The sequence below is a fragment of the Rhinolophus sinicus genome, chromosome 5, assembly GCF_057876585.1.
Source record: "Rhinolophus sinicus isolate RSI-liver-muscle chromosome 5, RSI-T2T, whole genome shotgun sequence".
Taxonomy (NCBI): domain Eukaryota; kingdom Metazoa; phylum Chordata; class Mammalia; order Chiroptera; family Rhinolophidae; genus Rhinolophus; species Rhinolophus sinicus.
In genome coordinates this window covers 66,841,908-66,912,826 of record NC_142505.1, presented here as the reverse complement: position 1 = coordinate 66,912,826, position 70,919 = coordinate 66,841,908, and the positions used below count along the sequence as shown (strand labels likewise).

Sequence of the window (70,919 nt, the reverse complement as noted above, 5' to 3'; positions counted from 1 at the left end):
ATAGTTAGCGTTAATGTTGGGGTTAGTGTTTGGGTTAGGTTTAGGGTTAGGGTTAGGTTTAGTGTAGCGTTAGGGTTAGGGTTACGGTTAGGGTTAGGTTAGGTTTCGGATTAGGGTTAGGGTTAGGGTTTAGGGTTAGGGTTATCGTTAAGGTTAGGGTTAGTTTGCGTTAGGGTTCGTGTTAGTGTTAGGGTTAATGTTAGTATTAGGGTTAGCGTTAGTGTTAGGGTTTGGTTTAGGGTTAGGGTTAGGGTTAGGATTTAAGGTTAGTGTTACAGTTAAGGTTAGTGTTAGGATTAGTGTTTATGGTTAGGGTTAGTGTTAGCGTTAGAGTAGGGTTAGGCTTAGAGTTAGGTTTAGTGTTGGGGTTAGGGTTTGGGTTAGGGTAAGGGTTAGTGTAGGGTTAGGGTTAGGGTTAGGGATATGGTTAGGTTTAAGGTTAGATTATGGTTCAGATTAGTGTTAGGGTTTGGGTTAGGGTTAGTGTTTAGGGTTAGGGTTAGGGTTAATGTTATAGTCAGTTTAGGGTTAGGGTTAGGGTTTGGGTTAGGGTAAGGTTAGGTTAGGGTTAGGGTTAGGGTTAGGGTTAGTTTCTAGGTTTATGGTTAGGGTTAGGGTAGGGTTAGGGTTAGGTTAGGTTTAGGGTTAGGGTGTGGCTTAGGGTTAGGGTTAGGTTTAAGTTTAGTGTTAGGTTTAGTTTACGATTAGGTTAGTTTTCAGATCAGAGTTATGGTTAGGGTTTAGGGTTGGGGTTAGCGTTAGGATTAGGATTATGTTAGCATTAGGGTTCGGGTTAGTCTTAGGGTTAATGTCTTTGTTAGGGTTAGCGTTAGGATTAGTGTTAGGTTTAGGGTTAGCCTTAGGGTTAGCGTTTAGTGTTAGGGTTAGGTTTAGTGTTTAGGGTTAGGATTATGGTTAGGGTTAGGGTAGGTTTAGGCTTAGATTAGTGTTAGGATAGCATTCGGATTAGGGTTAGGTTTAATGTTAGGGTTAGTGTAGGGTTAGGGTTAGGGTTAGGGTTAGGTTTAGGATTTGGGTTAGGCGTTAGGGTTATGGTTGGGTTACGGTAGGTTTAGGCTTAGATTAGTGTTTGGATAGCGTTCGGATTATGGTTAGGTTTAGGGTTTAGGGTTAGTGTTAGGGTTAGTGTAGGGTTAGGGTTAGGGTTAGGGTTAGGGTTAGCGTTAGTTTTAGGTTTAGGTTTAGGGTTAGGGTAGGGTTTAGAGATAGGGTTAGGGTTAAGGCTAGGGTTAGGGTTGGGGTTAGGTTTTGGGTTAAGTTTAGTGTTAGGGTTAGGATTAGGTTTAGTATTAGGTTAGGGTTCAGATTAGGGTTAGGGTTAGGGTTTAGGTTTAGTGTTAGGGTTAGTGTAGCATTAGGGCTAGGGTTAGTGTCAGGTTTAGGGTTTGGGTTAGGTTTAGGGTTAGGGTTAGGTTTATGGTTAGGGTTAGGGTTAGGTTAGGGTTCAGATTAGGGTTAGGGTTTAGGGTTATTTTTAGGGTTAGGGTTAGGGTTATGTTAGCGTTAGGGTTAGGGTTATGTTTAGGGTTTGGGTTAGGGTTAGGTTAAGGTTTAATGTTCGGTTTATGTTTAGGGTTTTGGGTTAGGGTTATGTAGAGTTACGGTTATGTTAACTTTAGTGTTAAGGTAAACTTTAGGGTTAATGTTAGGGTTATGTTATGGTTAGGGTTAGAGTTAGGGTTAGGGTTAGGGTTAGGATTAGTGTTAGGTGTCGTATCCGATTAGAGTTAGGGTTAGGGTTTAGGGTTAGTGTTAGGTTTAGGGTTAGGGTTATGTTAGCGTTAGGGTTAGGGTTAGGGTTAATGTTAGGGTTAGGGTTAGCGTTAGGTTTAGGGTTAGGATTTAGTTGTGGGTTTATGTTTAGGGTGAGGGATGGGGTTAGGGTTAGTGTTAGTGTTAGGGTTAGGGTTAGTGTTAGTGTTAATGTAGGATTAGGTTTAGTGTTAGGGTTAGGGTTGGGGTTAGCGTTTGGGATAGGGATAGGTTTAAGGTTAGGGTTAGGTTAGGGTTAGGATAAAGGTTAGGGTTAGGTTTAGGGTAAGGGTTACGGTTACGTTTAAGGTTAGGTTTAGGGTTAGGATAGGTTTCTGATTAGGGTTAGGGTTTAAGTTTAGGGTTAGGGTTAAGTTTAGGGTTAGGATTAGTGTTTATGATTAGGGTTAGGGTTAGTTTGCGTTAGGGTTCAGGTTCGTGTTAGGGTTAATGTTAGTATTAGGGTTAGCGTTAGTGGTAGTGTTAGGATAGGGTTAGGGTTAAGGTTTAATTTTAGGGTTAGGGTTAATTTAGTGTTAGGATTAGTGTTTATGGTTAGGGTTAGGGTTAGGGTTAGAGTAGGGTTAGGGTTAGAGTTAGGGTTAGTGTTAGTGTTAGGGTTAGGGTTATGTTAGCGTTAGGGTTAGGGTTAGGGTTAGTGTTTAGGGTTAGGGTTAGGGTAAGGGTTAGGTTTAGTGTTTAGGGTTATGGTTAGGGTTAGGTTAGTGTTAGTGTTAGGGTTAGGGTTAGTGTGTGGCTTAGGTTTAGGGTTAGGGTTAAGTTTAGGGTTAGGTTTGGTTTCGGATTAGGGTTAGGGTTGTGGTTTAGGGTTAGTGTTACCGTTATGGTTAGGGTTATTTTACCATTAGGGTTCGGGTTAGTCTTAGTCTTAATGTTAGGGTTACGGTTAGCGTTAGTGTTAGGGTTAGTTTTAGGGTTAGGTTTAGGGTTTAGGGTTAGGGTTAGTGTTAGTGTTAGGGTTAGTGTTTAGGGTTAGGGTTAGGGTTAGGTTTATTGTTAGCGTTAGGGTTAGGGTTAGGGTTAGGGTTAGTGTTTAGGGTTAGGTTAGGGTTCAGATTATTGTTTGGGTTAGGGTTTAAGGTTAGTGTTAGGGTTACTGTAGGTTTTGTGTTAGGGTTAGGGTTAGTTTTAGGGTTTGCGTTACGGTTAGGATTATCGTTAGTTTTAGGGTTATTTTTATGGTTTGGGTTATGTTAGGGTTCACATTACAGTTATGTTTATGGTTTAGGGCTTGTGTTACGGTTACGATTAGGGTTATGTTACTGTTAGGGTTAGGGTTAGATTTAGGGTTAATGTTAGGTTTAGGGTTAGAGTTAGGGTTAGGGTTAGGTTTAGGTTTAGGACTGGGTTAGGGTTTAGGGTTAGGGTTAGTGTTAGTGTTACGGTTAGGTTTTAGTGTTTAGGGTTAGGGTTAGTGTTAGGTTTAGGGTGTGGCTTAGGGTTAGTGTTAGGGTTAAGGTTAAGATGAGGGATAAATTTAGGGTTTGGGTTAGGGTTAGGTTTTAGGGTTAGTGTTAGTGTTAGGTTTAGCGTTAGGATTGGGGTTAGGGTTTGGATTAGGGTTAGCGTTAGGTTTAGGGTTAGGGTTTAAGGTTAGCGTTAGGGTTAGGATTAGGGTTTAGGGTTAGGGTTAGTGTTAGGGTTTAGGGTTAGGGTTAGAGGTTAGGGTTAATATTAGGGTCAGTATAGGGTTAGGGTTAGGGTTTGGGTTAGGGTAAGTTTAGGGTTAGGGTTTGGGTTAGGTTTAGGTTAGGGTAAGGATTAGGGATAAGGTTAGTTTTGGGTTAGTGTTTGGGTTATTGTAAAGTTAGGGTTAGGGTTAGAGCTGGGTTTAGGTTTAGGGTTTCGGTTAGGGTTAGTGTAGGGTTAGGGTTAGGGTTTGAATAAGGGTTAGGTTTAGGGTGTGGCTTAGGGTTAAGTTTAGGGTTAGGATTAGTGTTAGCGTTATGGTTAGGGTTCGGATTAGGGTTAGGTTTAGGGTTATGTTAGTGTTAGGGTTAGGGTTAGTTTAGGGTTAGGGTTAGGGTTAGGGTTAATGTTAGGGTTAGGGTTAGTTTTGCTTTACGGTTAAGGTTAGGGTTAGGTTTAAGGTTAGGGATAGGGTTAGCATAATGTTTACGGTTAGGTTTAGGATTAATATTAGGGTTAGGGTTAGGGTTAGGTTAAGGGTTTGGTTTAAGGTAAGGTTAGTGTTTTTGTTCTGGTAAAGTTTAGGGTTTAGTGTTAGGGTTAGGGTTAAGGTTATGTTAGAGTTAGGGTTAGGTATAGGGTTAGGGTTAGTGTTAGTGTTTAGTGTTAGGGTTAGGGTTAATTTTAGGATAGGGTTAGGGATAGGGTTAGGGTTAGTGTTTAGGGTTAGAGTTAGGGTTAGTTTAGGTTTAGGTTTAGGTTTAGGTTTAGGGTTAGGGTTGGGGTTATGGTTGGTTTAGGGTTAGGGTTAGTGTTAGAGTTAGTGTTTAGGGTTAGGGTTAGGGTTAGGGTTAGGGTTAGGGTAGGGTTAGGGTTAGGGTGTGGCTTAGGGTTAGGGTTAGGGTTAGGATTGGGGTTAGGGTTCGGTTTAGGCTTTGGGTTACGGTTAGGATTAGGGTTAGGGTTATATTTATTTTTTGGGTTATGTTAGGGTTCACATTGCGGTTAGATTTAGGATTTAGGGCTAGTGTTAAGGTTACGGTTAGGGTTCTGTTAGCGTTAGGGTTAGGGTTAGGGTTTACGGTTAGGGTTAGGGTTAGGGTTAATATTACGGTCAGTTTAGGGTTAGGGTTAGGATTAGGGTTAGGGTTTGGGTTAGGATAAGGTTAGGGTTAGAGTTAGGGTTAGGGTTAGGTTTAGGGTTAGGGTTAGGTTAGGGTTTGGTTTAGGGATGGGTTAGGTTTAGTTTTAGGGTTATATTAGCGTTAGGTTTCGGGTTAGTGTTAGGCTTAATGTTAGGTGTAGGTTTAGCGTTAAGGTTAGGGTTAGGTTTAGGGTTTGGGTTAGAGTTAGGGTTTAGGGTTAGGGTTAGTGTTAAGGTTATGGTTAGGGTTAGTGTTAGTGTAGGGTTACGGTTAGTGTTATGGTTAGTGTTTAGGGTTAGGTTTAAGGTTAGTGTAGGTTTAAGGTTATGGTTATCTTTGGGGTGAGGGTATGGGTTAGGGTTAGGTTTAGGTTTAGGGTTGTGGTTAGAGTCATGTTAGGTTTCGGTTAGGGTTAGTGTTAGGGTTAGTTTAAGGTTCGGATTAAGGTTAGGGTTAGGGTTTACTTTAACGTTACGGTTAGTGTAGGGTCAAGGTTAGGGTCAGGACTAGTTTTAGGGTTTGGGTTAGGGTTATGGTTAGGGATAGGGTTAGTGTTTAGGGTTATTTTTAGGGTTACTGTACGGTTAAGGTAATGCTTCCGGTTGGGTTTAAGGTTTGGGTTAGGGTTAGGGTTAGGGTTAGGGTTAAGGGTTGGGTTTAAAGTTAGGGTTAGGGTTAGGTTTATGGTTAGGTTTAGGGTTAGGTTAGGGTTAGGGTTAGGGTTAGGTTTAGGGTTAGGGTAGGGTTAGATTTAGGGTTAAGGTTAGGGTTAGGGTTAAGTTTAGAATATGTTTAGGGTTAAGTTATGGTTAGGGTTAGAATTAGGGTATGTTAGCGTTATGGTTAATATTAGGGTTTTGTTAGAGTTAGTTTGGGATTACGGTTATGTTAGCATTTGGGTTTGGGTTAGGGTTAGGGTTAATGTTAGGGTTAGGTTTAGTGTTTTAGTGTTAGTGTTAGGTTACTGTAGGGTTATGGTTATGGTTAGGGTTAGGGTTAGGGTAGGGTTAGGTTTAGGGTTAAGGTTAGGGTTAGGTTTAGGTTTAGGATTAGTGTTAGTGTTAGTGTTAGGGTTAGGTTTAGGGTAGGTTTAGGGTAAGGGTTAGGTTAGGGTTCGTGTTAGGGTTAATGTTAGGGTTAGGATTAGTTTAGGGTTAGCGTTGTGTTTAGGGTTTTGGTTATGGTATGGTTCGGATTAGGGTTCGGGTAAGGGTTTAGATTTAGGGTTAGCGTCAGTGTTAGGGTTATGTTATGTTAGGGTTCTGGTTAGTGTTAGTGTTAATGTTAGTATTAGGGTTAGCGTTAGGGTTAGGTTTAGCGTTAAGGTTTAGGGTTAGGATTAGGGTTAGGGTTAGGGTTAGTGTTTAGGGTTAGTTTTAGTGTTAGGTTACGGTTTGGCTTAGGGTTAGTGTTAGGTTTAGGGTTAGGGTTAGGGTCTAGGTTTAGTGTTAGGTTTAGGGTTATGTTAGCGTTAGGGTTAGGTTAGGTTTAGGGTTAGGGTACGGGTTCGTGTTTAGGGTTACGCTTATGGTAAGGGTTAGGGTAGGCTTAGGGTAAAGGTTAAGTTTATATTTAGGGTTAGGGTTAGGTTAGGGTTAGGGTTAAGTTAGGGTTAGGGTTAGGGTTATGTGCGCATTACGGTTAAGGTTACGGTTAGTGTTAATATTAGGGTTAGGGCTAGTTTAGTGTTAGGGTTAGGGTTAAGGTTTCTGTTAGGTTTAGGTTAGGGTTACGGTTATGTCAGCATTAGGGTTACGGTTAGGGTTAGGGTTAATGTTAAGTTTAGGGTTACTTTAGGGTTATGGTTAGGGTTATGGTTTGGGTTAGTGTTTGGTTAAAGTTAGCGTTAAGGTTTATGTTTAGGGTTAGTGTTAGTGTTAATTTAGGGTTAGGGTTAGGGTTTGGGTTAGGGTAATGTTAGGTTTAGGGTTAGGGTTTAGGGTTAGGGTTAGGTTTAGGTTAGGTTTATGGTTAGGATTTGGGTTTAGGGTTAGGTTTAGGGTTAGGGTTAGTGTTAGCGTTATGGTTAGGGTTAGGGTTAAGGTTAATGTTATGGTTAGGGTTAGTTTTTGTTTACGTTTAGGGATAGGGTTAGGATTAGGGTATGGTTAGAATTTGGGTTTAGGTTTAGGGTAATTGTTAGGGTAGGGTAGGGTTAGGGTTAAGGTTAGGGTTAGGGTTAACTTTAGGGTTTAGGGTTCGGGTTAGGGGTAGGGTAGGGTTAGGTTTAGGGTTAAGGTTAGGGTTAGGGTTAAGGTTAGGGTTCGTATAGGGTTACGGTTAGGTTTAGTGTTAGGTTTAGATTTTAGGGTTAGGGTTATGGTTAATGTTAGGGTTAGGGTTAGAATTAGGGTTAACTTTAGGGTTTAGGGTTAGGGTTAGGGTTAGGGTAGGGTTAGGTTTAGGGTTAAGGTTAGGGTTAGGGTTAAGGTTAGGGTTCGGATAGGGTTACGGTTACAGTTAAGTTAGTGTTAGGGTTAGGGTTAGGGTTGTATTAGCCTTATGGTTGAGGTTAGGGTTTGTGTTAATGTTATGGTTTGTGTTAGTTAGGTTTAGGTTTTGGGTTAGGGCTATGGTTAGGTTAGGGTTACGGTTATGTTAGCGTTAGGGTTAGGGTTAGGGTTAATGTTAGATTTAGGGTTAGGTTTAGGGTATGGTTATGGTTATGGTTAGGGTTATGGTTAGGTTATGGTTATGTTAGGGTTCGGATTAGGTTTAGAGTTATTGTTTAGGGTTAGGGTTAGCGTTAGGTTTAGTGTTATTTTAGTGTTAGGGTTAGGGTTAGTGTTAGGTTTAATATTAGGTTTAGAGTTAGCATTAGGTTTAGTGTTAGGTTTAGGGTTAGTTTAGGTTTAGGGTTAGGGTTAAGCTTAGGGTCAGTTTAGGGTTCTGATTAGGGTTAGGGTTAAGGTATAGGGTTATAGTTAGCGTTAGGATTAGGGTTATGTTAGCGTTAGGGTTAGGGTTAGTGTTAGGATTAATGTTAGGTTTAGGGTTAGCGTTATGGTTAGTGTTAGGTTTAGGATTAAGTTTTCGTTTAGGTTTAGGGTTTAGGGTTACGGTTAGGGTTTTGGGTTAGTGTCAGGCTTTGGGTTAAGGTAGGGTTAGGGTTAGTTTTAGGGTTTTGTTAGTGCTATGGTTAAGGTTAAGGTTAGTGTTAATGTTAGGGTTGCTGTTAGTTTAGTATTAGGGTTATGGTTAGGGTTTTTGTTAGGTTTACGGTTATGTTAGCCTTAGGGTTAGGGTTAGGATTAGGGTTAATGTTATGGTTAGGTTTAGGGTTAGGGTTAGGTTTACTGTCAAGGTGAATTTACTGTTAGGGTTAATGTTAGTTTCAGGGTTAGTTAAGGGTTATGGTTAGGGGTTGGGTTTGGTTTAGGATTAGGTTTGTGTTAGGGTTAAGGTTGGGGTTTAGGGCTAGGGTTAGGTTTAAATATGGTTAGGATAGGTTTGGGGTTAGGGTTTGGGTTAGGGTAAGGTTAGTGTAAGGGCTAGGGTTAGGGTTAGGGTTTAGGATTACGTTGTGGGTTACGGTTCGTGTAGTTTTAGTGTTAGAGTTAGGGTAAGGTTTATGTTAGCGTTAGGGTTCAGGTTAGTGTTAGGGTTAATGCTGTTATTAGGGTTAGCGATAGGTTTATGGTTAGGGTTAGAGTTAGGGTTAGGGTCAGAGTTAGGGTTTAGGGTTAGCTTTAGGGTTAGTGTTATGTTATCGTTAGGGTTAGGTTTAGTTTTAGGGTTAATGTTACTTTTAGGGTTAGCGTTAGGTTTAGGGTTTGGTTTATTATTAGGGTTAGGGTTAGGTTTTAGGTTTAGGTTTTGGGTTAGGTTTAAGGTTTAGGTTCACGATTTGGGTTAATGTTAGGGTCAGCTTTCTGTTAGGGTTAGGGTTAGGGTTTGGGTTAGGTTCAGGTTAGATTTAGGTTTAGGGTTAGGGTTAGTGTTTAGGTTTAGGTTTAGGGTGTGGATTAGGGTTATGGTTAGCGTTAGGGATGGGTTAGTGTTTAGGGTTAGTGTTAGGGTTAGGGTCATGTTAGCATTAGGTTAAGGGTTAGGGTTAGGGTTAGATTTAGGGTTAGGCTTAGTGTTAATGTTAAGGTCAGTTTAGTGTTAGGGTTAGGTTTAGGGTTTGGGTTAGGGTAAGGTTAGGGTTAGGTTTAGGGTTACTGTTTAGGGTGAAGATTAGGTTTAGGGTAGTGGTAGGGTTAGGGTTAGTGTTAGGGTTAGGGTTTGGGTGTGGTTTAGGGTTAGGTTTAGGTTTAGGGTTAGGTTTATGGTTAGGTTAGGGATCGGATTAGTGTTAGGGTTAGGGTTTAGGGTTAAGGTTAGCATTAGGGTTAGGGATATGTTAGTGTTAGGGTTCGGGTTAGCGTTGGGGTTAATTTTAGGGTTAGGGTTATCGTTAGGGTTAAGGTTAGGTTTAGGGTGTGGCTTAGGGTTATGGTTAGCGTTACGGTAGGTGTAGGTTTAGGGTTAGGTTAGGGTTCGGATTAGTGTTTTGGTTAGGGATTAGGGTTATGGTAGGGTAGGGTTACGGTTAGTGTTAGGGTTAGGGTGTGGCTTAAGGTTATGGTTAGCGTTAGGGTAGGGATAGGTTTAGGTTTAGGTTATGGTTCGGATTAGTGTTTCGGTTATGGTTTAGCGTTATGGTGAGGGTTAGGTTTAGGGTTAGTTTTTAGGGTTAGTGTTAGGGTTAGGATTAAAATTATGTTAGCGTTAGGGTTAGGGGTAGGGTTAGGGTTTAGGGTTAGTCTTACTGTTAATGTTAGGGTCAGTTTAGGGTTAGGGTTTTGTTTAGGGTTTGGGTTAGGGTAAGTTTAGTGTTAGGGTTAGGGTTAGGGTACTGTTTAGGGTTAGGGTTATGTTTAGGTTAGTGTTATGGGTAGGGTTAGTGTTAGGGTAACGGTTAGGTGTGGCTTATGGTTAGGTTTAGGTTTTGGGTTAGGATTAGGGTTAGGATAGGTTTTGGATTAGGGTTAGGGTTAGGGTTTAGGGTTAGGCTTAGCGTTAGGTCTAGGGTTATGTTAGCGTTAGGGTTCGGGTTAGCGTTAGGGTTAATGTTAGGGTTAGGGTTAGCGTTAGGTTTAGGGTTAGGTTTAGGGTTACGGTTAGGGTTAGGGTTTAGGGTTAGTGTTAGGGTTAGGGTTAGGGTTAGGTATAGGGTTACACTTATGTTTAGGGTTAGGGTTAGCGTTAGGATTAGTGTTAGTGTTTGTGTTAGGCTTAGGGTTAGGGTAGTTTTAGGGTTATGGTTAGGTTAGGTTTAGGGTTAGGGTTTGGGTTATGTTAGCATTAGCTTTAGGATTAGAGTTAGTGTTAGGGTTAATGTTAGGGTTATGGTTAATTTAGGGTTAGGGTTAGGTTTAGGTTTTGGGTTAGGGTAAGGTTAGGGTTAGGGTTTGGGTTTTGAATTAGGGTTAGTGTTAGGGTTAGGATATGGTTAGGGTTAGTGTTAGTGTTAGGGTTAGGGTTAGTGTTTGGTTTAGGTTTAGTTGATGGTTTGGATTAGGGTTAGGGTTAGGGTTTAGGGTTAGTGTTAACGTTAGGTTTAGGGTTATATCAGCCTTAGGGTTCAGGTTAGTCTTAGGGTTAATGTTAGTATTAGGGTTAGGATTAGGTTTAGGGATAGGTTTACGGTTAGGGTTAGGGTTAGGGTTAGGGTTAGGGTTTACGTTTGGGTTTAGTTTTAGTTTTAGTGTTAGTGTTTAGGTTTACAGTTTTTCTAAGAGTTAGGGTAGGTTTAGGATTAGGGTTAGGGTTATGGTTGTGGTTATGGTTTGGGTTAGGATTAGGGTTAGGTTTAGTTTTATGTTAGGGTTCGAATTAGGGTTAGGGTTAGGGTTTAGAATTAATGTTATTGTTAGGGTAGTGTTAGGGTTAGGGTTAGGGTTATGTTTAGGGTTTGGGTTAGGGTTAGGTTATGGTTAGGGTTAGTGTTAGGTTACGGTTCAGATTACGGTTAGGGTTAGGGTTTAGTTTAAGTCTTAGGGTTAGGTTTAGGGTTAGGTTTAGGGTTAGGTTAGGGTTAGGATTAGGGTTAGGGTTAGGATTTAGAGTTAGTGTTAGTGTTAGTGTAGGGTTACGGTTAGGGCTATGGTTAGGTTTAGGGTTTGGGTTCGGGTTCGGGTTAGGGTTAGGGTTATGGGTAGGGTTAGGTTAGGGATCAGATTAGGGTTAGGGTTAGGGTTTAGGGTTAGTGTTAGAGTCAGTGTTAGGGTTATGTTAGCGTTAGGTTTAGGGTTAGGGTTAGGGTTAGGGTGTATTTTTAGGCTTAGTGTTAATGTTAGAGTCAGTTTAGGGTTAGGGTTAGGTTTAGATTATGGGTTATGGTAATGTTTAGGTTAGGGTTTGGGTTAGGGTTAGTGTTTAGCGTTATGGTTAGGGATAGGGGAGCGTTAGGGTTACGGTTAGGGTTAGGGTTAGGGTGTGGATTATGGTTAGGGTTAGGTTTAGGGTTAGGTTAGGGTTCGCATTAGGGTTAGGGTTTAGGGTTACGGTTAGCATTATTGTTAGGGTTAAGTTAGCGATATGGTTCGGGTTAGTGTTAGGGTTAATTTTAGGGTTAGGGTTAGCGTTAGGTTTAGGGTTAGGGTTCAGGTTACGGTTAGGTTTAGGGTTTAGGGTTAGGGTTAGCGTTAGTGTTTAGTGTTAGGGTTAGAGTTAGGGTAGGTTTAGGGTTGGGTTAGGGTTAGGGTTGGTGTTAGGATTTGGGTTAGAGTTACGGTTAGGGTTAGGTTTAGAGTTAGGATAGGGTTTGGGTTAGGGTTATTGTTAGGATTAGGGTTAGGTTAGGGTTCGGATTAGGGTTAGGGTTTAAGGTTAGTGTTAGGTTTAGTGTAGTGTTAGGATTAGGGTTAGGCGTAGGTTTAGGGTTTGGGTTAGTGTTAGGGTTAGGCTTATGGTTAGGGTTAGTGTTAGGTTAAAGTTCAGATTGGTGTTCGGGTTATGGTTTAGGCTTAGTCTTAGGGTTAGGGTTAGGGTTAGGTTTAGAGTTTAGGGTTAGGCTTCGTGTTAATGTTAGGGTCAGTTGAGGGTTAGGGTTAGAGTTAGGTTTGGGGTTAGGGTAAGGTTAGGGTTAGGGTTAGTTAGTTAGTGTTTATGGTTAGGTTTAGGGTAGGGTTAGGGTTAGGGTTAGGGGTTGGGTTAGGGTTAGGGTTAGACATAGTGTTTAGAGTTAGAGTTAGGGTTAGGGTTAGGGTAGGTTTAGGGTTAGGGTTAGGCTTAGGGTTTGGGTTAGGGTTTCGGTTAGGGTTAGGTTTAGGGTTAATTTAGGGTTCAGATTAGGCTTAGGGTTAGGGTTTAAGGTTAGTGTTAGGGTTAGTGTAGTTTTAGGGCTATGGTTAGCTTTAGGTTTAGGTTTTGGGTTAGGGTTATGGTTATGGTTAGGGATTAGTTAGGGTACCGATTAGGGTTAGGATTAGGATTAGGGTTAGTGTTAGTGTTACGGTTAGGATTATGTTATCGTTTGGGTTAGGGTTAGGGTTAGTGTTAATGTTACGCTTTGGGTTAGCGTTAGGGTTGGGGTTAGATTTAGAATTAGGGTTTGGTATAGGGATTAGGGTTAGTGTTATGGTTAGCGTTAGGGTTAATGTTTAGGGTTAGGGTTAGTGTAGGTTTAGGGTTAGGATTAGGGTATGGTTTGGGTTTAGGTTTTGGGTTAGCGTTAGGGTTAGGTTTGGGGTTAGGGTTTGGCTTAATGTTATGTTTAGGGTTAGGTTAGGGTTCAGATTAGGGTTAGGGTTAGGGTTAGTTTAGGGTTAGGGTTATGGTTAGGGTTTGGGTTTGGGTAAGGTTAGGGTTAGCATTAGGGTTATGTTAGGGTTTATGGTTAGGTTTTGGGTTAGGGTAAGTTAGGGTTAGCGTTAGGGTTAGGTTATGGTTTAGGGTTAGGGTTTGAGTTAGGGTAGGGTTAGGGTTAGGGTTAAGGTTAGAGATATGGTTAAGGTTATGTTAGCGTTAGGGTTAGGATTAGGGTTAGGTTTAGGGTTAATGTTAGGATTAGGGTTAGTTTAGGTATAGGGTTAGGGTTAGGGTTGGGTTAGTGTAAGTTTAGGGTTAGGGTTAGGGTTAAAGTAGGGTTTGGGTTAGGTTTAGGGTTAGGGTGTGGCTTATGGTAAGGCTTAGGGTAAGCGTTAGTTTTAGGGTTAGATTAGGTCTCGGATTAGAGTTAGGGTTTGGGTTTAGGGTTAGGGTTATCGTTAGGTTTATGTTTATGTTAGAGTTAGGGTTCGAGTTAGTGTTAGGGTTAATGTTAGTATTAAGTTTAGCTTTAGGCTTAGGGATAGGTTTAGGGTTAGGGTTTAGGTTTAGGTTTAGTTTTAGGGTTAGGTTTGGGTTTTGGGTTTGGGTTAGGGTTAGGGTTAGGTTTAGGGTTAGTTTAGTGTTCGGATTAAGATTAGGGTTATGGTTTACGGTTAGTGTTAGTGTTAGTGTAGCATTAGGGTTAGGTTTATTGTTTGTGTTAGGGTTCGTGTTAGGGTTAGGGTTATGGTTAGCATTAGTTTAGGGTTCAGATTAGGGTCAGGGTTAGGGTTTAGGGTTAGTGTTACGTTTAGGGTTAGGGTTATGTTAGCGTTAGGTTTAGGGTTAGGGTTAGGGTTAGGGTTTAGGGTTAGGCTTAGTGTTGATGTTAGGGTCACTTTAGGGTTAGGTTTAGGTTTTGGATTAGGCTAAGGTTTAGGTTAGGGTTTGGGTTAGGGTTAATTTTTATGGTTATGGTTAGGGCTAGAGTAGTGTTAGCGTTAGGGTTTGTGTTAAGGTTAGGGTGTGGCTTATGGTTAGGGTTAGGGTTATGGTTAGGGTTCGGTTAGGTTTAGGGTTTGAATAGGGTTCACATTAGGGTTAGGGTTTACGGTTAGGCTTACCGGTAAGGTTAGGCTTATGTTAGAGGTAGAGTTCAGGTTAGTGTTAGTGTTTGTGTTAGTGTTAGGGTTAGGGTTAGGGTTTAGGGTTAGGGTTAAGGTTTGGGTTAGGGTTAGGGTTAGGCTTAGTGTTTAGTGTTAGAGTTAGGGTTAGGGTTAGGGTAGGTTTAGGGTTAGGGTTAGGCTTAGTTTTGGGGTAAGGTTTTGGGTTAGGTTTAGTGTTAGGGTTATTGTTAGGGTTAGGTTAGGGTTCAGATTAGGTTTAGCGTTAGGGTTTAGGGTTAGTGTTAGGGTTAGTATAGTTTTAGGGTTAGGTTTAGGGTTTGGGTTAGGGTTAGGGTTAGGCTTAGGGTTAGGGTTATTGTTAGGGTTAGGATTATGTTATCGTTAGGGTTAGGGTTTGAGTTAGGGTTAATGTTACACTTAGGTTTAGCGTTAGGGTTGGGGTTAGGTTTAGAGTTATGGTTTCGGATAGGTATTAGGGTTAGTGTTAGGGTTAGCGTTAGGTTTATTGTTTATGGTTAGGGTTAGGGTTAGGGTAGGGTTAGGTTTAGGGTTAGCGTAAATTTAGGGGTTAGAGTTTGGGTTAGGTTTAGTGTTAGTTTTAAGATTAGGGTAAGGGTTAGGATTAGGGTTAGTGTTAGGGTTAGGGTTAGTTTAGGGTTAGGGTTAGGTTAGGGTTTCGGTTTGGGTAAGTTTAGGGTTAGGGTTAGGTTAGGTTAGGGTTTAGGATTAGCGTTAGTTTTAGGGTGGGGTTAGGTTTAGGGTTATGTTTAGTGTTAGGGTTAGTTTTAGGATTAGTGTCAGGTTTAGGGTTAGGGTTAGTGTAGGGTTAGTGTTAGTGTTAGATTTAGGGTTGGGTTTAGGATTTGGGTTAGGGTTAGTGTTAGGTTTAGGGTAAGGATTAGGATTAGGTTAGGGTTCGGATTAGCGTTAGGGTTAGGGTTCAGGGTTACTGTTAGGGTTAGTGTAGGATTAGTGTTAGGGTTAGGGTTAAGGTTAGGGTTTGGGTTAGGGTTAGGGTTTCGTTTTAGTGTTAGTGTTAGTGTTAGGGTTATGTTAGCGTTAGGGTTAGTGTTAGGGTTAGGGTTTAGGTTTAGGGTTAGGCTTACTGTTAATGTTAGGGTCAGTTTACAGGTAGAGTAATGTTTAGGGTTTGGGTTAGGGTAAGTTTAGGGTTAAGTTTAGGGTTAGGGTTAGTGTTTAGGTTTAGGGTTAGAGTTAGGGTACTGTTTGTGTTAGGGTTAGGGTTAGGGTTAGGGTGTGGCTTAGGGTTAGGGTTAGGTTTAGGTTTAGGGTTAGGTTAGTGTTCGGATTAGGGTTAGGGGTAGGATTGAGAGTTAGTGTTAGCGTTAGGCTTAGGGTTATGTTAGCGTTAGGATCGGCTTATTGTTAGGGTTAATGTTAGGTTTATGGTTAGCATTAGGGTTAGTTTTATGTTGGTGCTAGTTTTAGGGTTAGGTTTAGTGTTTAGGGTTAGCAATAGCATTAGGGTTAGGGTAGGATTAGGGTTAGGGTTAGTGTTATGGTTAGGGTTGGGGTTAGGTTTGGTTTAGGCTTAGGGTTAGTTTAAGGGTTAGGGTTAGGGTTAGCGTTAATGTTAGGGTTAGGTTTAATTTAGGAATAGGGTTATGGTTAGAGTTTTGGTTAGGTTTAGGTTAGGGTTAGGTTTAGGTTTTTGTTTAGGGTTGACGGTTAGGTTTATTTTATGGTTAATGTTAGCGTTAGTCTAATGTTAGGGTTAGGGTTAGGGTTAAGTTTTGGGATAGGGTTTTGTTTATTGTTAGGTTTAGTGTTAGATTTAGGGTTAGGTTAGTGTTCGGTTTTGTGTTAGGTTTAGGGCTAAGGTTAGTTTAGGGTTAGGGTTAGGGTTACGGTTAGGGTTAGGGTTAGTGTAGTGTTAGGGTGATGGTTAAATTTTGGGGTAGGTTTAGGGTTAGGATTAGTGTTAGGGTTAGTGTTAGGTTTACAGTATGTTTAGGGTTAGGGGTAGGGTAGGGTTAGTGTTAGGGTTAGGTTTAGGGTTGGGTTTAGGTTTTGGGTTAGGGTTAGGGTTACGGTGTGGCTGAGGGTTAGGGTTAGGGTTAGGATTAGGTTTAGGTTTAGGGTTACGTTAGGGTTTGGATTCAGGTTAGGGTTAGGGTTTAGGGTTAGTGTTAGCGTTAGGGGTAGGGTTATGTTAACGTTAGGGATTGGGTGTTGTTAGGATTAATGTTAGGATTAGTGTTAGCATTAGGGTTAGGGTTAGGTTCAGGTTACGGTTAGAGTTATGGTTTAGGGTTGGATTAGGGTTATTGTTATTCTTTAAGGTTAGTGTTAGGGTTAGGGTTAGGGTAGGGTTATGGTTAGGGTTAGGGTAAGGTTTGGGGTTAGGATTTGGGTTAGTTTTAGGGTTAGGTTTAGGTTTGTGTTAGGGTTCGGATTTGTGTTAGGGTTAGGGTTTAGGTTTAGTGTTAGTGTTAGGGTTATGTTAGCGTTAGCGTTACGGTAAGGTTAGGGTTAGGGTTTAGGGTTAGGCTTAGTGTTAATGTTAGAGTCAGTTTAGGGTTAGGGTTAGGTTTATGGTTTGGGTTAGTGTAAGGTTAGGGTTAGGGTTAGGGTTAGGGTTTAGTGTTAGAGTTAAGGTTAGGGAAGTGTTAAGGTTAGGGTTAGGAATAGGGTTAGAGTGTTGCTTAGGTTTAGGCTTAGGGTTAGGGTTAGATTTAGTGTTAGGTTAGCGTTCGGTTTAGGGTTTGGGTTAGGGTTTAGTGTTAGGGTTAGCGTTAAGGTTAGGGTTATGTCAGCGTTAGGGATCGGGTTATTGTTAGTGTTAAAGTTAGGGTTATGGTTTGCGTTAGGGTTAGGGTTAGGTTTAGGATTACGGTTAGGATTAGGGTTTAGGGTTAGGGTTAAGGTTAGGGTTAGGGTTAGTGTAGGTTTAGGGTTATGGTTAAGGTTAAGTTTGGGGTTAGGGTTTGTGCTAGGTTTAGGGTTAGTGTTAGTGTTGGGTTAGGTTTCGGATTAGGGTGAGGGTTAGGGTTTAGGGTTAGTGTTAGGGTTACTGTACGGTTAGGGTTATGGTTATGGTTAGGTTTAGTGTTTGGGTTAGTGTTAGGGTTAGGTTTAGTTTAGGGTTCAGATTAGGGTTAGGGTTTAGGGAAGGGTAGCGTTAGGGTTGGTGTTAGAGTTGGGATAAGTTTTGGGTTAGGGTTAGAGTTAGGTTTAATGTTAGGGTTAGTATTAGGGTTAGTGTTTAGTGTTAGGGTTAGTGTTAGGGTTAGGGTAGGGATAGGATTAGGGTAAGGGTTAGGTTTGGGGTTAGGGTTTGTGTTAGTTTAGGGTTAGGGTTAGGGTTAGAGTTTGGGATAGGGTAAGGTTAGGTTAGGGTTAGGGTTTATATATAGGGTTATTGTTAGGGTTAGGGTAGGTTTAGTGTTAGTTTTAGGTTGAGGGTGTAGCTTAGGTTAGGGTTAGGGTTAGCGTTAGGCTTACTGTTATGTTAGCCTTAGGGTTCGTGTTAGTGTTAGTGTTAATGTTAGTACTAGGGTTAGCGTTACGGTTACGGATAGGTTTACGGTTAGGGTGAGGGTTAGGGTTTAGGTTTAGGGTTAGGCTTAGGTTTAGGGTTAGTGTTTATGGTTAGGGTTAGTATTAGAGTTAGGGTAGGTTTAGGGTTAGCGTTAGGGTTAGGGTTGGGTTAGGTTAGGGTTCGGATTATGGTTAGGGTTAGGGTTTAAAGTTAGTGTTATTGTTAGTGCAGGGATAAGGTTAGGGTTAGGTTATGTTTAGGGTTTGCGTTAGGGTTAGGTTAGGGTTATCGTTAGGGTTAGTGTTAGGTTACGGTTCAGATTAGTGTAAGGGTTAGAGTTAGGGTTAGGGTTAGAGTGTGACTTAGGTTTATGGTTAGGGTTAAGGTTAGGGTTAGGTTTAGGGTTAGGGTTAGTGTTAGGGTTAGGTTTAGGGTTACATTAGGGTTCGGATTATGGTTAGGGTTAAGGTTTAGGGTTAGGGTTCGCGTTAGAGTTAGGTTATGTTAGCGTTAGTGTTAGGGTTAGTGTTAGTGGTAATGTTAGGGTTAGGGTTTGCGTTAGCATTACGGTTAGGTTTAAGGTTAGGGTTAGGTTTAGGGTTTAGGGTTAGGGTTAGGGTCAAGGGTTAGGGTGAGGGTTAATATTTGGGTCAGTTTAGGGTTAGGGTTAGGGTTAGGTTTTGGTTCAGGGTAAGATTAGGGTTAGGGTTAGTGTTTTGGTTAGGTTTAAGGTTAAGGTAGGTTTAGGGTTAGGGTTAGGGTTGGGTTAGGGTTAGGGTTAGAGTTAGTGTTATGTTAGGTTTCGGATTAGAGTTAGGGTTAGGGTTTCGGGTCAGTGTTATGGTTACTGTAGTATTATGGTTAGGGTTAGGGTTAGGATTAGAGTTTGGTTTAGAGTTAGGTTTAGGGTTAGGGTTAATGGTAGGTTTAGGGTTAGCATTTGGGTTAGGGTTAGGTTTAGGGTTAGGGTTAGGGTTAGGGTTTAGGGTTAAGGTTAGGGTTAGGTTTAGGGTTAGTGTTTAGGTTTAGGGTTAGTGTTAAGTTTAGGGTTATGTTAACGTTAGCGTTAGGGTTAGGGTTAGGGTTAATGTTAAGGTCAGGGTTAGGGGTAGGGTTATGTTTAGGGTTAGCGTTAGGGATAGGGTTGGGTTTTAGGTTTAGGGTTAGGTTTAATGTTAGGGGTAGGGTTAGTGTTAGGCTTAGGGTTTGGTTTATGTTATGGTTAAGATTAGGTTTACGGTTATGTTTAGGGTTTAGGTTTAGGGTTAGGGTTAAGTTGAGGTTTAATTTTAGGGTTCGGGTGTGGCTTAGGTTTAGGGTTCGGGTTAGTGTTAGGTTTACGGTTAGTTTAGGGTTCGGATTACGGTTAGGGGTAGGGTTTTTAGTTAGGGTTAGCGTTAGGGTTAGGGTTGGGGTTAGGTTTTCGGTTATGGTTAGGGTGAGGGTTAGGTTAGGGTTCGGATTATGGTTAGGGTTAAGGTTTAAGGTTAGTGTTATTGTTGATGCAGGGATAGGGTTAGGGTTAGGTTATGTTTCGGGTTTGCGTTAGGGTTAGGGTTAAGCTTAGGGTTAGTGTTAAGTTACGGTTCAGATTAGTGTAAGGGTTAGTGTTAGGGTTAGGTTTAGTGTGTGGCTTAGGGTTAGCGTTAGGGTTAGGTTTAGGGTTACATTAGGATTCGGATTAGGGTTAGGATTAAAGTTTAAGTTTAGGGTTCGCGTTAGAGTTAGGTTATGTTAGCGTTAGTGTTAGGGTTAGTGTTAGGGTTAATGTTAGGTTTAGGGTTAGCGTTAGCATAATGGTTAGGTTTAGGGTTAGGGTTTAGGTTTAGGATTAAGGTTGAGGGTTAGGGTAAGGGTTAATATTTGGGTCACTTTAAGGTTAGGGTTAGGGTTAGGGTTAGGTTTTGTGTTAGGGTAAGATTAGGGTCAGGGTTAGTGTTTTGGTTAGGTTTAAGTTTAGGGTAGGGTTAGGTTTAGGGTTATGGTTGTGTTAGTTTTAGCTTTAGGGTTAGTGTTAGTTTAAGTTTCGGATGAGGGTCAGGGTTATGGTTTAGGGTCAGTGGTAGGGTTACTGTAGTGTTATGGTTAGGGTTAGGGTTAGGATTAGAATTTGGGTTAGATTTAGGATTAGTGTTAGGGTTAATGGTAGGGTTACGGTTAGCTTTAGGGTTAGGGTTAGGTTTAGCGTTAGGGTTAGGGTTTAGGGTTAGGGTTAAGTTTAGGCTTATGTTATTGTTAGCGTTAGGGTTAGGGTTAGGGTTAATGTTAAGGTCAGGGTTAGGGGTAGGGTTATGTTTAGGGTTAGCGTTAGGGTTAGGGTTACGTTTTAGGTTTAGGTTTAGGTTTAATATTAGGGTTAGGGTTAGGGTTAGGCTTAGGTTTTGGTTTATGTTAAGGTTAGTATTAGGTTTATGGTTATGTTTAGGGTTAAATTTAGGTTTACTGTTAGGTTAGGGTTAGGGTTATGGTTAAGGTTAGGGATAGGTTGTGGCTTAGGGTTAAGTTTATGTTTATGGTTAGGTTTAGGGTTAGCGTTTGGGTTAGGGTTTGTGTTAGTGTTAGCGTAGGGTTAGGGTTAGGGTTAGGGTTTTGGGTTAGGGTTAGGGTTAGCGTAGGGTTAAGTTTAGGGTTAAGGTTAGGGTTAGCTTTAGGTTATGGTTAGGGTTAAGTTAGCGTTAGGGTTAGGGTTTAGGGTTAGAGTTAGGGTTAGGGTTAACGTAGGTTTAGGGTTAGGTTTAAGTTTAGGGTTAGGGTTAGCGTTAGGTTATGGGTAGTGTTTAGTTCGTGTTAGGGTTAGGGTTATGGTTATGTTAGCGTTACGGTTAAGGTTAAGGTTAGTGTTAATGCTAGGGAAAGGGGTAGTTTAGTATTAGTGTTAGGGTTAGGTTTGGCTTAGGGTTAGGTTAGGGTTACTGTTATGTTAGCGTTATGGTTAGGGTTATGGTTAGGTTTAATGTTAGGGTTAGTTTTAGGGTTAGTGTTACGGTTAATTTTAGGGTTAGGGTTAGGATTATGTTTAGGGTTAGGGTTAATGTTAGGTTTAGCGTTAGTTTAGTGTTTGGGTTATGATTAGTGTTCGGGCTAGGTTTAGGGTTAGGTTTAGGTTTAGGGTTAGGGTTAAGGTTAATGTTAAGTTTAGGGTTACTTTAGGGTTATGGTTAGGCTTATGGTTTGGGTTTGTGTTAGGGTTAGGGGTAGGGTTAGGGTTAGGGTTAGTGTTTGGGTTAGGGTTTGGGTTAGGATAATGTTAGGGTTAGCTTTAGGGTTTAGGGTTATGGTTAGGGTTAGCTTTAGTGTAGGGTTAGGGTTAGCTTTAGGGTTAGGGTTCGGGTGTGGCTTAGGGTTAAGTTTAGGTTTTGGCGTTCGATTTAGGTTAGTGTTATTGTTAGGGTTTGTTTAGGGTTAGGGTTCGGGTTAGGGTGTTCTTTAGGGTAAGGTTAGGGTTAGGGTTAGGTTAGGGTTTGGGTTAGGGTTAGGTTTTAGACTTAGGGATAGGTTTAGGTTAGGGTTAGGGTTAGGGATAGGGTAAGTGTTAATGTTAAGGTTAGGGTTAATTTAGGGTTATTGTTAGGGTTAGGGTTTGGGTTAGGGTTAGGTTACGGTTAGCGTTAGAGTTAGGTTTAGAGTTTAGAGTTAGGGTTATTTTAGTGTTAGGTTTAGGGTTAGGGTTTGTGTTAGGGTAATGTTAAGGTTAGGGTTAGGGTTTAGGTTTAGGATTAATGTTAGGGTTAGTGTACAGTTGGGGTAAGGCTTAGGATTAGCGTTACGGTTTAGGACTAGTGTTAGGGTTAGGGTTAGGTTTAGGGATAGGGTTAGGCTTAGGTTAGCGTTAGCGTTAGGGTTAGGTTTAGGTTTACGTTTAGGTTAGGGTTCAGTTTAGGGTTAGGTTTAGGGTTAGGGTTAGCGTTAGCGTTACAGTTAGGGTTAGGGTTAGGGTAAGGGTTTGGAGTAGCGTTAAGGTTAGTGTTTGGATTCGGGTTAGGGTTATGGTTAGGGTTTGGGTTAGGTTTACGGTTAGGTTAGTGTTAGGGTTAGGGTTAGGTTAGAATTAGGGTTAGTGTTAGAATAGGTTTAGGTTTATGGTTAGGGTTAGGGTTATGTTAGGGTTAGGGTTGGATTAGGTTTAGGGTAATAGTTCTGGTTAGTTAGGGTTAGGTTTAGGGTTATGGTTATGGTTAGGGTTTATGGTTAGGGTTAGTGTTAGGGTTAGTGTTAGGTTAGGGTTAGGGTTAGGTTTTGGGTTTGGGTTATTTAGGGTTCGAATTACGGTTAGGATTAGGGTTAGGTTTATGGTTAGTTTATAGTTAGGGTTATGGTTAGGGTTATGGTTTGGGTTAGGGTTAGGTTAGGGTTTGGGTTAGGGTTAGGTTAGGGTTTGGGTTAGGGTTAGGTTTTAGACTTAGGGATAGGTTTAGGTTAGGGTTAGGGTTAGGGATAGGGTTAGGTTTGTGGTTGTGTTTAGGGTTCGGTTTAGGTTTAGGGTTGGGGTTAGGTTTAGGGTTAGGTTAGGGTTAGGGTTAGGGTTAGCGTTAGAGTTAGTGTTAGGTTTAGGGTTTGATATAGATTTAGTATAGGGTTAGGGTTAAGGTGAGGGTTAGGCTTATGTTTAGGTTTGGGTTCGGATTAGTGTTAGGATTAGGGTTAGGTTTAGGATTAGCGTTAGAGTTATGGTTTGGGTTAGGGTTAGGTTTAGGCTTAGGTTAGGGTTTTCGTTAGGGTTAGGTTAGGGTTAGGTTTTGTGTTAGGGTTTAGGGATTGTGTTAGTTTTAGGGTTAGGGAGTAGCGTTAGGGTTAAGGTTATTGTTTAGGTTTAGTGTTAGTGTTATGGTTAAAGTTAGGGTTTAGGGTTTGGTTTAGGTTTAGAGATTATGTTGGGTTAGGGTTAGGGTTAGTGTTTAGGGTTAGGGTTAGTGTTCGAGTTAGGGTTAGTTTAGGGTTGGGGTTAGGTTATTTGTTAGGGTTATGGTTAGGTTTAGGGTTAGGTTTAGGTTTTCTGTTAGGTTACAGTTCGGATTAAGGTTAGGGTTAGGGTTTAGGTTAGAGTTAACGTTAGGGTTAGGGTTAGGGTTAGTCTAGGGATAGGCTTATGTTAGGGTTAGCGTTAGAGTTAGGGTTAGGCTTTAGGGTTACTTTTACGGACATGGTTATTGTTATGGTTATGGTTAGAGTTAGGGTTAGGGTTATGTTGTAGTTTTAGGATTAAGGTTAGGCTCAGTGTTAGGTTTAGGGTTTACGGTTAGGGTTAGTGTTATGTGTAGCGTTAGGGTTTGGGTTAGTGTTAGAATTAGGTTTAAGTTTAGGGATAGGGTTAGGTTTAGTGTTAGGGTTAGGGTTAGTGTTAGGTTCAGGTGTGGGTTAGGGTTATGTTTACGGTTAGGGTTATGGTTTAGATTTAGGATTAGGGCTAGGGTTAGGTTAGTGTTAGGGTTAGGGTCAGGGTTAGTGTTAGGGTTAAGGTTAGGGTTTAGTTTTAGCGTTAGGGTTATGTTTAGAGTTAGGGTTAGGTTTAGGTTTAGGGTTAGGTTTAGGCTTAGATTTAGTGTTAGGGTTACAGTTAGGGTTAGTGTTTGGGTTAGGATTATGTTTAGATTTAGGGTTAGGGTTAGGGTTATGTTAGGGTTAGGGTTAGGGTTAGGTTTCGGGATTAGTGTTAGACTTACTGTTAGGGGTAGGTTTCGGCTTACCATTAGGTTAATGTTAGGGGTAAAGTTAGGGTTTAGTGTTAGGGATAGGGTTTGGGTTAGTTTTTCGTTTAGGGTTAGCGTTAGGTTAAGGGTTAGGGTTAGAGTTCGGTTTAGGGTTAGGTTTACGGTTAGGTTTAGGGTTGGGTTTAGGGTTAGTGTTGGTTAGGGTGAGTGTTATAGTTAGGTTTATGTTTATGGTTTAGGGTTAGGGTTAATATAGAGTTAGGGTTTAGGGTTAGGTTTTGGCTTTAGGGTTATTGTTAGGTTTTGGTTAGTGTTATGGTTTAGGTTTAGGTGTAGGTTTAGGGTTAATGTTAGGATTAGGCTTAGATTAGGGTTAGGTTTAAGGTTAGGATTACGGTTAGGGTTAGTTTAGGTTTAGGGCAGGGTTGATGGTTATTGTTAGGTTTAGGTTTAGGGTTAGGGTTAGGGTAGGGCTTGGGTTAGGGTTCGGGTTACGTTTAGGCTTTCGGTTAGGGTTTAGGGTTACGTTTAATGATAATTTTAGAGTTTAGGGGTAGGGTTACACTTAGGAGTTAGCTTTAGTGATAACGTGAGGGGCAGGGTTAGGGTTATGGTTAGGGTTAGGTCTAGGGTTAGGGTTAGGTTACGGTTAGGTTTAGGGTTAGTTTTACAGTTACTCTTAGGTTAGGCTGTAGGGTTAATGTTAGGTTAAGGGTAAAGCACTAGGTTAGGGTTTGGGTTAGGGTTAGGTTTAGGGTTAGGATTTGGGTTTCGCTTAAGTTAGGGTTAGGTTTAGGTTTTCAGTTAGGATAGGGTTAGGGTTAGGGTTAGTGTTAGGGTTAGGGTTAGGGATTAGTTTTAAGGTTAGAGTTAGGTTTAGTTTTAGAGTTAGGTTAGGGTTAGCATTAGTTTTAGGGTTACGGTTAGGTTAGTGTTTGGATTAGTGTTAGCGTTAGTGTTAAGGTTAGGGTTTAGAGATAGCCTTAGGTTAGGGTTAGGGTTAGGCTTAGGTTAGGGTTAGGGTTAGGGTTGGGTTTAGGATTAGGGATTAGGTTTAGGGTTAGGTATAGGGTTAGTGATAGCGTTATGTTTGGTTAGGGTTAGGTTTAGAGTTAAAGTTAGATTAGTGTTTGGATTAGGGTTAAGGTTAGGGTTAAGTTTAGGGTTTAGGGTTAGCCTTAGAGTTAGGGTTAGGCTTAGGTTAGGGTTAGGGTTAGGGTTAGGGTAAGGATTTATTGTTAGTTTTAGGGACATGGTTATGGTTATGTTTAGGGTTAGGGTTAAGGTTAGGGTTAAGGGTTAAGGTTCGGGTTAGGATTAGCGTTAGTGTTAGGTTTAGGGTTTACGGTTAGGGTTAGTGTTATTTGTAGGTTTAGGTTTTGGGTTAGGGTTAGATTTAGGTTTATGGTTACGGTTAGGTTTATGTTACAGTTAGGTTTAAGGTTAGGGTTAGGGTTAGCGTTAGGTTCAGTTTAGGGTTATGTTTACGGTTATGGTTAGGGTCAGGGTTAGTTTAGGGTTAGAGTTAGGGATAGGGTTAAGTTTTGTGTTTGGGTTAGGCTTATGCTTAGGGTTAGTCTTTGTGTTACGGTTATGTTAGGGTTAGGGTTAGGGTTAGGATTAGGGTTAGGTTTAGGGTTAGGTTAGGGTTAGGGTTCGGGTTAGGGATGGGTTTATATTTAGGGTTAGGGCTACAGTTAGGGTTAGTTTAGGGTTATAGTTAGTGTCAGGGTTAGGGTTAAGTCACGGTTAGGGTTACGGTTAGGTTAGTGTTAGGGTTTGCGATAGTTAGGGTTAGGGTTAGGGTGAGGTTAGGGTTAGGTTTAGTTTAGGGTTAGGGTTAGGAATTAGGGTTAGTGTTAGGTTAGTGTTATAGTTAGGATTTATGGTTAGGGTTACTTTAGGTTTAGGTTTAGGGTTAGGGTATATGGTTAGGGTTATGGTTAGGGATATGGTAAGGTTAGGGTTCGGGTTTGGGTTAGGGTTATATTTAGGGTTAGGTTTAAGGTTACGGTTAGGTTAGGTTCAGGGTTAGAGTTAGGGTTATGTTTTGGGTTAGGGTTATGATTAGCGTTAGGGTTAGGGTTAGGTTAGGATTAGGGTTAGGTTTAGGTTAGGGTTAGTGTTAGTGTGAGGTTTAGGGTTAGATTAGGTTTAGCGTTAAGGTTAGTGTTATGGTTTAGGGTGAGGGTTAGAATAGGTTTAGGTTTAGGGTTTATGTTTAGGGTTCATTTAGGGTTTAGGGTTACGTTTTAGGTTTAGGGTAGGGTTAGGGTTAGGGTTAGGTTAGGGTTATGGTTAGGGTTAATTTTGGGTTGAGGGGTATGGTTAGTGATAGTTTTAGTATTAGGTTTAGTTTAGGGTTAGGGTTAGGGTTAGGGTTAGGAATTAGGGTGGGGGTAGTGTTAAGGCTAGGAAAAGGGTTAGAGATTGGGTTAGGGTTAGGGTTAGGGTTAGGTTAGTGTTAGGGTTAGGGTTACTGTTAGGGATTAGGGTTAAGGTTAATGTTATGGTTAGCGTTAGTGTTTGGTTACGGTTAGGGTTAGGGATAGGGTTAGGTTATGGTTTACGGTTATGTTAGTGTTCGGATTAGGGTTAGGGTTAGTGTTAAGATTAAGGTTTAGGTTTAACCGTAGGGTTAGGGTTACTGTTAGGCTTAGGTTAGTGTTAGGATTAACGTTAGGTTTAGGGTTAGGGTTTAGGGTTACGTTTTGGGAAATGTTTATGTTTAGGGTTAGGTTCAGGGTTAGGTTTAGGGCTGACCTAACCCTAAACCATAACCCTAACCTAAACACTATCCCTAATCCTAACCTAACTCTAACACTAACCATAACCCTACCCCTAAACCTAAACTTATCCTAAACCAAACCCTAATCCTAAACTTAACCCTAACCCAAACCATAATCCAACACCTAACCCTAACCCTATCTGTAAACACGACCCTAACCCTAAAACTAACCCTAACCCTGACCCTAACCTAACCCTAGCCCTATAACTAACCCAAATCCTAACCCTAACCTAACCTTAACACTAACGCTAACCTTAAACCTGACCCTAACACAAATCCTAACCTAAAGCTAACCCTAACCCTAACCCTACACCTAATCTGAAACCTAACCTAACCATAACCGTAACCCTAACCGTAACCCTAAACAAACCCTAAAACTAACCCTAACCCTAATCCCTAACCCTAACCCTAACCCTAAGCTAACCCTAACCCTAACCTTAACCCGAACCCTAACCTAAATCTAACCCTAACTTTAACCTAACCCTAACCCTAACACTAACCATAAAAACTAATCCTATCCTAAACCTAACCCTAATCTTAACCTAACCCTAATCCTAACCCTAACCCTAACCCTAACCTAAACGTAACACTAACCCTAAGAATATCCATAACCCTTACCCAAAACCTAACCCTAACCCTTACCCTAACACTAACCCTAACCTAGCCGTTGCCCTAACCCTAATCCTAAATATAAGCCTAAACCAACACTAACCTTAACCAGAACCCTAACCCTAACATAATCCTAGCCCTAACACTAACCCTAACCATAAAGCCTAACACTACCTTTAGCCCTAATCCTAAACCTACCCTAACACTGACCCTAAACCTAACCATACACCTAACCCTAAACTTATGCTAAACCTAACCTGAAACCTAAACTTAATCCTAACCCTACACCTATCCCTAACCCTAAATCCTAAAACTAACCCAAACCCTAACCCTAAGCTTAAACTTAACCCTAACCCTAAACCTAACCCTAATACTAACCCTAACTCAACACTAATACAAAACCTAACCCTAACCCTAACCTTAACCCTAACCCTAGCACTAACCCTAACCATATCCCTAAACGTAAATCTATACCCTAACAATTACCCTAACCCTAACCCTAACCCTACCCTTAATCCCTAACCCTAACCCTAACCATAAGCCAAACCCTAATCTAACCATAACCCTAACCCTAAACCTAACCCTAATACTAACCCTAACTCAACACTAATACAAAACCTAACCCTAACCCTAACCTTAACCCTAAACGTAAACCTAACCTAACCATAACACTAACCCTAACCCTAAACCCTAACCTGAACTCTAACCCTAACCCTAACCTAAACTTAACCCAAACATAACCCAAACTCTACCCTAAACGTAAAGCTAACCCTAAACAATAACCCTAATCCTAACCCTAAACTAACCCTAACACTAACATTAACCATAACCCTATCTCTAACCCTAACGCTAACATAAACCTAATCCTACCCTAACACTAACCTAATCCTAACACTAACCCGAACCTAATCCTAAACATAACCCTAACCCTTAACCCTAACTCTAATCCGAACCCTAACCCTAACCCTAACCCTAACCCTAAACCTAACCCTAACAATAAACCCTAACCAACACTAACACTAACCCTAACCCTTACCTAAACCCTAACCCTAAACCTAACCCTAACCCTAACACTAACCCTAACGCTAAACCCAAAACATAACCCTAACGCTAACCCTAAACGTAACCCTAAACCCTCACGCTCACCCTCACCCTCAACCTCACCCTCACACTCACCCTTTCCTAAACCCTCACCCTAACACTCACCATCACCATGACCATCACCCTAACCCTAAACCCTAACCCTAACCTTAACCCTAACACTAACAACCTCTAAACCTAAACCTAACCATAACCCTAACCCTAACATTAACCCCTAAACCCAACCCCAACCCAAACCCCAACCCAAACCCCAATCCCACCCTAACCCAACCTTAACCCTAACCCTAACCCTAATCCTAAGCCTAAACCAAAACCCTAAACCTAACCCTAACCCTCAACTTAACCCTAACACTAACCCTAACCCTAACCCATAACCTAACCCTAAACCTAACCCTAACCCTAACCACTAACCCTAACCCTACCCTAACCCTAAATTTAAACCTTAAATCCTAAACCAAAAACCCTAAAACCTAACCCTAACCTAACCCTAGACCTAACACTAACCCCAACCCTAACCCTAACCCTAAAACCTAAACTTAACCCTAACCCTAATCAGAAACCTAACGTAACCGTAACCCTAACCCTAACCCTAACCCTAAACCTAACCCTAACCCGAACCCTAACCCAAACCCTACCCCTAACCCTAACATTACACTAACCCTAACCCTAAACCTTAACCCTAACCCTAACCCGAACACTAACATAACAGTAACCCTAACCCTAACCCTAAATCTAAACCTAAACTTATCCTAACCCTAATCCTAACCTAACCATAACCCTAACCCTAACCTAACCGTAAACCTAACCCTAACCCTAACCAAAAACCAAAACCAAACCCTAACCCTAACCCTAACCCTAATCTAACCCTAACCCTAACCATAAAACTTAACCTTAGCACTAACCCTAACACTAACCCTAATCGTAACCCTAAACATAACCTAACCTTAACCCTCACCCTAATCATAAAACTAACCCTAACGTAACTGTAAACCTAACCCTAAACCTAATCCTATACTAACCCTAAACCTGAACCCAAATCTAACCCTGAACCCTAACCCTAATCCTAAACCTAAACTAAAACTAACCCTAAACCCTAACACTAAACCTAACCTAACACTAATCATAAAGTCTAACCCTTATCCTAACCTTAATTCTAAAACTAATCTAAACCTAAACCTAACCCTAACCCTAACCCTAAACCTAAACCCTAACATTAACCATAACCTAACACTAACCATAAACCCAAAACCTAACCCTAAACCCTAACTCTAACTTAACCCTAACCCTAAAGACTAAACCTAACCCTAACTCTAAAACTAAGCTTAACCCTAACCCTACACATAACTAACCCTAAACCAAAACCTAAACCTAACCCTAACCCTAACCCTAACCTAAATATAACCCTAACCCTAATGCTAACACTAACCTAACCTTAACCTTAACATAACCCTAACCATATTCCTAACGTAACCCTAACCCTAACCCTCACTCTATCCCTAACCTTAACATAACCCTAACCCTAACCCTAACCCTAAACTAACCCTATCCCTAACCTAACCCTAACCGTAACAGTAAACTTAATCCCTAACCCTAACCCTAAAACTAACCTAAACAGTCCTAACCCTAAACCTAACCCTAAAACTAACCCTAACACTAAACCCTAACCCTAACCCTAAACCTAACCTTAACCTAAGCCTAACTCTAACCCTAAACCAAACCCTAAAACTAAACCTGACCCTAAACACTAACCCAAACACTAAACATAACACTAACCCTAATTTTATCCCTAAACTATCTGTAACCCTAACCCTAAACCTAACCCAAACCCTAACCCTAAACTTATCCTTAAACGTAAATCTAAACCATTACCCTAAACCTAACCCTAACTAACTCTAACCCTAACCGTAAACTTAACCCTTAGCCTAACCCTAACCCTAACCTAAACTAACCCTAACCCTAACTGTAAACCTAATGCTAACCGTAACCATAACCCTAACCTAAACGTAACCCTAACCCTAAACATAAGCCTAACCTAAACCCTAACACTAACCCTAACCTAACCCTATCCCTAACCCTAACACTAAACCTAAACCCTAACCCTAACCCTAACCCTAACCTAACACTAACCCTAACCCTAACCCTAACCCTAAACCTAACCCTAACCTTAACCTAAATGTAATCCTAAACCGAAACATAACCCGAACGCAAACCGGAACACCCTATCCATGGCTCCCTTGGTGTTCCTTCTTGGCCTCGCCATAACCTGCATTCTTGTGTGGGCAGAGGGTCTAGAGTCCCCGCAGGACAGGGACCGACAGACAGATCGGGAGGAGGAGTAAGAGGGAGCGAGGTGGAAAAATACACGTATATGTACATGTATGTATCTAGACATACAGAGAGATGGACAGAGACAGAGACAGAGGGGGCTGGCTCGCAGGGAGGCAGCTCCTGAGCGAGAGCCAGAGCCCAACAGGCATGTCACAGAGGCAGACAGACATGGGGTGGGGGAGGGGGAGGGACGAACAGGCGGGCACACGGACTGGGACAGACGCACTGAGGCTGTGTTGAAGTGGCAGCTTCTCCACCGGAGTGGTTCGTGCCCGGCCTGGGCTCCGCTAAGGAGGCAGTGCCCGGGCTTTGGCAGTCAACCTTGAAGTCCCCGGGGCGGGCCGCCAGGGTCTCCGGAGGGCCAGTGGGCTCCGAGCCCCGCCCAGGAACCCACCCGCGGGAGGTGAGCGGCAGACCCCAGGCACCCTGGTTGTGAGGGTTGTGTGCCTCGGTGCCTGCTCTTCCCCTTGTGGTGGTCTCTCCTGGAGTTGAGGGCGTGCGGTGTGATGGGGTGCTGCTCCCTCCGTCCCCTGGTTTGTCCCGACTCTTTGTGCCCTGTGTGTCCGGGCCACCGCGACCGGCAGGAAAGGAGGGCTCCTGAGGGGGCTGATGGCCTCTTTCAGGGACAGGCCAGACTGCCAAACTCACTTGACAACCATGGGTCCACCGACCCAGAGCCCTGGGGGTCGGGGTGCAGGATGGAGGACCCAAGACAGGTGTGGTATAAAGTGGCCTGGAGATGCCAGGTTGGCAGAGGGCAGGCAGAATGAACAGGACATGTTCTGGAATAATGGGATCATTGGCCAGGTAGGAGGTTCTGTGGAGGCGGCTGTGGGCACAGGCCTGTGAATTGCGGCTGTTCCGGTAGTGTGGGTTTACAGCAGGAAGAGTCAGTGGGATGGGGTGCAGGGGTGAGCTGGAAGGACAATCTCCCCCAGGAAGCTGCCAGGGAAGGGAACTCCAACACATGGCACCCAATGCCCAGCCCTGTGCCTCCTTGGGCCCTGGTCACCTGGGCATGGGCCTTTTACATCTGGGCACAGAGAAAGGAAAGCTGAGGTCATCTGTGTTGCTGTTACAAAGTGGGCCTTCGCATTTACCAGGTGAGTGGATGAGCCTGGTGGTTGCCACACACCCTTGGCCAACCTCAAATGGCCCAAGGCATCACTTATCCAGGAGGGGAAATGGGGAGATGTGGGTCAGGCTGGAAATGGCACAGTGACAGTCCCCAGAGCCCCAACCCCCATTATCTCCTGCCCCTAAAATTCAAAGGGCTGAAGGTGGGAGAGGTTGCTGTAGTCCATGGGGCACTGGGCAAGCAGTGGGCATTGGGAAGTTTACTGTAAGCTGTGGAACCAGCCGTCCTGCAGAAAATTCCAGAAAAATAGAGGCTTGATTGAATTCATGGAAGATGAGGAATGAAGCTCCCAGGCTTTCTTACAACCCCCAGCCATGCACAGTTCCGCCACGAACTAAGGGTGGAGGAGGGGCAACAGGGTATTCCTGGGTGGGGCTGGGTGGCCATGGGCAGGAAGAGAGGCTTCCTGGCTTAGAGCTCACAGCCCCAGTTCTGCACGCCCCCCGCCCATGTTGCAGGGTGCCAGTCACATACATTAATTCTGCAGAAAAACAGAAAGAAGGTTGTGCTCCAGAGTAACTGTGCCCATGAGGTCCAGGCCCAGAGATAGAGATGAGATAGAAAGAGAGAAGGAAAGTGGTGGAGGGTCCTTGGGTTTGTGGTCAGAGAGACATGCTAGGAAGTCTGTGACCCCACTGGCCCCCCAGCGGCCCCTTTGCCTCTAAGAACATGGGTGGGGGGACACACCTGAGACGAGGATGATAAGGCCAGCCTAGTTCCCCTGGCCTGGAGGGTAGCATCAGCGGAGACTCTCTGAGGCCATTGGGAAGCCCTCCAGTGCAATGGGAGGAGTCCTGGTGGGGGCAACTCCTTGTTTCTCCTCTAAGCCTGGGGAAGGGTGGAGGGCTCCACATGCTGTCTACTGACAAGAGGAAGGCCTGGTCTACATGCCCCGGTGGCCAGGGCACACCTGGTAGTGTGTAGAGGGTGTGGGGCTGGCAGTCCCATGGAGGGACATCGGGGCTCAGAAGGGAGGGCATTGGTAAGGTGAGGCCTCTGCCTCACGCAGCTCATGCACCATCACAGACACCACAGGTCTGAGGGCTCACACTTATTTCTCACAGTTCAGGGAGCCAACATGGTGGGTTTCTGAAGAGTGTCTTCTTCCTGGCTGGCAGATGGTTGCCTTCTCCATGGGTCCTGCTAGAGAGGAGAGAAGGGTCTGGTCTCTTCTTCTTCTAAGGGCACCAATCCCATCCTTAGGACTCCACAGTCCTGACTGCATCTAAACCTCATTACCTACCTCCCAAGGCCCCACCTCCTAATACCATCAGCCGCTTCAAAGTATTGACTAGGGGACATAAACAGGCACACATGGCAGTCAGTCACAGTCTGAGGGGTACAGGCAGGTGGGAGGGGTGAAGTGGAAAGGTGGGGCTGGTGGGGAGCGTGTGTGACCTATGGAGTGAGCATACGGTCAGAGTGGGTGGAAAGAGTGTGGGGCCCTGGACGTCAAAGCCACCTGGGCGGGTATCAGGTGGCTGTAGCGGGGCTGAGTGGGAGAGACCATTGCAAAGTGGGAGGTCATAAAGTGAGAGTCTGGGCTTGGGGCCGACAGTCCACATGGAGGCAAAGTCCTCCACTTCCCCAGGTATGAATCCCGGAGAGGTTCTGCCCAGGGAAGATTAGGAGGTATAGGAGTGACAGGGTGAGGGAGGGGCAGTAATCTAGTTCCAGGTCCCCAGGGGCTTGGAATCTCCCAGGGGACAGGCAGGAATAAACAGCGCTGTTGGAAACAGCGGGAGTGGGGAGGGGCTCCTGGGGAGTCTCATTCAAGGTGCAGAGAAACTGCGAAGTCCTGGGCAAAGGGCATGGGTTCAGGAAAAGGTGACAGGCCCAGGTCCCTGAAAGCCGTCTGCTCCAGCTCTCAGTCTTGGCCACCATAGTTCATGTCCCTTGTGTGTGTCAGGTGTCTTCACCCCATCTTGCATCTCAGGTCCCCCAGGTCCCATCTCATCAGGGTATCACACTTGAATCCAGGATCTCATGGTATCCCTCCCAGAGGGCCCTGTAAGTCATACACCTTGGAACTAAATGAGAAGTTACTAAGCTCCCACGGGCTCAGCACCTGCGTGGGGACAGAGAGCATGTGACTGCAGTCCTGTGAGAAAGAAGACTGGGAACACAGGGCAGTCACAGTCCTGGGAAGTTCAGTCCCTTGGACAATGTTAGGACTTGTTAACCAGGGGAGAGGGTATTCCCTGATGTTTGTGACTTGGAGTGGTTCCCTGTCCATTTTTCCCTTCACTCTGTCCCCTAAGACCGCCTTCTTTTCCCACGTGTTCATTACTCCCTTTGGCCACTTCTGAAGGAGACATTGGGACACGGCCATGTGCTCAGCGGGTTTCCTGCCTGCAGAAAGTCGGTGGACCTACAGGCCTTTCTTCGCTTTGCACCATCTCAGTCAGTGCTTTTGCCAATACAGCTCTTTGAACCACTCTGTGGGTTTTCTGTGTAGTGGATTCTAACTTAATCCAGGTACCAAAAACCACACCCACAGTTCCTTAAGAAACGGGCGTCTTTCTCTATATTTGGTCATTAGAATTTTGAGGGTTTCAATCTACTGATGGACAGTGCCCTGAGCAGCTCGAGAATCTACTTGGCACCCCTTAATACTAACAGAGGTCCTCTCACAGTCTGCACTTTTTTTGTACCCCGAGGCTGACTGACTGCGGCACCTGCTACGTCCCCAGTCTGTACTACAACGGCCATGACCTACATCTCACCCTGGGCCCTGGCTTAACCCTACCACAGGGTTTGCTTTGGAAATGAGAGGCCCTGAGATCCTGGTGTCCCCTTCCCATGTGGGGCCCTTTCCTCTGGGCATCTCCACACAGACACAGGTACACACACGCACACACACACACACACACACACATGCACACTGGGGGTAAGAAGAGGTGTACACACTTGGGAGATGACAAGGGGACAAGAAGTAAGAGGTTGGAGGTAGCTCTGCTATGGGGGAGGGGCATCCAGTCTCTGGACACCATGTCCGGTTCCCACAGATAGGGAGGGCAGAGACACCAGGCTGATGGGCAGGACAACCTCGAAGTGCCCAGGGGTCTGTCTGAGACAGGGTCATTCCTGGGCACCTGAAGAGAACAAGGTCTGGGTCCTGTGTCTTCCACTCTGGGACCCTGTAACCAGGAGGAGATGACCCCAGTATGGAGAGGCTGCAGGAGAGAAGGCCTCAGCTTATTCTCCTGTAATGTGTGGTGCATATGTGGGGTGACACCAAAAGTCTCATGATCTGCAGAAGAGTCTGTCTCCCCTGGTTTGCTGGTATGACCCAGCATGCTCCCATTCCCTGGAAAATGCTTTCTGCTCCCTCGAGGTCCTTCTGAGAAGAGGGCAGCCTTCTGAGAATGGACCTGGACCTGTCACTGTGCCCAGCAACCATGGGGGAAGGGGAAGAGCCATCACCTGCACCAGCTCCAGCTCTGGTGCCTTCAGGGGACATGGAGCTGTCACTGCGCCCCGCACCCCTGCAGGGGTGGCAGGCTCTGGAATGCCCTTCAGAACTATTTCCTGTTCCACAGCTTTAACCCTGTCCTCCACCAGAACATTCTTTCCCTTCCCTCTTATTGTTTACATTTGTTGTTTGGCTTAATTTTAATTTTTTGTCATATTTATGTGATGACTTACATTTGGGGTTTAAATTTATTGTAATTAAATGCAACAGACATTGTTATACATTGCACATTCCTGAGCAGTTAGTACATTCGCAGACCAGGCATCCATTGTCACCCTCTAGCTATGAAATATTTCATCTCCCGAACCGAAATCCATCACCCACATGCTTCACTCCCCATTCCTTCTTCCCCAACCCCTGGCAACCCCAATCTCTTTTCTGTCTCTGTTACTGTAATTATTCCTCTAAATGGAAGCATAGAATAGGTTCCCTTTTGTGTCTGCCCATGAATCTTTTGATGGAACTCATTCATTTTAATTGGAACTCGTTTCTGTTTTAATTGGAACTCATTTTTTTTAAAAGTGAAACCTCAGGTAGATGAACTATTAGATGTATAAATAAAGCCTTTTAGTAAATACTGTATGTACTTAATCTCGGGGTAGACACCACTGTTCACATGTGACATCAGCCTTAGAAGACAGACAGGAAGCAGCTGGCTCTTCCTGTGGCCAAAACAGAATCACAAAAAATGTAAGAAGCTGGAAAACAAACCAGAAACCCCAAAGCATTTTTCACAACCCCGAATCAAAGAAAGATTTAACATCCCTTTGGTGCAAAAACTTCTCAAAAATCAATGTTTCAAAAATGACAAAGAGCAATCACATGCAATTCCAACAAGAGGCAACACCTACCACCAATACATGTCAGAAATGCCAGTCCTCCCGATGGGGACACACAGATGTAAACAGTGCAGAGAGAGCATTGTCACCATCAGACTGGCAGGGTCCTGGTCTGGTGGTGACCAGCCCTAGGGACACGGTGAGCAAGCAGAGGTCCCAGCAGACCCCTGAACAGAAGTGGGAAATGCCCCTCCTCTGGAAGGACAGGACACAGGACCCATCCCAGGTCCGCAGGGGCTCCCCTCCCCCAGCAGTGCTCACCCTAGGATGTGACCCACAGACAGGCTTGCGCAATGTTTCAAAGACGTTTTACAAGATGTATTTACAAGGCATTCCTCACAGCACTGGTTCAAACAGCAGGAAACTGGAACGAACACTAATATCCACGGAGAGGGGATGGGATCTACTCATCCTGGTCCATATGGACAAATAACACTCAGCAGCCGCTAACGTCAGTGCCTGGTGTCCAGGTGCAGGCAGGGTCTTTGGGGTTCTCTGACGTGAGACACGCATGGACCCACCATGTGCATCTGGGATCTAGTGTCTGAGACCACATAGGCCATTTCTGATTTCCATCACCGAGCTGAAGGGGACATCTGCATCCACGAATCTGACTTTAGAACAGATCCCTGGAAGTACAGATTCTTGGTCATGATGTAAACACAATGCTAAGGTGTAGGACACAGTTTCCTACATCCCAGATCTCCTTGCCCATTTTGAGCTTTTTTGGGGAAACAGGGTGCTGAGACCCTGGGGCTGAGACCTTAGGGGCAGAGGGAAGACGTGCTGGGAGTGGGGTTAATGAAGGTACCTGGAAGTGACCACCTAGCTGGAAGTCTGCACCCCCACCTGCCCTGCCCCTGCCGCACCCCATCATAACTCACCTGATCAGCCTGACCCTGCCATCCAGCACAGGAGAAGGGCGGCCTGGACACCCGCACCTGCTCCCTCTCCCTCCGAGCACAGGACCCTTCTCCTAAGTCAGGAAAGCACATCTAGGGCTGCTCAGTGTGTCATGGGGACCACCCTGAACTGGCTGCATCCAGGTGAAGTTCTCAGTTTCAAGGGCAGGATGCACTTGAGCTTGTGTGAGCAGAAGCCTTTGTGAAACACAGAGGGGCTCAGAGAAGCTGCTGGGAGGTCAGAGCACGAGACTGGCGGCTTTGGAGATGAGACAAAGTGCCAACCACATCTAAGGATCCAGCGGGAGTAACCCCACCCCCATGCCAGAGGCCAGCCCACACAGCTGGCACATGCAGCTGCGGTGAGGGGCTCTGTCTGTGGGCTCCATGGAGACGGACCTCATCTCCCTCCAAGTCAGGCCAGAACTTCACTTGGTCTGAGGCGTCAGGTGAGGCCATGGTCAGCGACAACATGTCACTTGTCTACACAGATCTGTAAACCCTCACCACACACACACACTCCCACCAAGCAGAGAACATGGTTCCTCCGTGGGGAAACTTGCCAGGCTCTCTCCCTGGAGGAGGAAGAGAACAGCCTCTGATTGTAGGGGAAGCAGGAGATGGAGAGAAGGAAGGAATTTGGGAATGGTTGCCTTGGGCTGAGGGTGGTGACTTTTTTTCAGTGACAGTACGCATGTAATATTATATCAATTTCAGGTGTACCGTGTGGTGGTTAGACATTTATATAACTTATGAGGTAATCCCTCAATACATCTAGAACCCACCTGACACCATATATAGTTTTTACAATATTATTGACTATATTCCCTGTGCTGTACTTTATATCCCCATGACTATTTTGTAACTACAATTTGAACTTCTTAGTCCCTTTACCTTTTTCCCCAGACCTCCAACCTTGCTCCCATCTGACAACCATCAGTTTGGTCCCTGTATCTATGAACCTGTTCCTGTTTTGTTTCTTCATGTTTTTGTTTTTTGGATTCCACATACAAGTGAGATCATATGGTATTTGTCTTTCTCAGCCTGACTTATTTCACTTAGCATAATATACTCTAGGTCCATCCATGTTGTTACAAATGGTAAGATTTCATTCTTTTTCATGTGTTTGTAATACTCCATTGTATATATGTACCACATCTTTATCCAATCATCTATCAATGGACCCTTAGGTTGCCTTGATATCTTGGCTATTGCAAGCAGTGTTGCAATGAACATAAGGGTGCATATATTTTTTCAAATTTTTGTTTTGGATTTCTTCAAATAAATACCCGGAAGTGGAATTGCTGGGTCATATGATAGTTCTATTTTTTAATTTTTGAGGAACCTCCATACTATTTTCCATGGTGGCTGCACAAATTTGCAACCCCAACAACAGTGCAACAGTACACGAGTGTTCCCTTTTATCTCCACATCCTCACCAACACCTATCGTTTGTTGATTTATTTGATGATGGTCATCCTAACAGGTGTGAAGTGATATCTCATTGTGGATTTTATTTGTATTTCCCTGATGATTAGTGACGTTGAGCCTCTTTTCATATGTCCATTGGCTATCTGTATGTACTCTTTGGACAAAAGTCTATTTAGGTTCTCTGCCCATTTTTAACCAGATTGTTTGTGTTTGTTTGGCTTTTTTGGCATTAAATTGTATGTGTTCCTTATATATTTTGGATGTTAACCTGTTATCGGATATGTCACTTGAGAATACCTTCTCCCATTCTATTTTGTTGAATATTTTCTCCCATTTTATTTTGTTGATGGTTTCCTTTGCTGTGCAAAAACTTTTGAGTTAAACATAGTCCCATTTGTTTATTTTTCTTTTGCTTCCCTTGCCTGAGGAGACTAATCCAAAAAAAAGATTGCTAAGATCAATGTCAGGCAGTGTATTACTTATGTATTTTTCTAGGAATTTTATGGTTTTAGGTCTTACATTTAAGTCTTTAATCCATTTTTAGTTTATTCCCGCATGTGGTGTAAGAAAGTGGTCTAGTGTCATTGCTTTGCACATATCTGTCCAGTGTTCCCAAAACCACTTAGTGAAGAGTCTGTCTTTACCCCATTGCATATTCTTGCCTCCTTTGTCATAGGTTAATTGACTGGATAGGCATGGGTTTATTTCTGGGCTCTCCATTCTGTTCCATTGATCTATGCATCTGTTTTTATGCCAGTACCGTGCTGTTTTGATGACTACAGGTAGTGTGATACCTCGATGTTGCCTTACAGTTGCCAAACCGTTTGTTCTCCCCGCGCTTTTCCCAGGATTTCACAAGGGAGTGCCTCAGCAAACTGAGGCCCGTAGGAGATATATTGGGAAAGCTCCTTTGAGGGGACGTCTCAGCAAACTGAGACCCGATGGAATTATATCGCTCCCTCCCCTTCAATGGATTCCTTGGAGATGTGTGTGTGTGAAGGCAAAGTACAAGCTGGAACACAATGGGAACGTTCAGAAAGACAGCCAGCAGGCTACTAACACACAGATATTGAGATTAACCATCTTTTACCTCTTTAGAAGTTTACCAATAAAAACTACGTGTTGGCCTGATTAGGCGGTCAGTGCCTGAGGCTGATTCCCTTGGCACCGCAGTTTGCATTGTATTCGTGGCTACTGTCTTTTCTTAACTCTGCGCTGCCCTTCTCTCTCCCCACAGCCCTCTCCTGCTTCCGACACCTCCACCTTTGTTCTTCTTTCTCAAGATTGCTTTGACTATTCATGGTCTTTTGTCATGCCATATAAATTTTAGGGTTAGTAGTTCTAGTTCTGTGAGAAATGTCATTGGTATTTGGTAGAGATTGCATTGAATCTGTAGACTGCTTTGGATAGTGTGGACATTTTAATAATGTTAAATTTTATTCAGGAGCACGGTCTATGCTTTCATTTGTATCTTCTTAAGTTTCTTAGTCAATGTCTTATAATTTTCTGAGTACAGGTCTTTCACCTCTTTGGTTAAACTTCTTCCTAGGTGTTTTTAAATGGAATTGTAAATGAGACTGTTTTCTTAATTTCTCTTTCAGATAATTTATTATTTGTGTATAAAAATGCAACTGATTTCTGACTATTAATTTTGTATCCTGCCACATTACTGAATTCATTTATTAGTTATAACAGGTTTTTTTGTCAGATCAAATACTTCATGTTTCACTTTAATGATTCTGTTCCTACCACTTGTCTCTAAGACAAATACAATAATAGTCAATTGTACAGAAGGTCAGCTTCTAAAGCTATTGACTTTTCTAATAGGGATCGATTAACTAACAGTGTATAGTATTTCAATTTAAATCTTTCAAGTATTCAAATCGTTGCTTTATATATGTGTGGTATTTTTTAAATGGCTAAATTTGAAATGTATTATTTTTCTTCATAAATAGCAATGTTAAAATTAAAAATAATTGGCGACTTGGCATAGCGATATTTACAATAGCCTATAAGCATTATGACAAGACATTCCATTAACAATTCTACCAATGAGGAATTTAAGGTTACCCAGGTACCCTAACTAGTCAGTGGTGGAAATGAATTGGATGTTTCCTTTCCAGAGGTCATATTTTTAACATTAACCAACCACCCTCAAAATCAAAAGAAAGTACATTTAAGGAACTTAATGTAGCAGTTAAATAGTGCTTGATTTCTATTTGTCATACTTTGTGATTCTTTTTTTTTTTCAATTAAAGTTTATTGGGGTGACAATTGTTAGTAAAGTTACATAGATTTCAGGTGAACAATTCTGTATTACATCATCTATAAATCACACTGTGTGTTCATCACCCAGAGTCACTTCTCCTTCCCACCATATATTTGATCCCCTTTACCCTCACCTACCACCCCCTCTCCCCTTACCCTCTGGGTACCACTAAACTAATGTCTGTGTCTATGAGTTTTTGTTTCTCATTTGTTTCTCTTGTTCTTTCATTGATTTTGGTTTATATACTGCACATCAGTGAAACCATATGGTTCTCTGCTTTTCTGTCTGACTTATTTTGCTTAGCATTATACTCTCAACATCCATCCATGTTGTCACAAATGTTCCTATTTCATCTTTTCTTACCGCTCAATAGTATTCCATTGTGTATATATACCACAACTTCTTTATCCATTCATCTATCAAAGGACATTTTGGTTGTTTCCATGTCTTGGCCACCATAAACAAAGCTGCAATGAACAGTGCAGCACACGTGTCTTTATGGATAAATGTTTTCAGATTTTTTGGGTAGGGGAAGGATAGTTGGGTCATATGGCAATTTTATTCGTAGTTTTTTGAGGAACCTCCACACTGCCTTCCATAGCGGCTGCACCAATCTGCATTCCCACCAACAGTGTATGAGGGTTCCTTTTTCTCCACAGCCTCTCCAACCCTTGTTATTATTTGTCTTGTTGACGATAGCCATTCTAACTGGGGTGAGGTGACATCTCATTGTGGTTTTAATTTGTATTTCTCTGATGATTAGTGATGTTGAGCATTTTTTCATATGTCTATTTGCCATTTGTATGTCCTCTTTGAAGAAATGTTTCTTCAGGTCCTCTGCCCATTTTTCAGTTGGGTTGTTCATTTTTTTGTTGTTGAGTTGCATGAGTTCATTGTATATTTTGGATATTAGCCCCTTATTGGAGACACTGTTTGCAAAAATCTTCTCCCATTCTGTTGGTTGCCTCTTTATTTTGTCAATGGTTTCTTTTGCTGTGCAGATGCTTCTAAGTTTGATACAGTCCCATTCATTTATTTTAGCTTTTACTTCCCTTGCCTTTGGAGTCAAATTCATGAAATGCTCTTTGAAAGCACGGTCCATAAGTTTAGTACCTATGTTTTCTTCTATAGTTTATTGTTTCAGGTCGTATGCTTAAGTCTTTGATCCATTTTGGATTAATTTTGGTACATGGTGACAGATAGCAGTCCAGTTTCATTCTTTTGCATGTGGCTTTCCAATACTCCCAGCACTATTTATTGGAGAGGCTGTTTTTTCTCCATTGTATGTTTTTTGCTTCTTTGTCAAAAATTGTCTGTCCATATTTTTGTGGTTTTATTTCTGGGTTCTCAGTTCTATTCCATTGGTCTATGTGTCTGTTGTTTTCTGCCAATACCATGCTGTTTTGATTATTTTTGCCCTGTAGTACAAGTTAAAGGCAGGGAGTGTGATACCTCCAGCACTGTTGTTTTTCTTAAGATTGCTTTGGCTGTTAGGGATCTTTTGTGGTTCCAAAAAAATCTGATGATTTCTTGTTCTATTTTTTTTTAAAATGCCACTGGGATTTTGATGGGGATTGCATAAAATCTGTATATTGCTTTGGGTAATATGGCCATTTTAACTATGTTGATTCTTCCAATCCATGAGCATGAAATGTCTTTCCATTTCTTTGTGTCTTCTTCAATTTTTTTTAAATGTCCTATTGTTTTCAGCATATAGGTCTTTCACATCCTTGCTTAAGTTTATTCCTAGGTATTTTATTCTTTTTGCTACAATTGCAAAAGGATTCTTTTTTATTTCATTTTCTGAGAATTCATTGTTAGTATATAGGAATGCGATGACTTTGGTACATTGATTTTGTAGCCAGCAACCTTACTGTATTCGTTGAATTTTTCTAATAGCTTTTTGGTGGAGTCTTTAGGGTTTTCTATATATAGTATTATGTCATCTGCAAAGAGTGACAATTTAACTTCTTCATTCCCAATTTGGATGCCTTTTATTTCTTTCTCTTGCCTTATTGCTGTGGCGAGGACTTCCAAAACTATGTTGAAAAGCAGAGGTGATAGGGAACAGCCCTGTCGTGTTCCTGAACGTAGAGCAAAAGTCTTCAGTTTTTCACCTTAATTATGAGATTAGCTGAGGGTTTGTCATATATGGCCTTTATTATGTTAAGGTAGTTTCCTTCTATACCTATTTTATGAAGTGTTTTAATCATAAATGGATGTTGTATCTTGTCAAATGCTTTTTCTGCGTCAATTGATATAATGGTATGATTTTTGTCCTTTATTTTGTTTAGGTGAGGTATCACATTGATGGATTTGCGTATGTTGAACCATCCTTGTGCCCCTAGGATAAACCCAGGGTTTCGAGTTGGGCACTTGAAGGTCATTGGTAGGGAATATTCTCCCGGTAACCCTCCCCTGCATCCCTGGCCCAGGGACAGTGCAGGAGGCCCATCTTCTCCAGGGGAGGTTGTGGGACTCCCTAGGGAGCTGCTCCTGCAGCTTGGACCCCACAGGCAGTATTAGCTCCAGGAGCCTCATGGGAGGCTGCCACCCCAGCCCCGTCCTAGCCCTCCTTCCTCAGGTGCCCTGACACAGCCTTTCAATCTCCCTGCACCCCTGTCCCTGCCATGGGCATCTAGCCAACCTGAGCTTCCAGCCAGCCTGGATGGGCCCGGGGAGGAAGGGGTGCTTTGGGCCCTTCCCTCCCCAGGGCACAGAGGGCCAGTCCTGGCACTGAGCCCTCAGGGTGGCACAGCCACCTGGTGGGCACTGCCAGCCTGGGAGGCCCCTGAAGAAGGAGATTTCTCTCTCTGAGGTTCTGATTTCATTCTCTGTGGCTCTATACACAGAAAAGAGACTGCTGGTGCATATGGATTTTCTATTTGTAGTTTGTTGAGGAACCTTCATACTGTTTCCCAGAATGGCTGTACCAATTTCCTCCGTTTCATACAGCCGTTGGCCATTTTTACGTCTTATTCAGAAAAATGTCTATTCAGATCCTTTGTCAATGTTTTAATCAGGTTGTTTGTTTCTTTGTTATTGAGCTGTTTTATTGGATATCTACCCTTTACCAGACATGTAGTTGGCATGTATCTGCTCCCAATCCACAGGCTAATGTTCTATTTGGTTGTTTCCTTTGCTGCACTGAAGCTTTTTAGTTGGTGGAATCCCACTTGTTTACTCTTGATTTTATCGTCTGAGCTTCCAGACACTGAAAGAAAAAAATCCCTTCATGATCTCCTTCATATGTGGAATCTAAAAGGACAAACACAGGAGCAGAGAGCAGAATGGTGGTTAACAGGGAATTTGCGGAGGTGGGGGAGGGGGAGATGTCGGTCAGAAGGGACAAAGTTGCAGTTTGCGGGATAAATAAGTCTAGAGAGCAAACATATAGCATTATGACTCTAGTTAATAATACTGCATTGAATACGAGAAATTTGTTCAGAGAGTAGATGTCAGATGCTCGCATCACAAAAAAACTGGGAACTATGAGGAGATATGTTAACTAGCTCGACTGTACTCATCATTTCATCATGTATATGTATATCAACACATTATGCTGTACACCTTAGATATTTAAATTTTTATTTAAAAATAAAATGAAATTTGTTGCAGTTCTATATATTAACAATGAACCGTGCAAAAAGGAAATTAAGAAAACAACCTCATTTACAATATCATCAAAACCAGTAAGACATGGCTTCTGCAGAGGACAAGGATCGCTCTCTCATTCTGCGGGTCTGACTTCTACCAAAACGAGTGGCCTGGATGAGGGCAACAACCTTCCTGTCTCTAAAACCTGTGGCCTTGTTACTCCTGACCGTGCTCCAGGACATCAGGACCTGAACCAGGGCCAGAGCAAGAAAACCGAGGAGACACATGTGATGGCAGTTTGGAAACTGCCTTGGAGGGAGGCCCATCTCAGGCCCACTGGGGCTGTGGCCCTGTGCTCTGCATTCAAGTTGCTGGGAGTTGCAGCTGTGCAATGACTAAAATGGGCCAGAAAGAGGCTACGGAGGGCCTGGAAGCAGCCTCTGCCTCTGCCTCAGTGGCAGCAGACAATAGACAGGAAATGGCTGTCAGCATAGAGAACTGAGCGGTCCTGCTGGGGAGAAATTTCTAGAAGCCTGTGGCGCAGGGGAGTTGGGGTCTCAAATGATGTCTGGGGCAAAGGCCAAGGAAGTGATGACAAAAAAGTGTGCCATCTCAGCGACACCAGAAAGGGAGGGAGTAGCAGAGGAGGTGGTGGAGGAAAAGAAGGCAACACAGAAGGAGAAAAAGGTGGTAGGAGTGAAACAGGAGACAGGTGCCAGGGGTCCGAAGATCAATAACTGCATGGACTCACTAGAGGCCATTGATCAGGAGCTGTCAAACATAAGTGCCCAGGTAGACAGGGCCTTCCTTCAGCTGGAGGGCAATTTGGCTGGATGCAAAGGCTCCATATGCAGTGTGGAAGTATCCAGAATATCCCAGGTTTTTGGGTCACTGCTTTTCGGAACCATCCCTAGCTGTCACCTATGACCAGTGGCCAAGATGAGGACATGATGAGGTACATCATCAATTTGGAAGTTGAGGAGCTTAAACACCCTAAAATAGGCTGCAAATTCAGGCTCATCTTTCAAAGCAACCTCTACTTCTGAAAAGAGGGGCTCATCAAGGAATATGTGCACAGATCCTCTGGCTGGATGGTGTCCCTTTCCATTCCAATCTGCTGGCACCAGGGCCAACACCCCCAGTCCCATAGCCACAGGAAACAGGAGGGGAACACCATCCTCAGTTTCTTCAACTGGTTCTTAGACCATAGTCTCCTAGAATTCAACAGGATTGCTGAGATTATGAAAGCAGAACTGTGGCTCAATCCCCTACAATATTACCTGATGGATGAAGGACCCCACAGAGGAATTTGAGATCCAGCAAGGCAACCAGTGGAGAGCCCCAGGTCCTTCAGGCTGCAGTCTGGCTAATTCCTGACCTGTGAGAAGCTCCTGCACAAGTTTCCTTACCACCTCCTCTTGGATTCTACGCTTAGACAACAGCATGCAATCTTCCATCTGCTTTCTCTTCGCACGGGATTATTTTTTTCTTTGGTTCTTCTAGGTCTTCAACCAGTTGCAAGATTGTTGCTTACATGCCTATGCTCTTCTTCCTCTGGGCCTTGGTACCGTTCTGCAAAGTGTTACATGTTCCAAGTGCATGGCTGTCCACTGCTTCAATGCCAAGCACATGATGCCATAGATATGCACTGACCCCTGTACGCTATGGTGAGCTGTCTGAGTGTCACTGCTGTAAGATGAAGCTGAAATAGATGATACCAGCCATGATCCCAAACTGGACATTCCAGGCTACCACTAACTGGTTCCCAGCTGCTTTCCTGGGCCTGTACCATCCAGCCTGCTGGTTACTTGGCAGAATAATCAGGTGGCTGATGGGTGGCTACTAGGCATGAATGAGGTAACAGATGACATGTGTTCTGTGTTATCATGTTGATCTCCTTAATGCCCTTGGTCACTCTGCATTGTGACCAGTTACTGGTGAGTATGAAAGCCTGTGCTGTGGCCCACCCAAACCTATTCTCAGTCTTTTGGATGAGCTTTGCACAGTCACCATGGCCTGGCTCCTCAGGAGCTATCCGTGGACTTAAGACCCCAGGCAGCATGCAGGAACCACTCCCTTCCCAAATGGTTACCCATAAACCCAATAGGTTTTTGGGAAGATTGGGCAGTCATATGTGACAGTGTCCAAAGCAAGGTTGGAATGGGGTCCTTTCCAACAGTTAGCCTTTCTGAGTCCTAGACAATAAACCATCCGGGGGCACCGAGGAAGATGTATTTCTGGTCTGTCTCTCTCCCTCCTCCTCCTTCCTTTGTCTCCTTGCCCCCCTTTCCCTTTCCCTCCTCCCCCCTCTGCTCCTTTCCTCTCTCAAGCAGTTATTGCTCAGAAACAAACAAAAGGTGAGACAGCAGTGCTGTCGGGGCTGTCTTACTTACGGAGGGGTATAGTGGTGGTGATGACATCCGCACTCCTCTTTTCTCCTCTCTTTTTGAAGGCACTGCCATAAGCTCCCTGAGGGCTTAGTAGATCTAGATACAAAGCAGTGGGGAGGGTGCTCTAGGCTGGAGAAACTGAAAGCCCAGACACAGAAATGAGCCTGCTGTGGAGCGGGTTTGGAAAGGCAGTCAGAGAAAACGATCCTTGCAGGGTCTGAGGTTGGAGAAGAGGCCTTGATGCTCTTGCCAGGAGAGGTGGGTGGGAGAATCGAAGTGGTTAATGTTTAAAGAGGATGCTTGGAAGAGAGTTTTCCTCCAATTTTTCCTAGATCCTTGAATTCACCAGTAGATTTTTATACACAAAAATACAAGTCTAGATGTTTTCTCTCTAGTATTCTAGGAATGACCTTATATGTGGAATATAAATGGTATATACTTCTTATTTCACTGTGAGTAAAATCAAATTCCTTCATTTTTGCTTGCTGGCAAAATTGACACTTACAGGCCTGCTTTTTGCTTGTAATTGAGAATGTGTACAAAAATATCAAACTTGTTTCCTGTGCAGTGTGAAGACTTTGATAATATATCAGCTTGTTCTAATCTCTTCATATATAGCTCTATTTTTAGAAATATAATTTGAATAACGTGATCTTTGAAGAGTCTGAAATTTTGCAAATTGTCGCTGTCTTATGAAAGTAATCTCAAGAAGAAAAACATAACTCTGTCTTACTTGATATTTCTTGCCCTAATAGTAATGTGGTACTTGATATTTTATGTTCCTAACCCGTGTAAGTACTTGTAGAATTGCTCTGTCAAACTAAACAAGGATTGTTAGTACTTTTGTCTTCTATGTGCTAGAAGAAAAAATAAAATCTGTCCCTCTTCTGTATTTCTTGTTTTCACTAAAAAAGAAAAATCAATAAAGTTAAAAAAAACACCAGTAAAATACCTGGGAATAAATTTAACCAAGGAGGTGAAAGACTTGTACACTGAAAACTATGAAACATTATGAATAAAATTAAAGGAGACAAACAGAAAATCATCTCATGCTGGAAAACTTAATGTTGTTAAAATGTCCATACTATCCACAGAGATCTAGACACTCATGCTACTCCCATCAAAATCACATTTGTTTTTACAAAAATAGGAAAAGAAATAACATTCATATGGAACCACAAGCTAGAGGGGGTCACATCGCCTGATTTCAAAATATATTAGAGACAGAGTCATTAAAATGGTATTGCTACTGGAATAAAGACAGACATATAAGAGAGCACACAGAAGAGAGAGCACAGAAATAGACCCCCCAAACATACGGTCAGTTGATCTTTGACAAGGGTATCCACAGCACACACTGGGTCTATTAGCACACACAGAGACAGTTCTTCAACAAATGGTGTTGGGAAAACTGAAGATCCCCAGGCAAAAAAAATGTAAAATGTAACACTGGACCTCTACCTTACTCCGACCCCCCAAAATCAACTCAAAATAGATTAGAGACATCAATGGAAGACCTGAAACTGTAAGACTCCTACAATAAACAAAGGGAAAACCTTCATAACTTTGGTCTTGGCAATGATTTCTTGGTTATGATACTAAAAGCACAGGTAACAAAACCAACAATCAAATAGTAGCACTATCAAACTAAAAAACTTCTGCACAGTAACGAAAACAACAGAATGAAAAATCAACCGTTGGATTGGGAGAAAGTACTTGCAAACCATATACCTGATAAATAAAATTAATTTCCAATATATACAAGGAACTCCTACAACTCAATAGCAAAAAAAAAAAAAAAAATCCAGATTTTAAAATGGACAAAGGACTTGAACATTTCTCCAAAGAAGACATACAAATGGACAACAGGTACATGAAAAGATACCCCCACATCATGAATCATTAGGGAAATGCAAATCAAAACTGCAATGAGATAATACCTCAGTCCCACTGGCAATGACTATTACAAAATAAAAATGATAAGAGCTGGCAAAGTTGTAGAGAAATTGGTAGGAGTGTAGCGTTGGCACCACAGCTGTGAAAAACAGTACGGAGATTCCTCAGATGGAACTGCCATGTGATCCAGTCATCCCACTTCTGGGCAGATCCAGAAGGACTGAAGTTAAGACCTTAAGAGATGTCTGCACCGCTATGTGGCAGCTCTGTTCCCAACAGCCAGGGATGGAAACACCCAAGTGTCGGTGACACCGATGGGAAGAGACGAAGGAGCCATGACGACTGAATGGTATATGGTATTCAGGGACAGACGAATAGATGAAGAAAATATGGGGTATATATACAGTACACACATACAAAACATACATTATGCGTGTATGTGTGTATATATATATATACACACACACACACACACACACACACACACACACACACACACACACATATATATATTACACAATAGACCACTTGGGAATTTATGTGCCTACATTTCACCTGGAGGAGGAGGAGGTCCAGAGGGAAAGGCAGGCAGCAGTGTGGGGGAGGCAGCATTTTTCAAGAAGAAGGGGAAAGATCTGAGCCATGGAGTTTTGAAAAAATAGGAAGTGTCCCTTTCTTTCTTGAGCTGAAGACAGGGGATCGGGAAGATGGGACAAGCCCACAAAGCCCCTATGGGGAGGATTCGACCATCAGTTTCTATGCAGGTGTGCCTAATTCAATCACTTGGCCTTGTTGGGTGTCTTTGTGGGGACTACAGGGTGGGCTGGTCAAGGGCGGTGGTATGCCGCCCATTCATGTTGGGGGAGGGGTCTCTACCTGGGTAGAGCCCCAGGTGTCTGGGAGTAGTGTAGGCAGAAACAGCTGCCAGGGGTAACTTAGGAGTGTCAGGGAGACTAACCCACCTGACAAAAAATATCCCAGAGCTGGTATTCCAAAGTGTGCAAGACAATTTTCTTAGGTGGACTCCTCAGAAAATGTCATGACTCGCAGAGCAAGAGTCATTCCTTCTCAGTTCTCCTTTCATCCTTCTTGTTGCCTGGAAGGGAAGGACCCTGCTTCTGTGAGGCGTCTCACCACTGTTCCAACACTTGCTAATCAGCGTCAGTCTCAGTCCCTTTTGCAGGCAGTAGTATGTAGAATTTGATAAAAACTTTTATTTTCATTTTATTGATTTTTGGCAGTTATCTGATTTATGGAGAGATGTTGGCTTCTCGTTTATGGTAGTAATTTAAAATATCCTTTAAAAATTTAAGTACAGGATGAAGTAGTGCATAAAGAAATAATGATGGTGGTGGGAGGAGGACTGAGGTAATAACCATAAGCCTGGTAGGGAAGTGAGTGAGGTAGTGGAACGTGACACTCCATGTCATATAGGCTGCTAGTTGGGTGTCAATCATCTTTTCAGGAGGATGAAAGCACAGCAACCACAAGAGGAATGAGTGGAAACATGTCATGATTCCAAGATAGCACCTTGCTGGACCCCACTCTGGGCTGCCTGACTATCTCAGACTTCAGGAGTCAACCCTGGTCATTTCTTAGGGGAAGTCCTCCAGGGTGTTCTGGAGTCATCTGTCTTCCCATACGCTGATCACCATCTACCTTTCTCTGGAACTAGCTGTGTCATCAAAGGTTACAGAATAGATGCCTGCCAGGGCTGGGAGAAGGGGACCTACAGCAAGCTACAGTGCCCACAGCAGAAACGTAGGCCCAACGTGGCCACACATTCCAATTTCTCAAGAAAAGTCAGAAATCTAAATTCTTACATGAAATTTCACCATCATTAGTGTTCCCCTTACCTGGTGCAGGATCCTGTCTCTGCAGCATCAGGTGACATGGAGGGAAGCTTCTAGGTGGAGATAGCCATCAAGCTGCCGTGCCCTCACACTCTGGCCCCAAAAATGAGGGGACCCAGGAGAGGAAATCACCTGCTACAGTGGGTTGTGCTAGTCATGTGTTTCCCCATAAGACCAGGCCCTCCTGGTGGGCAGGGAGGGGCCTGAGTCATCTGGCCCCTCCCTGCCCACCAGGGCTCACAGGTCTGGAGCAGAGTGAATGACAAGATCCAAAGAGACAGGTGTCCATCCTCTAGGGAAGTAGGGCAGAATCTGGGACACAAAGCAGAGATATTCCAACAGACACACCCATGGGGAGGAGGGTCACTGTGTTGAGGGCAGCAGGCCTGGCTGGGCAGTGACTCCAGGCTCAGGACCTTGCTAGAGAAGAGAGATCCCAGCTGGGGCTCCCACTGCACACCTGCTCCAGGATGGAGAAGTATGCCTGGAATGCTGAGTTGGAAAAGCTGGGGAGAGTGTAGAAAGGCTATTTCAGGCATGGCCTGGGGAGAGCGAAGTCCAGGAGGTTAGATGCCCACGTGGGATCCAGGCCAGGTGAGGGCTGCAACCATCCTGTGCTCCAGGAGGGATGGCCAGGTCTGGATAGAAGAGGCCGTGCTCCCAAGCTGCAATAGAGGGGGATAGGGACTTCAGGCAGAGAGAAGGACTGAGAAAACGTTGTCTCTCTCTGATCTTTGGCGTAGCCCCTGCAGTGCGTGCACCTGCCTATAAAGACGGTTCTGGCCTCCCTCTCAGCCCTGTGCCCCTTCCTGCCCCAGGGCGCAGAGAGAGGGCAAGGCGGCCCCCTTGCAATGCCGGGCTGACTGGTGGAACTCGGGCGCCCCAGGCGGAGTCTCTCGGTGGGGATGCACTGGCTATCCCCCTGCAGGCCGCGGCGCTTCTGCCACCGCTTCCTGCTTTCCCTGCTCCTCTGCGAGCCTGGAACATCGGCGGCGGCTGCGCGGAGAAGCACCGGGTCACTGCAGGCTGAGGCGCCCCTGTTCCTGTCCTCCCCGCGCTCGCTCGTTTCCTCTCCCGCTTCCCTTCCACGCTCCCTGCCTCCCCTCTGCACCTTGCCTCCTCCTCCCCACACCCTGCTGTCCTGCGGCTGCGGGCGGCTCCTGCTGCCCCCAGTAGTGGGTCGGGCGGCGCGCGGGGAACTTTCGTGCCGGCTGCGAGTGCGGGACCCCGGCTGCAATCGGACCGCAAGGGATCCGCTGGCTGAAGCCGATTGCCGCCTGCTCTGCGCTGTGATGCTGCCGCTGCTGCTGACCCCGCGGCACAGGTAGGTGAGGAGGGACACCCCCAACTCCCACGCCCCCGTCAGCCGGGCACCGCCCCACGCGCCCCGCCGCCCCACCCCAGGCAGCTTCCAGCCCGACTTGACAAACTTCGTGCGCACTGGCCTGGGCCGCGTTGGCCAAGTTTGGGGTCCGGGCGGTCGCGGGACCGGGGAAGTCTCGGGGCCCCCGCGGCTCCCGGGACGCGGAGCATTAAGGCGAAGGGCTGGGAGGGCCCCGCGGCGGACGTCCCAGCGCCAGCTCCAATGGGTCCGGGAGAGCCAGGGTGAAGCGGGGCCCGCGGTGGCGTCCGGAGACGCTGAGACGGTGCCCAGCGCACAGCCTGGGGCCCTGGGGATTGGTTAGGGTGCGCAGAAAGGGATCCCCAAAGTTCCTAGGGGCCCTACTCCACCCCTTCAGGGACCGAGAACCGACAGTGGCCTCACCGGAGCTGGAAACGGAGGAGAGTTCCTCCCGTGCCAGGGGCTACGGAGTCTTCACTGCCCCAGGGCCACTGAAGGGTAGAAGCGCAGGTGTAAGGGGCTGTATAAAGCAGGTAGAATATATAATATATGTGGATTGAGGTTGGCAAAACAAGTTGGTTACCACTAGGGACGGGACTATGGCCGCAAGTGTGAGACTGATAAAAGTGAAAGTAAACATGTGTATGTTTTTGTGTGAAACTGAGCATAGCAAAATTGAGTGATAAACACGTTCACCAAAACAACTTCTGGTTTTCACCTCAGAGGCAAACAAGTCCAAGGAAGAGAGGATAAAAGCAGAACTCCAGAGCAAGGCCATGAGTAGTCTGACAGGGCGCTATGGCTAAGACCCTCTGGGAGGTGCAAGCCACCTACTCCCAGACTCTCCGAAGTTCTTCCTTGCAAGACCAGCTCGCCTCAGACCCCACGTCGCCCAGTCGCCTCTCTCAGACCGGGGCCTTCACCACCTCCAGTGACTCTGGGACTTGGTTCATTATTAAATTGTATTCTAGTCTGTATAACCTTCCCTGTACCAGAGCATTGGCTTCTGGAAGGACTTTAACTCCCAAATAAAGCTGTGTTACTCAATCTGTCTGAACCTGTGTGCCCAGACTTTGTTCCCCACTCGCTCATGAATACCACGCAGGTATATAGGGCCCTGCCCTGGGATAAATGTCCTCTTGACTTTCAGAAAGAGACTGAAATGTAGCGACTACTCTTGCAGTCGCTCGCAACAGGGGCCAAACAGGAAAGGCTTCAGAGCAGCCCCACCTCCTGCCCAGGAAGGTAAGTTGGGGGGGGAGGGTACGCTCTGATGCGGCTGTCCCCTGGGGAACTGTGAAGAGCCCGCTGAGCCCCATCCCTAAATCGGGCAAGGGGCAGAGCACTTTGCTTGCGTCCCAGAGCCGGATGCCCAGAGCGGCGGGGCTCCGTAGTGGTGGCTGTGTTAACGCATCTTCCCGGTTATGGAGATGGCGGGGGAGGTACTGCCTAGTTGTTGGCGGTTGCCTGGCGGAATGCCCTTCATTTTGCAGTGAGGGCAAGGCTGGGGGATGCGGGACTCAGCAGGGTGGAGACCCTAGGGGCTGGGGGCGGGGCTGGGAGTTGCCGGACTCAGTGGGGTGGGGCCTCTAGGAGTTGGGGGCTCCTAGGTTTCTGTGGCTCTAATATCCCTTCTCCTTGCAGGCGAGCCCCTGGCGCGCAGAGCAGAGCTCACCTTAGCGGTGCCAGTGAGCACTGACGCCCAGGGCCTCTTGGTGTCCCACGTCGTGTTGGCGGCGACAGCCAAAGAGAGTTTGGGCCCTCAGAGTCGCCCTGGTCCAGACCTCAGGTTTCCTGGGAGGCAGCGAGGAGGACCCTGGCGGCAGCTTCTTCCACAATGGCACGGTCTTCGGCGGAGACCTGCACCTGCGGCTGCACCCAATGCCCGCCTAGTGACGCCAGGGGCCATGGTGCAGTGGCAGAGAGATTCCTTTGTGGAGCCCTGCTTGGGATCTGCCTCTGATTCCGAGACTTGGCCGTCCTGACCCAAAACTCCTCCGTGGCGTTCAGCAACTGCAGAGGCTGGTGAGTAACCACTTCTCCTGCTCTTTTCTGTCCCTGTCTGATGCCTGGGCCTCAGCCTGGTGTCCCCTTTTAACTGGAGGGCAAGAGCCTGCCTGCACTAAGATATTCTCTACTTAGGGAAGACTGGACATCTATTCAAGGGGCTGGCTGGAAGGCAAGTTATTCTGACTGGTGGGAGAAGGGTGATTTACGGAGTGGGAGAGCCAGGGGCTCCCAAGTGCTGATCAAGCAGCCAGCCCATGTGTGTCTCCTTTAGGCCTGTAGGCACAGGTCTTGTCTTGCATCCAGATGTGTGTGTATACCTCTGGGAATGTGTGCACATGTGTTTTGGAATGTCGCTGTGTACTGGTGTCTGGATACCTGTGCACCTGTGAACACGTGAATGTGCTATTGTGAGTCTTGTGCACGTGTGTATCTATAAGTTCCTGCTAATTCGACCCTGTGCATTTTAGTACGTGTATGGGGGGCACATGTGCTGGCAGTCAGTCTTCTTGTTTCTGTGTGTGCGGGTGGTATCAGACCAGGGGACAGGCTGTGATGCTGAAATACCCAGTTATTTTTCTGCCACCTAATTGAGCGGGAGCCATGGTTTTTATGCTGTGACTTTTAATGCAAGTGTTACCGGGTTGTGATGATTTCCTTGGCTCGTCTCTTCACAAGGGAAAGAGTTCAGTCAAGAGACAGTGTTTTGTGCATGCATAGTGTAGTAAAGAGTTTATTCACAAAGGCAGATACACTCTCAGATGTGGAGGGGACCAATCCCAAGAGGGGGAAAAGCCTCTCCTTACATTGTATGAAGGCTTTTATTTGTTTGGGTAGAATTGCCTGCCCCTCTCCCTTCTCTTTATCTCTTTCTCTCCTGCTGTGGTGCCCAGCCCTCCCTTTTGCTTCTCAAGGTAGTTTCTGTCAATTTTCTTTTTATGATTTGTTTGAGAAGGTCACTAAAATGGTCCTTAAAAACCGGATGTATTCTCTGATAAGTGGGATGTCTTCCTTCCTTCTTCGGCTTCTAACAACACATCCCTTTGACTCAGGGGCATGTGTGAGCCTGGAATCCTGGCGGGCCAATGAGGCATTGGTGTCCTAAGTGAGGGCAGCTGCAAGGGGTCTTGACCCAAGTAGGAGCTGCAGCAAGGGGCTTTCTATCCAGGGCTAGGTCTCTCCTTCTGCTCACTTCTATCTACCCATCCTATCATTCCCCTCTCAAGAGTTTGAGACCCTGAACTCTTAGGAAAGTGGACAATGTGTCTCTTCTGTATCTACTGCCTGCTGAAAGGAAGTGATGTCATAGTCAGGGTCCAATCCTCTTGCTCTCTGTCAGGAGGAAAGAGGTGTTGTCCCTGTACTTTCAGCAGGTAGGAGGCAAACGCGGTGCGACATTGTTGAGAGGAGACTGGTTAAATCTGAGTCTTCTGGAGGGACAGGTTGGAATTTCTGGAGGGACATCATTTTTAAGTGGAACTGTTGTAATCTGGAGGAGATAAATTTGACAGGTAGATTAAAAAGACATGGGCCGAATAGCAGTAGAAGCAATATACAAACTAAAGGCCATAGTAAGGGTAGAAACCAAGTTATGGCAGGTAGAATGTCTTTTACCGCCTGCCCGATAGAGTCAGTCATTGTACATTCCTTTGCAAAATTATGAAGCTATTCAGCCTGATTATATATATCTTTTAAATATCTTCTTCTACTTGACTGGTGGCATTTATATAAGTGCAGGAAGTCTTACTAATTACTGCACATACTCCCCCTTGTTCAACTAATAAGTAATCAAGGGCTAGTCAGTAGTCAAAGACAACATTTGCAAACGAACCGAGGCACCCCCGGAGATTCTGGAGGCAGCTCTGATGCCTTGAGCTAGGGCAGCTATGACTTTGTTAGGGTGGTTAAAGTAGCCTCACGATAGGCAGATCCTCCCCCAAGAGGCTGCTAGAACAACGGCAGCCCCAGTACCAACTAAATGAGTCCTACGGCCTGTTTGGCTTGGGGATGAGTGATGTTATGAACCGTGATTGATATGCCCCAAAGGCCTAAAAACCCTAAGGCATGTCCTTCAAACTGAGACTTGTCAATACATGTGTAGCCAGGGTGATAGGAGAGTGGTGGTAGACCCACCTGGCAACTTTTCGTTGGGTAGTTCATTTTGAGGAGGACCACAGAGAAATAAATACCCTGGAGGGGAGTACAAGCTCGATGTGGGAGGAGGACTTAAACCATGTGGTCAGACCTGAGCCCCAAGGAGGAGCTCTGTTGTATTGGGGAGAGGAAAGGTCTCCCCTTAGCCCAGCATCCCTGGGCCTTGTTGGTACCCATCCTGCTCTTGGAGGTAGGTGGCGAAGTTTCCGAGATGTTGTTGCCTGTCCTGTTGTGAGCTCTGTGACTAGCTGGACACCAGAAGGTAGTATTTGGAGTGCCCCTTTTAGAAATGTCAAAGGTAATGGGCTAATAGGGGAACTGGACAGACAAGAGGTAGCCTCCCTCTCGATATGTACAGAAGTGACAAGGGCTAGATGTGGATGTACAGTTGAGGGTTCTGACCCTAGTTGTATCAGACCGATTAACTAGTGGGGTGAGGTGAGTGCAGCCCAGACGTGTAGCTGAGGAGTCTAACCTGACAACAAAGGGAGTACTGTGGAAGAACCCTTTAGGGACCCCAGACAGAAAGGTAAGGCTGAGATTAAAAAGGGCAGGCTGAAACTGGGGAGAGGAGGGAGGTTTCCAGGCTGCGTGTGGCATGTCCAACAGTCAGAGAGTCCATTTCCCTTTGCAATTATGTTGGGAAAGTTTGCAAGGGTGTTAGTCTTGTCGACTGGACAAAATAATTTGCCAGGCAGTCAGCCAAAAGGAGGGTTTATTTGGGAAAAGGTAAAAGCAAAACCACCGCAGCAATGTGAGAACACACACCTCCGGCCGGCGCCCACTTGCAGTGTTCTACCACTCTCCCAAGATGGTCCCTATATATGAGTATATTCCCCCTGAAGGAAGTTAGAACCATAAAGTTTAACAGGAAGTCAGGACTAGAGAGTAACAGGAAGCCCAGCTCCATCCATAGACCTCCCAGCTCCCGGGTCACTTTACTTAAAGTGCCAGTTCACTTTTATCATTCCCTCCTTTTGATCAAGATCTTTTCTCTAAAAGCATCATTGATCAACAGTCAGGTCTTCAGGTCTCAGGTTTTACAGTCTTCAGCCTTTTGTCCTTCAGTGTCAGGAAGGACCTTCTCTGGGTGTCATTGCTTACATCAAGGGGAGAGTGCATGGACTGGGAACAGCTAGTGTCCAGGGTTGATGGGCATCAGGAGCAGAGCTTAAAAACAATAAGATTTAAAGGTAGAATTAGAACATAACAACCTAGTTTATATGGTAGGTGTAAACCAGAAGTTTAAGCTCATAGCTAATGAGACAAAGATTATTATTATCTTAAATAGATCAAAGTTCTTGATGATAGATTCAACAACCAGAAAGATTTGGTAACCCATTTCCTTAGAGGTCACCTGCTTTAAATTTTGACAGCTTTAGGTTCAGGTCACCAGACTGTGTGCAGTTCCAGTCAGGGTTTGGTGCCTTCTTTAGGTGTGACACGTGTATCCAAGAGTCTACTTCCTGCAGTTTAGCAGCACAGAGGTTAGTCAACAGTACCTGGTAAGGGCCCTTCCAGTGTGACTGGAGGGAATCCTTTTTGAGGTGTCTTTTCCAGTAAAAAAAAACTCCAGGTTGTAGAGTATGAATTTGCAGTTTTTCATTTCCCTGGAGTGCACTGTGAAACGATTCTTCTACTAAAGCTTGATTATTGTTGATAAAAGCAACTAAGCCTTTACAATATTGAAGTATGTCTCCTTTTACCAACTGTGGATCAAGAGAGGCAGGGGCCAAATGCATAGGGCATCCTGTAATTATCTCAAAAGGTGAAAGCTTATGAGTCACAAAAGGTGTAGATCTGAGATTTAAAAGGACTAATGGCAATGCTTTTGGCCATGGTATTTGAAGAGTTTCTACTAAAATTTTGCCAATTGAGTGTTAATAATGCCATTAGTGCATTGAACCAATCCTGAAGATTGAGGATGGTGAGCACAGTGAAAATGTTACAGAGCTGACCAAACAGCACAGACTTGTTTTAGCACCTGCCCAGTGAAATGGGTTTCTCGATCACTATGGAATTCAACAGGAGTTCCCCAAGTAGGAATAATCTTTTCTAACAGTACTTTAACTACTGCAGACACATTAGCTTGTCTGCAAGGGAAAGCTTCAGCCCACTGAGAAAATATACGTATCATGACTAAAACACACTTGTGTCCATGAGATGGGGGAAGCTGTATGAAGTCCATTTGCCAGACAGCAAATTGTCCGTTTGGCAATTTAAAATGTCCAGGGGCAGTGCGAACAGGCTTCCCTGAGTTGTACTTTGGACAGGTGGGACACCTGAGGTAGGAACTTTTTTCAGCCTTATTAATATCTGTCCACCAATATTGGTGCATGAATGCTACCATTTTGTCAGTAGACCAATGATTCAACACATGTAAAGTGGTTAGGACTGGGAATTTTAGCATTTCTCGTAGAACTGGGTTGTTATTTGGTCCAAACCAGAGTTTATTTCCTTATTAAACCAGCAATTGTTGGATTTCCAGTCATGTTTTTCTTCTTCAGAAGCTGATTGTTGGGCTTCTCTAGCCAGTAACACAAGAAGCTTCTCTTTGGACCATGACAGAAGTCTGACTGCTGCTGATGCCTTTAAGGGCAGCATTCTTAGCAGAAATCTCGGCAATGTGATTTCCCTTAGTTTTCAGGGAATCTAGTTTAGAATGTCCTGGAATCTTAATAATGGCTAAGGCAGAACTATAGCATCTAATCATTCCCATAAATATGAACCATTCTTAATTTTATCTCCATTGGAGGTAAGGAAACCATGTTTCCATTGCATCCCAAAGTTGTGAGCCACTCCAAAAACATACCTACTGTCAGTATAAATGTTCACAGTTTTGCCCTTTGCTAAAATGCAAGCTCGAGTGAGGGCATATAATTCAGCCTGCTGTGCTGAAGTGGCCAGAGGCAAAGGTGCTGCCTCAATGACTTCAGAAGGGGCTGCAACAGCATAATAAGCACAGTACTTATCATTGTTGTTTTTTAAGTAAATTGACCATCTGTAAACCATGAAAGATCAGCTTTATCTAGAGGAGTTTTCTGCAAATCGTCACGAGAAGTCAGAAGGTGATCTGTTAATGGCAGGCAGTCATGAGGGGCTTCCTCAGTCTCAGAAGAAAGAAAAGTAGCTGAAAGGGTTATATGGGAAGCGGTTAACAAAAGGATTTCATAGGAAGTAAGACGACTGACTGAAAGATGCTAGGTGTGATGAGAATTTAGGAGAGCTTCTACTGCATGAGACACAAAGATAGTTAGAGGGGATCCCACAATAATCTTCTCTGTGGCCTTAACCAGGAGGCCAGTGGCAGCAACACCTCTGAGGCAAGAAGGGTATCCCCAAACCACAGGGTCCAGTTGCTGACTATAGTTTCCTAAGGGTTTATGTTGATCCCCATGTTTCTAAGTGAGCATGCCAAGGGCATTTCCTTGCTTTTCATGCACAGAAATGAAAAATGGAATCTGATAGTTAGGATGCCCAAGAGAAGGTGGGTTTATTAAACTCTCCTTCAAGGCCTTGAAGGCCACGTCATCCTGTTCTTCCCACGAAATTGGGTCAGGACTGTCATTCTTTAATAGAACATATAGAGGTTTTGTCATAGGAGAGAGATTTGGGATCCAATTCTGGTAATTGCTGATTAGCCCAAGAAAACCTCGCAATTGGTGCTTAGTCTTGGGCCTTGGGAAATTTAGGATGCAATGGAGCCTGTCTGGTTCCAGGTGTAGACCCTGTTCTGATATCAGATGTCTGAAATATCGAACCTGAGTTTGAGCAAATTGTAATTTTTCTTTAGCGACCTTATGTCCCTTTAAGGCCAAAAGTGTCAACAGATAGATGCTATCATCCTGTGAAGAAACCTGAGGAGAGCAAAGAAGTAAATCATCCACATACGTATTGTAACAAGATGGAACCTTTAGGGAAAACACATCATCCAAATCAGTCTTCAGAATCTGTGTGAAGTAAGAAGGGCTGTAAGTAAAACCCTGAGGCATTACCGTCCAGATAAATTGTTTTCCTTCCCAAGTGAAAGCAAAAAGGTATTGGCTAGCTTCCTCAACTGGGATGCCAAAGAATGCACTGCATAAATCAATTACTGTAAAGAATTTACTTGCAGTTGGGATGGATGCTGGGCAGCGTATGAGGGTCAGGAACAACAGAGTGTCAAGGGATGACAATATGGTTTATTGCTCAGAGGTCCTGGACATACCTCCACCCTCGTCCCTTTGGCTTTCTCACAGGTAGAATAGGGGTGTTACAAGGACTAGTGCAAGGAATAATAAGACCCTGAGTTATGTCATCTTCTATTATGGGCTTTATACCTTGGAAGGCCTCCTTACTTATAGGATATTGATTAATTCTGGGCAGAGGCTTTGAAGGATCAATTTGAACCTTGATAGGAGGTACACTGTGAATTCTGCCAATATCAGTTGAAGATTTTGCCCATACGGAAGATGGCAGTTGGTTGAATAGGGACCGTTGATCAGTGCTCTAAGATTCAGTTACTGTACCATCAGAGACAGCACAAATGGAAAATGCTGAAACGTCAGGGCCGGCCCGGTGGCTCAGGTGGTTAGAGCTCCATGCTCCTAACTCCGAAGGTTGCCAGGTCGATTCCCACATGGGCCAGTGGGCTCTCAACCACAAGGTTGCCGGTTCAACTCCTCAAGTCCCACAAGGGATGGTGGGCTGTGCCCCCTGCAACTAGAAAAGGGCAACTGGACCTGGAGCGAGCTGCGCCCTCCACAACTAAGACTGAAAGGACAACAAGTTGAAGCTGAACGGGCTTCCTCCGCAGCTAAGATTGAAAGGACAGCAACTTGACTTGGAAAAAAGGCCTGGAAGTACACACTGTTCCCCAATAAAGTCCTGTTCCTATTCCCCAATAAAATCTTTAAAAAAGAAAAAGAAAAATGCTGAAACGTCACGTAATTTACCTGATTGATCATTCTGATGGTTACCATCAAACTCTAACATTATTTTTCTCTTTTTTCTTTAATTGAAGTTTATTGGGGTGACAATTGTTAGTAACGGTACATAGATTTCAGGTGAACAATTCTGTATTACATCATCTATAAATCACATTGTGTGTTCATCACCGAGAGTCAGTTCTCCCTCCATCACCATATATTTGATCCCCTTTACCCTCATCTACCATCCCCTTTCCCCCATTACCCTCTGGTAACCACTGAACTATTGTCTGTGTCTATGAGTTTTTGTTTCTCATTTGTTTGTTTTGTTCTTTTGTTGTTTTGGGTTCATATACCACATATCAGTGAAATCATATGATTCTCTGCTTTTTCTGTCTGCTTATTTCGCTTAGCATTATAATCTCAAGATCCATCCATGTTGTCACAAATGCTCCTATTTCAACTTTTCTTACCACCCAATAGTATTCCATTGTGTATATATACCACAACTTCTTTATCTATTCATCTATCGAAGGACATTTTGGTTGTTTCCATGTCTTGGCCACCATAAATGAAACTTCAGTGAACATGGAGTACACTTGTCTTTATGGATAAGTGTTTTCAGATTTTTTGGATAGATAGATAAATCCCTCCCCAGGAGAGGGATTGCTGGGTCATATGGCAATTCTATTCGTAATTTTTTGAGGAACTTCCACACTGCCTTCCATAACGGCTGCACCAGTCTGCATTCCCACCAACAGTGTATGAGGGTTCCTTTTTCTCCACAGCCTCTCCAACACTTGTTACTATTTGTCTTGTTGATGATAGCCATTCTGACTGGGATGAGGTGATATCTCATAGTGGTTTTTATTTGCATTTCTCTGATGATTAGTGATGTTGAGCATTTTTTCATATGTCTATTTGCCATTTGTATGTCCTCTTTGGAGAAATGTCTCTTCAGGTCCTCTGCCCATTTTTCAATTGGGTTGTTTGTTTTTTGTTGTTGTTGAGTTTCATGAGTTCCTTGTATATTTTGGATATTAGCCCCTTATCAGAGGCACTGTTTGCAAAAATCTTCTCCCATTCAGTTGGTTGCGTCTTTATTTTGTCGATGGTTTCTTTTGCTGTGCATAAGCTTTTAAGTTTCATATAGTCCCATTCGTTTATTTTAGCTTTTACTTCCATTGCCTTTGGAGTCAAATTCATGAAATGCTCTTTGAACCCAAGGTCCATAAGTTTAGTACCCATGTTTTCTTCTATGCAGGTTATTTTGTCAGGTCTTATGTTTAAGTCTTTGATCCATTTTGAATTAATTTTGGTACATGGTGACAGATAGCAGTCCAGTTTCATTCTTTTGCACGTGGTTATCCAATTCTCCCAGCACCATTTATTGAAGAGGCTGTCTTTGCTCCATTGTATGTTTTTAGCTTCTTTGTCAAAAATTATCTGTCGACTTCCGGATAAATGGAGGCATGAGGTGAGCCTCTGTAAAGCTCCCCTGGAATTTACAAAGAATCGAACAACAAAAACTCCACAAAGGACTCCCTGCACAGCAGACAGGCAAGACGAAGAGGCCCACTACCGACTGAAATCACCTACAGGTGGGAGATTCGCGCGAGTGGAGGGAGGAGGAAAGGGAGAAGTGCGCGGAGACGGAGCCACGCGGGCGCAGGACGCAGACCTAGCTCAGTGTGCCGAGCTCGCTGCTTCCCGGAACTACCGCAGCTGCAGGAGAGGGAAGAACTCAGCCTGCTAGGGCTCCGCCAGGGCTCCACAGGGCTGAGGGGACAGCATATAACAGGCTGAACCCAACGCTCACGGCAGAGACCTCGGAGTAAAGACTGAGGGAAAAAGGCTGAAAATGGTGGTTTAAGCCCGCACTGCCAAGCAGAGAATGGAGCCTTAGGCACTGAGACTAGCCGCCCCCTCCCTCCCCTCCCAGAGCTCGCCCCAACCCCACCTGCCCGGTGCTAGAAGCGGAACAGTAGCAGTGTCAGATCAAAACAACAGAAAATTTGCTATTTTGAGAACTGTGAACCGCAGACACAAATTCATAGCCCAACTAGTTCCGGCAAAGGGGAGAGACCTGTGGAAGCAGGACCGGCTGTGGTGGTGGTTGCTGCCATTGCTCTGGGCCACCTCTCACAACTCACCCCGCCCCTGACCCAACCTATCTCGGCGGATCCCTGCAGGAGTAAACAGAACTGCTGAAACATACGGGCTCTGAATCAGGAGCTTAAAGAGCTTTGGAACATCAAAAGCTCTCCGCATACCCACTGGGACACTGCGCCCGGTGACCTAGACGAACTATTAATAGAGGAGAAGCCCGTCTCCCAGGGAATCCCCCCATTGTGTGAGAAGTTGGAATAGTGCAGAGAAAACATAGCACTACCGTGTGGGAGAAGAAAAATAAGTTGCAGTTGGAGAAATAATAAAACATTCTACCAACAAGTACTGACAAACAAAAGAAAGACCGCTTTCTATCAACCTGTTGCAGAAGTCACTCCTGTAGATGTCTAGGAAGAGAAATAGCAAACCAGTAATCGCCATGAATAACCAAGGCAACAAGATAGCTCAGAAAGAAAGTGAAAAATCTCCAGAAAAGGCACTTAAAGATACAGAAATATGTGACTTAAATGACAGAGAATTCAAGATTGCAGTTCTGAAAAAACTCAACGAGATACAAGAAAACACAGATAGGCAGTTAAATGAACTCAGAAACTCAATCAAAGAACAGCATGAGCATTTTACGAAAGAGATTGAAATTTTAAAAAAGAACCAAATAGAATTTCTGGAGATTAAGAACTCAATAGAAGAAATTAAGAATGAAATAACCAGCTTAGGTAGTAGAGTTGACCAGATGGAGGAAAGAATCAGTGACATCGAAGATAAAAACCTGGAAATTACACAGATAGAAGAAGAAAGAGACTTGAGACTTAAAAGAAATGAAAGAACTCTACAAGAACTTTCTGACTCCATCAGAAAGAGCAATATAAGAATAATGGGCATACCAGAAGGAGAAGAAAGAGAGAAGGGAACATAGAATATATTCAAACGAATTGTCGAAGAGAACTTCCCAAATTTGTGGACAGAACTGGACCCTCGAATCCAAGAAGCAAATAGAACACCTAGTTACCTCAATCCCAACAGGCCTTCTCCAAGGCACATTGTATTGAAGCTGTCTAAAATCAACGACAAAGAAAGAATCCTCAAGGCAGCCAGGGAAAAGAAGACGGTAACTTACAAAGGAAAGCCCATTAGATTATCATCAGATTTTTCAGCAGAAACTCTACAAGCCAGGAGGGAGTGGAACCAAATATTCAAACTATTGAAAGAGAGAAATCATGAGCCAAGAATAATATATCCAGCAAAGATATCCTTTAGATATGAAGGAGGAATAAAGACCTTTCCAGACATACAGAAGCTGAGGGAATTTTCTAATACACGACCTACACTACAAGAAATACTAAAGGAGGCTATTCGACCACCATCAACAGGGACAATTTGTGGCAACCAAAACTCAAAAAGGAGGAGAGTACAGGCCTGAACCAGAATATGGGAATGGAGAAAGTAAGCGTGCTGAAGAAAATGGAATACTCTAATTATCAAACTTTCTTTTACATAAACTTAAGGGTAACCACTCAAAAAAAATCCAGAACTGAAATATATACTGAAATAAAAGAAGAAACAGAGGTAAACATCATAGAATACCACCACACAGAAATAATAGACAACAACAAAAAGTCAAAGAAACAATGGAGACACAGCCTTACCAGAACACTAAAGATAGAATGACAGGAAATCCTCACATATCAATAATCTCCCTAAATGTAAATGGACTGAACTCACCAATGAAAAGGCACAGAGTAGCAGATTGGATCAAAAAACTAAACCCAACCATATGATGTCTCCAAGAGACACATCTCAGCTACAAGGACAAGCATAGACTCAAAGTGAAAGGGTGGAAATTGACACTCCAAGCAAATGGTACCCAGAGAAAATCAGATGTAGCCATAATGATATCAGATGAAACAGACTTCCGGGTGAAAAAGATAACAAGAGACAAAGATGGACATTTCATAATGGTGAAGGGAACTGTACAACAAGAAGACATAACAGTCATCAATATTTATGCCCCCAATCAGGGAGCACCGAAATACACCAAGCAACTACTAACAGAACTAAAGGGAGAAATTGACCAAAACACAATTATACTAGGTGACTTAAATACACCATTGACAGCTATGGATAGATCATCCAAACAGAAAATAAATAACGAAATAGTAGCCCTAAATGACACATTAGATGAAATGGACATAATTGACATTTATAGAGCACTTCATCCTAAAACATCAGACTACACATTCTTTTCTAGTGTACATGGAACATTCTCAAGGATAGACCATATATTGGGATATAAAATCAGTCTCAACAAATTTAAGAAGATTGAAATAATACCATGCATATTCTCTGATCACAAGGCTTTGAAATTGGATATCAACTGTAAAAAGAAAGCGGGAAAAAACACAAATACATGGAGATTAAACAACATACTTTTAAAGAAGGACTGGGTCAAAGAAGAAGTTAGAGGAGAGATCAAAAGATACATAGAAACAAATGACAATGAAAATACATCCTACCAAAATTTTTGGGATGCAGCGAAAGCAGTTTTAAGAGGGAAATTTATATCATTACAGGCCTATCTCAAGAAACAAGAAAACTCCCAAATAAATAACCTCATGTTACACCTTAAAGAACTAGAAAAAGAAGAACAAGTAAAACCCAAGGTCAGCAGAAGAAAGGAAATAACAAAAATTAGAGCAGAACTAAATGAAATAGAGAAAAAAAAGACAATAGAAAAAATTAATGTGACAAAGAGCTGGTTCTTTGAAAAGATTAACAAAATTGACAAACGCTTGGCTAGACTTACTAAGATAAAAAGAGAGAAGACACTGATTAACAAAATCAGAAACGTAAAAGGGGAAGTTATCACGGACACCACAGAAATACAAAGGATCATCCAAGAATACTATGAAGGACTATATGCCACCAAATTCAACAACCTAGAAGAAATGGACATGTTCTTAGAAACATATAGCCTTCCAAGGCTGAACCATGAAGAACTGGAAAATCTAAACAGACCGATCACCAGTAACGAAATTGAATCAGTCATCCAAAAGCAAAAGTCCGGGACCAGATGGCTTCACTAGTGAATTCTACCAAACCTTCAAAGAGGATCTAATACCAATCCTGCACAAACTCTTCCAAAAAATTGAAGAAGAGACAGTACTCCCTAACTCATTCTATGAGGCCAACATCACCCTGATACCAAAACCGGGTAAGGACAGCACAAAAAAAGAAAACTACAGACCAATATCTCTGATGAATACCGATGCAAAAATCCTAAATAAAATTCTAGCAAATCGAATACAACAATGCATTAAAAAGATTATTCATCACGACCAAGTGGGGTTCATCCCCGGGGCACAAGGATGGTTCAACATCCGCAAATCCATCAATGTGATACATCACATAAACAAAATAAAGGACAAAAATCATATGATTATATCAATTGATGCAGAAAAAGCATTTGACAAGATACAACATCCATTTATGATTAAAACACTTAATAAAATGGGTATAGAAGGAAAATACCTTAACATAATAAAGGCCATATATGACAAGCCCTCTGCAAATCTCATAATTAATGGAGAAAAACTGAAGCCCTTTGCTCTATGTTCAGGAACACGACAGGGATGTCCCCTATCATCTCTGCTTTTCAACATAGTGTTGGAAGTCCTTGCCAGAGCAATCAGGCAAGAGAAAGAAATAAAAGGCATCCAAATTGGGAATGAAGAAGTTAAATTATCACTCTTTGCAGATGACATGATGCTATATATAGAAAACCCTAAAGACTCCACCAAAAAGCTATTCGAATCAATCAACGAATACAGTAAAGTTGCCGGCTACAAAATCAACGCACAAAAGTCCATTGCATTCCTATATACTAACAATGAAATCTCAGAAAAAGAAATACAAAAAACAATTCCTTTTGCAATTGCAGCAAAAAGAATAAAATACCTAGGAATAAACTTAACCAAGGATGTGAAAGACCTATATGCTGAAAACTATAAGACATTTTTGAAAGAAATTGAAGAAGACACAAAGAAATGGAAAGACATTCCGTGCTCATGGATTGGAAGAATCAACATAGTTAAAATGGCCATATTACCCAAAGCAATATACAGATTGAATGCAATCCCCATCAAAATCCCAATGGCATATTTTAAAGAAATAGAACAAAAAATCATCAGATTTGTTTGGAACCACAAAAGACCCCGAATAGCCAAAGCAATCTTAAGAAAAAAGAACAATAACGGAGGTATCACACTCCCTGACTTTGGCTTGTACTACAGGGCTACAATAATCAAAACAGCATGGTATTGGCAGAAAAACAGACACATAGACCAATGGAATAGAATTGAGAACCCAGAAATAAAACCACATAAATATGGACAGATACTTTTTGACAAAGAAGCTAAAAACATACAATGGAGGAAAGACAGCCTCTTCAATAAATGGTGCTGGAAGAATTGGATAGCCACATGCAAAAGAATGAAACTGGACTTCTATTTGTCACCATGTACCAAAGTTAATTCAAAATGGATCAAAGACTTAAGCATAAGACCTGACACAATAAACTGCATAGAAGAAAACATAGGTACTAAACTTATGGACCTTGCGTTCAAAGAGCATTTTATGAACTTGACTCCAAAGGCAATGGAAGTAAAAGCTAAAATAAATGAATAGGACTATATGAAACTTAAAAGCTTCTGCACAGCAAAAGAAACCATTGACAAAATAAAGAGGCCACCAACTGAATGGGAGAAGATTTTTGCAAACAGTACCTCCGATAAGGGGCTAGTATCCAGAATATACAAGGAACTCATGCAACTCAACAACAACAAAAAAACCCAATTGAAAAATGGGCAGAGGACTTGAAGAGACGTTTCTCCAAAGAGGACATACAAATGGCAAATAGACATATGAAAAAATGCTCAACATCACTAATCATCAGAGAAATGCAAATCAAAACCACAATGAGATATCACCTCACCCCAGTCAGAATGGCTATCATCAACAAGACAAATAGTAACAAATGTTGGAGAGGCTGTGGAGAAAAAGGAACCCTCATACACTGTTGGTGGGAATGCAGACTGGTGCAGCCGTTATGGAAGGCAGTGTGGAGGTTCCTCAAAGAATTACGAATAGAATTGCCATATGACCCAGCAATCCCTCTCCTGGGTATCTACCCAAAACATCTGAAAACATTTATAGATAAAGACACGTGTGCTCCAATGTTCATTGCAGCTTTGTTCACTGTGGCCAAGACATGGAAACAACCAAAATGTCCTTCGATAGATGAATGGATAAAGAAGTTGTGGTATATATACACAATGGAATACTATTCGGCAGTAAGAAAAGATGATATAGGAACATTTGTGACAACATGGATGGATCTTGAGAGAGTAATGCTGAGCAAAAGAAGTCAGACAGAAAAAGCAGAGAACCATGTGATTTCACTGATATGTGGTATATAAACCAAAAACAACAAAAGAACAAGACAAACAAATGAGAAACAGAAACTCATAGACACAGATAATAGTTTAGTGGTTGCCAGAGGGTAAGGGGGCGGGGGGTGGGGGGGTGGGAAATGAGGGTAAGGGGGATCGAATATATGGTGATGGAAGGAGAACTGACTCTGGGTGATGAACACACAATGGGATTTAGAGATGATGTAATACAGAATTGTACACCTGAAATCTATGTAATTTTACTAACAGTTGTCACCCCAATAAATTTAATTTTAAAAAAAATTATCTGTCCATATTTATGTGGTTTTATTTCTGGGTTCTCAATTCTATTCCATTGGTCTATGTGTCTGTTTTTCTGCCAATACCATGCTGTTTTGATTATTGTAGCCCTGTAGTACAAGCTAAAGTCAGGGAGTGTGATACCTCCATTATTATTCTTTGTTTTTAAGATTGCTTTGGCTATTCAGGGTCTTTTGTGGTTCCAAACAAATCTGATTATTTTTTCTTCTAATTTTTTCTTAAATGCCATTGGGATTTTGATGGGGATTGTGTAAAATCTGTATATTACTTTGGGTAATATGGCTATTTTAACTATGTTGATTCTTCCAATCCTCGAGCATGGAATGTCTTTCCATTTATTTGTGTCTTCTTCAATTTCTTTTAAAAATGTCTTATATTTTTCAGCATATAGGTCTTTCACATCCTTGGTTAAGTTTATTCCTAGGTATTTTATCTTTTTGTTGCAATTGCAAAAGGAATTTTTTTTAATTTATTTTTTTGAGATTTCATTGTTAGTATATAGGAATGCAATGGACTTTTGTACATTGATTTTGTAGCCAGCAACTTTACTGTATTCGTTTATTGTTTCTAAAAGCTATTTGGTGGAGTCTTTAGGGTTTTCTATATATAGCATCATGTCATCTGCAAAGAGTGACAATTTGACTTCTTCATTTCCAATTTGGATGCCTTTTATTTCTTTCTCTTGCCTTATTGCTCTGGTGAGGACTTCCAACATTATGTTGAAAAGCAGAGGTGATAGGGGATAGCCCTGTCGTGTTCCTGAACATAGAGCAAAAGGCTTCAGTTTTTCACCATTAATTATGAGATTAGCTGAGAGTTTGTCATGTATGGCCTTTATTATGTTAAGGTAGTTTTCTTCTATACCTATTTTATTAAGTGTTTTAATTATAAATGGATGTTGTATCTTGTCTAATGCTTTTTCTGCATCAATTGATATTCATATGAGTTTTGTCCTTTATTTTGTTTATGTGGTGTATCACATTGATGGATTTGCGGATATTGAACCATCTTTGTGCCCCAGGGATGAACGCCACTTGGTCGTGATGAATAATTTCTTTTTAATTTAAATTTATTGGGGTGACAATTGTTAGTAAAATTACATAGATTTCAGGTGTACAATTCTGTATGACATCATCTATAAATAATGCATTGTTGTATTCGATTTGCTAGAATTTTATTTAGGATTTTTGCATCTATATTCATCAGAGATATTCGTCTGTAGTTTTCTTTTTTTGTGTTGCCCTTGCCAGGTTTTGGTATCAGGGTAATGTTGGCCTCATAAAATGAGTTAGGGAGTACTGTCTCTTCTTCATTTTTTTGGAAGAGTTTGAGCAGGACTGGTATTAGATCCTCTTTAAAGGTTTGGTAGAATTCACTAGTGAGGCCATCTGGCCCAGGACTTTTGCTTTAGGGAAGGTTTTGGATGACTGATTCAATTTTGTTACTGGTGATCGGTCTGTTAGATTTTCCAGTTCTTCATAGTTCAGCCTAGGAAGGCTATATGTTTCTAAGAACTTGTCCATTTCTTCTAGGTCATTGAATTTGGTGGCTTATAGTCCTTCATAGTATTCTTGGAAGACCCTTTGTATTTCTGTGGCATCTGTTATAACTTCCCCTTTTTCATTTCTGGGGAACAGAGAGGAGTCGCTCCCCATCAAGTACGACATGAGGTCTGCATTAAGTCCGTAGCTTGGGAGGACAAGAGGTGAAACACGCAGTAAAGGATGCGTATAATTCTGTAGCTCAGGGATGGGAACTGGCCTGTCCCACAGTCTGAAACAAGGGACACTCTGCCTTGGAAGGAATTTTAAACACAGGGAATGGAGAGGCGATGCCTTTCTATGGAAATATGTGACTTAAATGACAGAGAATTCAAGATTGCGGTTCTGAAAAAACTTAAGATGCAAGAAAAAACAAAAAGGCAGTTCAATGAACTCAGAAACACAATCAAAAAACAACATGAGCATTTTACAAAAGAGATTGAAATTTCAAAAAACAACCAAATAGAATTTATGGAGATTAAGAACTCAATAGAAGAAATGAAGAATGAAATAACCAGCTTAGGTAGTAGAGTTGACCAGATGGAGGAAAGAATCAGTGACATCAAAGATAGAAACCCAGAAATGACACAGATGGAAGATGGAAGAAGAAAGAGACTTGAGACTTAAAAGAAATGAAAGAACTCTACAAGAACTTTCAGACTCCATCAGAAAGAGCAATATAAGAATAATGGGCATATCAGAAGAAGAAAGAGAGAAGGGAACATAGAATATATTCAAACAAATTGTTGATGAGAACTTCCCAAACTTGTGGACAGAACTGGATCCTTGAATCAAAGAAGCAAATACAACACCTAATTACCTCAATCCCAACAGGCCTTCTCCAAGGCACATTGTATTGAAGCTGTCTAAAATCAACGACAAAGAACGAATCCTCAAGGCAGCCAGGGAAAGGAAGACGGTAACCTACAAAGGAAAGCACATTAGATTATCATCAGATTTTTCAGCAGAAACTCTACAAGCCAGGAGGGAGTAGAACCAAATATTCAAACTATTGAAAGAGAGAAATTATGAGCCAAGAATAATATATCCAGCTGTAGTCACACAACAGCCTAACCAACTGTCCCCCCGTATCTTTCCTTAAGGAAAGAAGAGTCTGTGAGACTGTGCCTTTCTGGGTCTTTGTTCCATCCTTATGTTTACACCTTATTTCACTCTGCCTTTCTGGGTCTTTGTTCCATCCTTATGTTTACACCTTATTTCTCTCTGTCTGGTCCCCAAAAGATGGTTTGCATCCAAAGATGGGTAAGATATCTCACGGGAGATACAACCTAAGCCAGGCGGAACCGAGTGGGGACCCCCAATGAGCTGCCTTACAAAAACATGGGAAGGGGCCTTGCCTCCCCTCCCCCCTGCCTGGCAAAAGCTGTTGCAGGCTCTGCCTTTTCCCTGGCACCTGTTTGTGAGAGAAGTTACAAAAACAATAAAGATCAGTTCTCTCCACTTAGCTCAACGGAACTGTTACAAATAAGAGACTTGACCCTTCTGACCCTGAGAAGATACATACCTTGATTAGGACATTGTGGGACCCTGTACTTCAGCTGTTGACTGACAAAGGGTAATTGAGATAAATATTTTTCTGCTACGATGTGTGAGTTTCAGAGACCATGTACGAAACAATGTTGCTTTCTCTTGTTTTTGCATATCTATTCAATAAAAACCGCCAGTCGGCCATATTCTGGGCTCCAGTCCTCTGGGACTGAGAGACCCCTGGCCTTCGGAGAGATTTAACTGCATTAAGTCTCTGTTTGTTTCTTTCTAAAAAACTTAACCCAAACCACCCCTTCTCGCACCCTCACTGCCCGTGTTGCGCTGGATGCAACATCCAGCAAAGGTATCTTTTAGATATGAAGGAGG

At 43.4% G+C, this 70,919-nt stretch overlaps 1 pseudogene; it reads left to right on the top strand.

Annotated features, from left to right (window-relative positions):
• The first annotated feature begins 42,587 nt into the window (after positions 1-42,587).
• LOC148758257 (testis-specific Y-encoded-like protein 4) lies at positions 42,588-44,541 on the top strand (annotated as a pseudogene).
• Positions 44,542-70,919: the final 26,378 nt, after the last annotated feature.